The 72,089-nt window shown below is 37.2% G+C and overlaps 3 protein-coding genes across 7 annotated transcripts in view; 2 read left to right on the plus strand and 1 right to left on the minus strand.

The window, feature by feature from the left end:
- The first annotated feature begins 1,697 nt into the window (after positions 1–1,697).
- Positions 1,698–3,803, plus strand: LOC130469056 (uncharacterized). Its single transcript, XM_056838060.1, has 2 exons — positions 1,698–1,942; positions 3,049–3,803. Exon 2 carries the CDS (start codon positions 3,355–3,357, stop codon positions 3,700–3,702), a length of 348 nt encoding a protein of 115 aa, XP_056694038.1. The 5' UTR covers positions 1,698–1,942; positions 3,049–3,354; the 3' UTR covers positions 3,703–3,803.
- Positions 3,804–19,193: 15,390 nt separating this feature from the next.
- LOC110797331 (shaggy-related protein kinase kappa) lies at positions 19,194–51,672 on the plus strand. 5 transcript variants are annotated; one of them, XM_022002431.2, is made up of 13 exons: positions 19,194–19,353; positions 19,583–19,823; positions 33,047–33,142; positions 33,233–33,292; positions 33,380–33,652; positions 38,136–38,210; positions 42,544–42,600; positions 42,717–42,857; positions 42,949–42,999; positions 45,193–45,288; positions 49,329–49,412; positions 49,560–49,662; positions 51,127–51,672. In XM_022002431.2, exons 2-13 carry the CDS (start codon positions 19,677–19,679, stop codon positions 51,213–51,215), a joined length of 1,272 nt encoding a protein of 423 aa, XP_021858123.2. In that variant the 5' UTR covers positions 19,194–19,353; positions 19,583–19,676; the 3' UTR covers positions 51,216–51,672. The 5 variants fall into 5 exon arrangements, with proteins under 5 accessions (XP_021858123.2, XP_021858126.2, XP_021858125.2 ...); XM_022002434.2 differs by having other exon boundaries at positions 33,050–33,142; XM_022002433.2 differs by having other exon boundaries at positions 19,195–19,353; positions 19,614–19,823.
- A 10,015-nt stretch (positions 51,673–61,687) lies between these two features.
- The window catches only part of LOC110797332 (uncharacterized), a 13,827-nt gene continuing 3,425 nt past the window's right edge, over positions 61,688–72,089 (minus strand). Inside the window, exons 2-3 of the mRNA XM_022002435.2 lie at positions 67,918–68,189; positions 61,688–61,977 (exon numbers count right to left, since the gene is read on the minus strand). Of these exons, the coding sequence (XP_021858127.1) occupies positions 67,948–68,189 (242 nt within the window). The 3' untranslated portion in view covers positions 61,688–61,977; positions 67,918–67,947. The remainder of the gene's footprint in view (positions 61,978–67,917; positions 68,190–72,089) is intronic.

Raw genomic sequence — 72,089 nt, forward strand, 5'->3', positions numbered from 1 at the left:
CGCAACATCTACAACTTGGATAATATTTATATTTCCGATACGATCCATATTTCCGTTTCCGGCAATATCATCGTTTCCGGAGTATTCATTTATTTGCCTTTGACGATTTCAGCTCCCACTGAAACCAAGATCCGTCGATTCCGAATATCCATAGATGTAGTATTTAATGCCATTAAATACTTGATCCGTTTACGTACTATTTGTGTGACCCTACGGGTTCAGTCAAAAGTAAGATGTGGATTAATATCATTAATCCACTTGAACTGAAGCGGCCTCTAGCTAGGCATACAGTTCACTTGATCTCACTGAATTATTAACTTGTATAATTAATACTGAACCACATTTATTAGACTTACCATTAAATGCATACTTGGACCAAGGGCATTATTTCCTTCACAAGATTGTGAATGATTTATAAAAATCGAAACTTTTATAATTAAATTTAACGACAAATTAATAATCCATATTAATATCATTATATTTAGGCGAAAAATCGAAAATTTATTAGTCAAATTAATTTCCGATAACATGATTTCTTGGGGATTAAAATCTAGGTCATAAAAGAGAGGAGAGAGGAGAGCAAAAATTCAGAATTTTTAAGTTAGGGGATCTCATGAAGGGGAGGGGTATTTATAGGTTCTCATCCCTTCATGGGTTAGGTATTAGGGCTTAAGGTTGGGCTTGATTTTTGGGCTTAGTTGAATTTAATCCTTGCAAGCTTTTGTTGGGTTTGATTATGGCAAACAACTGGGCCTTAATTAAATTAAATTCGTTTTTGAAATACGACCCAACAATTCCCGATTAAATAAACTCATTGAATTTATTTAATAAAAATACGGTTTTCGAAATAATTAATATTTAATTAAAAATAAAAAGCGCATTTAATTCTCATTAAATGAAATTAATTTATAAAAAAAATACAACGAAATGCTTTATAAATATAATAAAATATATTTATAATTATAGAAAAATACGAGGTATTACAATCTACGGAGGGACGCCACTTGGAGTCATGTACTTGGTCTTGATCGGTTCGGGAGCAGCTAGGAAAGGCATGCACACATCGCATAGTATGTATACTAAATTATGCTAATTGACTATGTGTCAATTGTTTTGGATTCCTTGCTTTATGGTTTTTTCGCATGAATTATATTGTTTATATATTGTTCATAACCCTACAATGGTATCACGAGCCTCTAATTAATTCCATAATCAATTATAGTTAACATGGATTAAATTTTATAAATTTGCAATGAATTATACTACTAGAAAAATCAGATACAGGGGCAAGTCATAATTGCCTCTAAATATGGGGATTTAGCCTCTAATGAGTTTTTGAAGCAAAAAAGTGGATGCCTCTAATAAGTCTGTCGTTAATTAGTGGTTGCCTCTAAAGGCCTATTTTTGAGGCAATATAATGTGTTGCTTCTAAAAGCACACACATTTGGAGGCAACCATATATCCTTGCCTCAAAATATAATTAGAGGCAATATGAAAAGTTGCTTTAAAAAATCATATTTATTTAGGGGCAACCATATATTCTTGCCTCAAAATATAATTAGAGGCAAATAAAAAAGTGCTTTTAAAACCACGTATATTTAGGGCAACTATATAATTTTGCCTCGAAATATAATTAGAGGAAATACAAACAATTTGCTTCCATAACCCACATACATATTGAGGCAACCATATAATTTTGCATCGGAATGTAATTAGAGGCAACATCTTATTTCCTAATAATGATACTAAGATGCAATTTGAGATTGTCGTGAAAGTTTTTTAGAGACACCGAAAGTCATCTAGCGTATACTAAAAACCTTTCACGAAGGCTTTTGCTGACTTCGTGCTTCATGTCTTCTGGTCATGGCCTTCGCCTTAATGACCCTATGATGATCCATCAATTGCATTTACGTTGTTGGGGAGTAGATTTTCAATAAAGCAGGTTTGTAGAGATAACTTGCGGGAGAAGTTATCATGGGATTCGAGTTGAGAGTTTTATGCTTCCGTAATTTATAAACTCTATTTCTATTTATAGTCATGACTAATACTACTATTTTCAGTTAATGGATTTCAAACGGTTTGTTTTAGTTTGGGCCTCAACGGTTCCAACTTGTTTTAATGACCATTAACTATTTATTTAATATGTTTGAAAGTTAGTTAATTCCGCTGCGTAATTCTGGTAAATAGCCTTAGCCGTTATCACGGTGGCGGTAATATCTTGGTAATTCCTGTGTTTTAAGTTGGAAAATATTTTATAAAAACAAGGAATTATTAGGGTGTTACAAAGTGGTATTTGCAGAGCTCTAGTTTGAGAGCTGCTTTGCATTAATTAATAGTGCAAAGTGGTAACTCCTTAAACTACGATTGCGGAACTTTAGGATTTTCGAAAACTATTTTCCTAAAGTCAAAACGTTATTTATGAGTACTCAAAATTTTGAAAAGCCAAATACCAATTATTTCTAGTATTTGAAAATTATTTTAAATTTCGAACTATTTTTCGAATTTCCGAAATATTTTCGGACTTTTCATAAAAAAAAAAAAATTAATTTTATTTTCGGATTTTTCCGAATTTTCGAAAAAAATAATAATAATATATTCTTTCGAAAATTCCGAATTAATTATTTAATTATTTATTTAATTCTTTTAAATTATTTTTGAAAATAATCGAATTAATTAAATTATTCGAGTAATTATTTTAAATTTTCGATTTTAATTTCTAATAATTTCGCGTATAATTGAAGTTATTTATTTAAATTAATTTCGAAATTTTTTAATTATTTTCTAAGTGAGGAATGGGTAGAATAAGAAGGGTTAATTAGTCTAAGTATGTGTTGTCTAAGTATGCCTTTCTAATCAAGTGTTTATGTGATTATGCCTTGATGTTGTGATCTTTTAATTAAAGTTTGATCATGTTTTGTTTGCTTTGTGTGATTAATTGCATCACGAATCATGATTAAGCATGTACTTGTGCATTGAAATTGTATGGCTCAACGAACTTACTTTGTTTTGGAACACTTTTAGTAAGACTTTGTAGTTGTTAACTTTCAGGATTAAGATGTTGATTTCAAAGTACGCAAATCTAGGAAACCTAGAGAAGCTAGATTGTGAGACCCCACACATTTATGTCAAGAAGATTGAGTTTGCCTGCAATTACTTCGCTTCAGTGAAGAACCTACCTGAATTGAGAAAGAAAGATGTTATGGCAGAGATGGTTATTCATTGCTTACCTTCCAAGAACCCATACATAGAGCTTAAGAACCAATTTCGGGATATGCATATGGAAAATGGTATTCCTAATTACTACAAGTATGGTACTCCGATCCAGATGGTAGATGGAGATATGATTTGGAGATTATGACTACGATTATAGAGCTCGCAAAGGAATGTTTTGATGATGGTAAGATGGTAGAGAACATCAACCTTACAGGATTAGATCATGATACAGAGACTCAGATGGATGAGGACAGTGATGATGACGTTGTTGAGATTGAGAACCCTAACCCTATCATTCCTGAACCCACTATTGAGATCTCCAGTGACAAAGAAATTGAGCCTGGAGTCGACAATGATGAGGTAAACAGTGTGTTACAGCAAAACAATGAGGATATGGAGTATGAGTCTGATCCAGAGGAAGACTTTGATGATTTTGAAGACCATGAGCCCTCTTCACCTGTTTGTAAGGGTGGCTGGATAGTTGAGTAGCATTTTAATCTTTGTAATAGCTAGTGCCTAGATTTAGTGAAGCAATAAAGTAGTACACTACTATTTAGGGTTTTAGTAGTTCAGTTTTATGGCTTTCTGAATAAAGTACGATCCAAAGGATGTATCATCTTTTTCCATTGAAGTAATAAAATCTAGAATTCCTTCTCATATCCTTAATTCTAAGTCTATACTATCTTTGAGCGATTATCGCGAAAGGAATTTTATGCATTTCTTCAATGAAATTGTACTTGCAAGGTGGTTCAATCTTTCACCACTTGAACTTTGTGATGCGGACTAAGGGGAAAAGCGGCCCATAAACAGGCGCCTATCCGGCCTAGGGTCCGAAATTTTTTTTGTGTATGTGCACCAATTGAATGACTAGCTAGTGCAATGTGTTAGTAAGGCAGTGTCCAACCTCAGTTGTTAAAGTTAGTCTTTTGTTTTATTCAGGAGAAGGGAAATGACTACCCAAGGAGTTCGATAAGCTTATCGTAGCTGTCAATTGCCCAGAGAACCTTAGGGTTAATAGTGTTGTTTATTACCTTAGGGGAGAAGCCGATCTATGGTGGAAAAGATGTGAGAATGCTTTGAGAGCTACACCTGGATTTGGATGGGAATCATTCAAGGTAGCCTTAAGAAACAAGTTTTACCCACCATATCTGAAGAAGCAGAAAACTCAAGAGTTCATCGAGTTGAAAATGGATGGTATGTCTGTGACAGAGTATTATTCGAAGTTCATCGAGTTGTCTAGGTTTGCGCCGGAAGTGGTGGCAACGGAGGAGCTTAGAGCCCAGAGATTTGAGAGTGGATTGACTATGGACTTGCAACTAATGCTTGCTGGAGAGACCTTTACAACTCTTGACACCCTATACGGAAAAGCTGCCCATCTGTATGGCCTGCAGCAAAGAAAGAATGGGATTGGTGAAAAGAGGAAGGATGTTGGCAACCAAAACCAAGGTGGTGGTCAGCAGAATCAGGGGAATTTTAAGAAAAACAAGGGAAACAACCATTTCCAGTTCAAGGGAAACCATGGTGGAAATAGGAACAACTTCCACAATAACAACGGAGATAAGAATCAGTCTGCAGGGAATGGAACGAGAGTCTATGAGTGTAAACGTTGCCATACTAATCACCCAGGTCGAGACTGTAATGGAAACCAAGTTTCCTGTAGGTTATGTGAGAAGCTAGGCCATAGAGAATTTGAGTGTTGGGCCAAGAATGGGAAACCCAACCAAGGTAACCAAGGCAACAGCCAAAACAACAACCGGAATAACCAAAACCGGAATGGAGGAAATAATGGTGGAAACCAAAGGGGTAACCAGAGTGGAAACAATGGCATTAGTGGCCAGGGTAATGGAAAGCCCGGAGGGAACTATCAACCAAATGGGAACCGAAATGCCAATGGAAATGCCAATGGAAGTGGCTATAACAAGGGAGTTGCCCAAGGAAAGCTGAATGTGATCACTCGGCAGGAAGCCGAAAACTCGTCTGACGTCATAGCTGGTACTTTTTCTATTAACTCCGTTTTAGTTAAAGTACTATTTGATTCTGGTGCGACTTACTCGTTTATATCAAAGGGTATCTTAGAGAATTTAGAACTGAAGGAACCCGAAGAAATAGAAGTACCCATAGTGATACCAACAGGTGAGATCGTCAAATGGACTAAGATCCATAGGAATGTACCTTTAACCATAGCCAAGACCATATTCTTGTCAAGCCTAATTGAGTTTGAGTTAGGAGATTTAGATGTGATTTTGGGAATGGACTGGTTGACCATGTTTAAAGCTAAGATTGACTGTGAGAAGCAGAAGATTCACTTGAAGTCTAGTCTAGGAAAGGTGGTATCGTATCACCGTTTTGGGAAGCCTAGGAGTGTAGGAATCGTCACGGCAATGGAGCTCGTGAAATTAATACACAAAGGGAACCCTGTCTTCTTATGCAATGTGAGAGACCTAGACCATGTAATGAAAGAGTAACCAGGGGATATTGCAGTGGTGAGTGAATTCTTGGACGTGTTTCCGGAGGAGATCCCGGGAATGTCGCCCAATCGACCAATCGATTTTACCATAGATTTAGCACCCGGAACTGCACCTATCTCGAAAGCCCCATACCGAATGGCTCCAGCAGAAATGAGTGAGTTGAAAGGTCAACTTGAGGAATTACTAGAGAAAGGTTATATTAGACCAAGTGCATCGCCTTGGGGAGCGCCAGTCTTGTTTGTGAAGAAGAAGGACGGTAGCATGAGACTCTGTATAGACTACAGGGAACTCAATAAGGTCACAATCAAGAATAAGTATCCTTTGCCTAGGATAGATGATCTATTTGACCAGTTGAAAGGAGCAGGAATGTTTTCGGAGATTGACTTGAGGTCAGGTTATCATCAATTGAGAATCGCAGATCACGATATACCAAAGACTGCATTTAGGACTAGATACGGTCATTTTGAGTTCACTGTTATGCCTTTTGGGTTAACCAATGCACCTTCAATCTTTATGGACTTAATAAACCGAGTATTCCATGCATTCTTGGACAAGTTTGTAGTGGTTTTCATAGATGATATTCTGGTCTACTCTAAGAATGAGGAGGATCATGCGGAACACTTAAGGTCAGTGTTGAGTACCCTTAGAGACAATCAGTTGTATGCCAAATTCTCGAAGTGTGAATTCTGGCTAGAAAGAGTTGCGTTCTTAGGACATTTTGTATCTAAGGAAGGAGTTGCAGTGGACCCTGCAAAGATAAAAGCTGTCAGTGACTGGCCTACACCTAAGAGTGTCACCGATATTCGAAGTTTTCTTGGTTTAGCTGGTTATTATAGACGCTTTGTGCAAGACTTTTCTAGAATCTCCAAATCAATGACAACCTTGATGAAGAAAGAAGCGAAGTTTGAATGGAATGACCAGTGTGAGGAAGCGTTCCAAGCCTTAAAGACGCGATTAACAACCGCGCCAGTGTTAACTTTGCCAGATGAGAGTGGTACTTATGATGTGTATAGTGATGCCTCTAAGGATGGTTTAGGGTGTGTGTTAATGCAGAACGGGAAAGTGATTGCGTATGCATCGAGGCAGTTGAAGCCATATGAATCCAATTACCCTACCCATGATTTAGAGTTAGCCGCCATAGTGTTGCATTGAAGATATGGAGACACTATCTGTATGGTGTGAAATGTAGGATATTTACGGATCATAAGAGTTTGAAGTACATTTCCACACAGAAGGACTTAAATATGCGCCAACCAAGGTGGTTGGAATTGATCAAGGACTATGATCTGGATATTCAGTACCATGAGGGAAAATCCAATGTAGTTGAAGATGCCTTGAGTAGGAAATCAAGTCATGGTGTGAATACGTTAGTAGTTGCTAACGAGCTGTGTAAGGACAGGCAGCGATTGAATCTAGAAATAGTGAGTGGAGGATGCCTTGAGGGTATGATGAATGCCTTAACCATCTAGTCGTCAGTATTTGATGAAATCAGGGGGAATCAGGCTGGTGATGTTAAGCTAGAGCGGATCAAGGAGAAGATTTCGCAAGGAAAGGAGGTTGATTTTAAGATCCACGAGGATGGAAGTTTGAGGTATAAAGGACGATGGTGCGTACCTCAAAAGTGTGATGAACTAAAGGAGAAGTTGGTGAGAGAAGGGTCACAATACGCCATATTCTGTTCACCCGGGAGGTGACAAGCTGTATAAGGATCTGAAAAAGGTCTATTGGTGGCCAAGGATGAAGAACGAAGTGGCTGAATTCGTGGCAAGGTGTTTGACTTGTCAAAGGGTTAAAATTGAGCATAGGAGACCTCAGGGAAAGGTCCAACCTTTAGAAATTCCAAGTTGGAAGTGGGACTGTATCTCAATGGACTTTGTCACTTGTTTACCCAAGTCGAAAAGTGGAAATGACACCATTTGGGTAGTGGTCGATAGGTTGACTAAGTCAGCATTGTTCATACCAATGAAAGAAACCCGGAAAATGGAACAACTTGCCAAAGCTTACATCAAACATGTAGTGAGATTACATGGAGTTCCTAAGGATATCGTATCAGATAGAGATTCTAGGTTCCTTTCGAATTTCTGGAAAAGTGTGTAGAAGAAATTTGGTACCACATTGAAAATGAGTACAGCATTCCACCCAGCCACGGATGGACAAACCGAAAGGACTATTCAAACCCTAGAAGATATGCTAAGAGCTTGTGTGATTGATTTCCAAGGAGGATGGGAAGATAGCCTAGACTTAATTGAGTTTTCATACAACAATAGCTATCATGCCAGTATTGGAATGGCACCATTCGAAGCCCTGCATGGACGAAAATGTAGAAGTCCACTATGTTGGAGTGACATTAGTGAAACTGTTGTACTAGGTCCCCAATTGATAGAGGACACTATGAATCAGGTTAGGACTATTCAATCCAAAATCCAAGCCGCGCAAGATCGCCAAAAGAGCTACGCAGATTTAAAGCGTAGGGATGAAGAGTTCCAAGTAGGTGACAAAGTGTTGTTAAAGGTTTCACCAATGAAAGGAGTGATGAGATTTGGGAAGAAGGGAAAGCTTAGCCCAAAATATATAGGCCCATATGAGATCTTAGAACGGATAGGGAAGGTAGCATATAGACTAGCCTTGCCCATGGATTTGCATAGAGTGCATAATGTGTTTCATGTGTCCCAATTGAGGAAGTATGTCCCGGATAAGTCTCATGTACTGCAACCGGAGACCATAGAGTTAGACCAAAGTTTGACCTTTGAGGAAAGACCTGTCAAGATACTTGATAGCAAAGTGTGTAGCACTCGAACTAAGGATGTTAAGATCGTAAAAGTGTTGTGGTCTAACCAAGAGTTTGAGGAAGCTACCTGGGAAGCGGAGGAGGAAACGAGAAAGAAATATCCCGAGCTTTTTCCCGAGGTTAGTTGAGTTACGTGGCCGTAACTCGTTTTCTTTAAGGGGGGTAGAGTGCGGTAGAATTTCGCGCTTTTTACCTTATTTACCCCAATTTACCCTTAAGGATATGCTTGAATCGTTGTTTCCAGTGAAGTTTCACTATTTATTGTCATGTTGAATTACTTAAAGAGTACAGCAACTAAAACTTTTTGCAAAGAAAACGCACTAAAGTCTCAAAATAGTCTCAAGTTTAGTTTTAAAATTGTGATTTTTGTGCCCAAGTTTCGGGATGAAACTTCTTTTAAGGAGGGTAGACTGTAATATCTCGTATTTTTCTATAATTATAAATATTTTATTATATTTATAAAACATTTCGTTGTATTTTTTTATGAATTAATTTCATTTAATGAGAATTAAATGCGCTTTTTATTTTTAATTAAATATTAATTATTTCGAAAACCGTATTTTTATTAAATAAATTCAATGAATTTATTTAATCGGGAATTGTTGGGTCGTATTTCAAAAACAAATTTAATTTAATTAAGGCCCAGTTGTTTGCCATAATCAAACCCAACAAAAGCTTGCAAGGATCAAATTCAACTAAGCCCAAAAAGCAAGCCCAACCTTAAACCCTAATACCTAACCCATGAAGGGATGAGAACCTATAAATACCCCTCCCCTTCATGAGATCCCCTAACTTAAAAATTCTGAATTTTTGCTCTCCTTTTTCCTCTCTTACCTCCCCTCTTCGTCCGACCCTTTCTTGAGCCACAAGGCACGAGCCGTGCCCTTGTGCTCGTGCCCAGCCGCGCCTCACGTGCACCCCTCTCTCTCCCTCTCGTCGCGTCGCAGCCCCGCAGCGCCCAGCACTCGTGCACGAGGCCGCTGCTGTTGCTGCTTGTTGTGCGCACTCGCGTGCTCGTCCCTTGCTTGCCCTCGTCCCGCGTCGCGTCGCAGCACAACAGTAGTGCTGTGTGTGCGCGCGCTGTGTCCCGCCTGTGCCCAGCACCTCTCGTCTGCCCTTGCGCGCACGTTGTGCTGCGTGTGTGTGCCTTGTTGTGCCCAGCGCCCTCGTCACCCCTCTCGCCCCTTGCGCGCGCGCCACGGCTGCTTGCGGTGCGTGTTGCGTGTGTTGTTGTTGCATTGTTCGTGCGACGTACACGCACACAACACGAATAATTATTGTGTGTGTGTGTGTTGCCAATTGGAAAGATCAAATTTTGTTTTCAAAAATATTAATTTTCAGTTTTAAATTGATTTAAGTATTGTGATTAAATTTAATTATTGGATTGTTTGGATTAATTAAAACGGTTATGAACACCCTATTGGGTTAGTATTGTGTTTTAATTAAAGAGATTGGTTTTGATGATTTAAATTATGATTTTCAGATTTAATAAGTTTATAAAGTGTTGATTTTTGAAGTCAAAACATGTTTTCGGATTAAACCATTGTTAGGGTTTCGGTTTCAAATCGATTGAGCGATTGATTCACATAATTTAATGACAATTTAAATTATGGGAATCAACCTAAATTTTCAGATTGGTTATAAGCTTTAAAAAGTTGGTTTTTAAGGGTCTTAAAGCGAAAAAGTCAATGTTTTTATGCTAGGACTTGAGTTGACTATTTGAGACTATTAAATTACCAATTAATGATTGACTTCTAATTAAACTAAGAGTTTTAGTTTCTTAAATAGTTGCTGGAAATTTAGTAAACATGGATAATAATTTAGTTCTCGTATTTTGTTTTATAGGAGTTGATTTCTAGTGAGTCGTGATTCGCACAGTGGCCCCCGTACTTAGGTATTCCAGGTACGTACAAGACTAGGGTGACCACCCATCCCTTGAGGACTTTGTGAAGTGTATTGAATGCGAATCATGTGAACTTATATGCTATGAATTCATGTTTGATGATAGGGAATGATTATGTTGTTATGAATTCATGTTTAATATTGAGAACAAGCATGTTATTATTATTGTTGAATCTATGTGAACGAGCATGTTATGAATTGAATTATGCTTTATAGATTCTATTGAACTATCATGTTATGGACTTTTATAATTGTTGAATTATGTCAAGCACGTTATTCAAGCTGGTTTGCATGTATGAGTATTGCGCATGCAAGTTGTTATTATGATTATGCTATAGTACAGGATGTCTAGCATAATTATTGAGCCAGTCGAATATTGCCAGTGAGCAATATATATTCTACCAAAGGGGTAGAATATGTTAGGGAGTCTATGTGAATTGAATTAAGGACAATTCGTGCTAAGGGCACACCCCGCTTGTTAATAGGCAATGTCGGGTTATCTCAAACAGTGTTTTTGAGAAGGAACAATGGGAGTAATTTCACTTGAGTCTTGTTTGATCACAAGTCCTAAAGAAGTAAAATATTAAAGAGTCATTGTTGAATTGTTTAATTGTTCAATTGTTTGTATGTTGTGTCTTGAGTCGCTTTGAACATAATATACTAATTAACGTAAAGTGTAACCCAAAGAGCTTCAAAACTCTTGGAACGTATATACCTTGAGTATGAACAATGGGGGAGTCTTGCCGGAAAACTTGTACTCCGATCCTAGAATGATACAAGACGTTGTTTCATTCTCTTTTATGTCGTTGTGCATTGGAATTCCTGTCGGTATGGCCCGACTGTCGGTAGTAGCCCGACTTATCTTGGTGTATGGTTGGCTCCCATCACCCTTTTCTTTCCTTTTGAGGATACTTTACTTTACCCGTTCGAAGCTACTTTTTATTAAACTGTGAGTCAAGAGTCGTGTCTCGTGACGAGTCTTGTCTCCATGTTTACTTGTTTATTTTATGGCTTATGCATGTGGTTTATCTATTTTGTCGAGTGAAGCATGTTAGGATAGAATGTTATTCTATCTTGTTCGTACTCAGCTTTTGCTGACTTCGTGCTTCATGTCTTCTGGTCATGGCCTTCGCCTTAATGACCCTATGATGATCCATCAATTGCATTTACGTTGTTGGGGAGTAGATTTTCAATAAAGCAGGTTTGTAGAGATAACTTGCGGGAGAAGTTATCATGGGATTCGAGTTGAGAGTTTTATGCTTCCATAATTTATAAACTCTATTTCTATTTATAGTCATGACTAATACTACTATTTTCAGTTAATGGATTTCAAACGGTTTGTTTTAGTTTGGGTCTCAACGATTCCAACTTGTTTTAATGACCATTAACTATTTATTTAATATGTTTGAAAGTTAGTTAATTCCGCTGCATAATTCTGGTAAATAGCCTTAGCCGTTATCACGGTGGCGGTAATATCTTGGTAATTCCTGTGTTTTAAGTTGGAAAATGTTTTATAAAAAGCAAGGAATTATTAGGGTGTTACATAGATAGTCCACATCACGTCCGGATCCGCCTTAGATTCAACCGACTAGAATATTCTATAAGGTTTTATGTGCACTCGGGAAACTCACAATACTTTTGATAGGAAATCGTAATTATAATACTTGATTGTAAATTGTGATTATGAACCACGTATTTATAGGGTGGAAATAGGGACTTAGAATTCTACTAGGATTGAATTAACTAATCCTATTAATAGCATTAGAATTGTAGGATTAATTAAAGACTAAGTGTTTCAGATTTATCCCAAATGTGTAATCTTAGTAGAAACGAGAAAACCGATTTCTTAGGGCCTAAGAAACACAAGGCTTGGCAACGCAGGCTACGCTGGCGCGCGCGTTGAGCTCGGCCCAAGGCCTTGCGTGCTGCAGGCCCATCGCACAATGGCTAGTAGCCATTGCTAGGCGCTTGGCCTAGCGCTGTCGCTGGGCCTCGTGCTCGGCGTTGGCGCCGGGCCTTGTGCCTTTGCTTGTCGAGCGATGGGTCGGCTTGCTTGCGAACTTGTCTCTCGTCGTACTTCCGATTCGTTTTCCGATTCCGAAATTTATTTTCGATTCGAACTATATTTACGTTTCCGTTAATATTTCGGATTCCGACAATATTTCCGATTTCGGTTATATTTTCCGTTTCCTGCAATATTTCCGATTCCGGCAATAAATTTTCTATTTCCGATAATATTTTCCGATTCGATCCATATTTCCGTTTTCGGAAATATCTTCGACTTGGATAATCTTTATATTTCCGTCATGAACCATATTTCCGTTTCCGGCAATATCTTCATTTCCGGCAATACCCTTTATTTGCCTTGTGATGATTTTAGCTCCCACTGGAACCAAGATCCATCATTTCTGAAGGACCATAATAGAGTACTTAATGAATATTATATTCACTTAAATACTTGATCCGTTTACGTACTATATGTGTGACCCTAAGGGTTTAGTCAAGAGTAAGATGTGGATTAATATTATTAATTCCACTCGAACTGAAGCGGCCTCTAGCCAGACATTCAGATCACTTAATCTCACTGAATTATTAGCTTGTTAATAAATACTGAACCGCATTTATTAGACTTAGCATTAAATGCATTAAATGCAAAATTGGACCAAGGGCATTATTTCCTTCAACCACCACCTCTGCTTCTTCGTCCTCTCCTTTCTCACTCCTCGACCTTCTCTCCTCCTTCACCATGGCCGCACTCGCAGCTCCTCCTCCTCCTTATCTGTATCTCTCTCTTTCTCTATCCTTTCTTTCTCGAAAATGCAATTGCAATATTTTTGAGTTTTTGCTAAAATTAATTTGTGGTTTTTGTAATTTTTTTTCTTAGGATGGCGATGCTTCTCGGAGTTTCGATCTCTTAGCAGTATTTTCAGATCTACGTCTCTATTATGGTTTCGAAGGTTCATTTTCGGTGAAGCGGTTTATTGGGAGGAGGATGCCGGAGGTTGACGAGGAGTCAAAGCAGGTGAGCTCGAATGCCCTGCTATTGGTAAGAAGATGATGTGGAAGAGATCTCTGCTCAAGTATTCTCTGCTCCTTCACTCTGTTTGTAACACCCCGACAATTCTCTCTTTTCTAAAATAACCTTTTAATATAAAACGTAGAGAATTATCAAGGCATTATTGCCCGTGTGAAAACGTAACGGCTTATTGAGAATTTTGCAGCGGAAAACATAAAACTAACTTTAGGTTTATAAATAATCGATTACAGGTTTAGTCCCAAAAATCAACCAACGAAAATAAGGAAATATAAATAGTACGACAAGTTTAAAGTCCAATTAAACAAACCCAAGTCAACTTAGCAATCAAAACTAAATACAATCTCTCTATTCCCGATCCCAATGATGCAACATCTTCAAACCTGCAGATGGACAATGCTTGTTGATCCTTAGAGACTGCTCACCAAAGATTGGGTCATCACAGGATCAATAAGGCATAGCCATGATCAACATGCTCAAGCAAAAGCACGTAATCAGCAAAGCTGAGTACTACATACTAAATCAATAATAATCCTAACATGATTCTATTAAACGAACAACCCTAACATGATACTAATGAACACAAACAAAGGCAGACAAAACATGATAGTTTGACGACCATACTTGACCAGACTAGACTAGGCTAGACTTTTAGCAATAATATTATTTTAGTTGAAATAGACAATGGACCGAGTTGACCGTCCGACAGCCTTCACTAAGGAAGACGAGGTACGGGCGCGACTCCGTAACCTCAGAGACCTGCGATATCGAGGAACATTTGAATAAAAATAGGACACGGTGATCAATCCGGTCCGAGATAAAGGCCATGGGCTACCACCATGAACCCCAACTCCTGTTTGTCCGTCACTTTAGACGTGCACAGTCTAAAGCTATTGCTACTCAGTTTCACTTTACATGATTTACAAATTGAGACTCTGTTATGACTCAACAATCACATAAGGCATATAATCCACATTCGTTCACAACTGTTTTTATCTTGGAATTAAGTACGTGATCATAAAGGCATCAATCAAGACTCATTCCAATTTACCCAACCTTTCCTTTAACCATGATCAACCCTGTATATGGGTATAAAGTTTCAACTTACTAAACAAGGTCCACCGCCCTCATAAAGTAGTGAAAAGCTAGAAAGGGAACAATAATCAATCGATTCAAACCAACATATAGAATAATCTAGTGTTCCCAACCAACATGTTTGTATCAATCATCCATACTAACATGTTACAATTCTCATAATGCAATATAAGTTCAATATGTCCGTCCAACAGTATTAAACATGCAATTTCAACATAACCAAGTTCAACAACAAGTTCAACATGGTTTCAACAATTAGCACACATTCCAAGCACACAGGTATATACGTACCTTGTGTAAACAAAGTGATAGGCCACTTTAACACTTTCAAAAGTCGCCTAAAGAGAATTCTCCGCCTAAAACAACCAACAAGTAATCCCAATCAATTTCTAATCATTGGCAACCATAACAAAGCATTCTAAATGCATCCTAAACATATTTAGAACTTTCCCCAATATCAAAACTTAAACATTTGATTTCCTAACATCATATTTATTGAACTAGTTATTGAAATTCGTTGAATTTTTTTTGCAAACATCGTACTTTAAATTTTCAGCAATATAAATTCATTTAAAAGCTTCACCAAGGTCAATCTACGTTCCTAGTATCTCAAAACAACAAATTCAATAATCCATACTCGACCTACCATGATTAATAATCATAAAAACCTTGAATTTCATACTTTAAACAATCAAAATTAATATTTCAAAGTAATTTGATAATCTGAAAATTAATAACTTAATTATATAATTCGTATAATCTTAAATTCATAATTTAAATCACAAAAACCATAACTTTAATTCAAGAAAGCATAATTCGAATTAACAAAGCATGATTAAGCCCTAACTTAATTTTTAATTAATCAAAACTGAAAATAATTGATTTATAATAACAACACCCAAATCTGAAAATCATATTTAACAATAAAAATTATAAATTTAATTCAAGAACATCATTTAAATTAACAAACTTTAATTAAAATAATTAGTTACTTAGGGTTTAAGAAATAATCAAGAATTAAGGAGGAGAGAGGAGAGCTAGCCGGCGGACAGGCGGTGGTTCGCGGCGAGGCTGAGCAAAGGGGTTGCGTGCGGTGGCGGCACGCGGTGGTGGTGGCTGCGCGGATGAACAGAAGTCAGCCACGAAAAGGAGGAGGACAAGTAATGAAAAAGAACGAAAATAAAAGAAACAGGAGGAAGAAAGAGTGACTACCGGGACGGTGGTCAGGGCTGTGCTGGCGGCGGCGGAGTATCGACGGCGGCGGGCTCACGGTGGGCTGGTTCGAACAGACACACGAGTAAGGGGTTTGCAAGAACCGAAAAATAAACAAAGAACAATATGAAGGAGGAACGAAGGAGTTACCACGAGGGTCGACGGTGGTCGTCGGTGCAGGTGGTGGTCCGACAGTGGGCGTGGTGCGACGGCTGACAAGGGAGAGGAGAGAAGCAGGAGTTCCTTTACGTGAATGCTGAAACAAGAGGAGGGATTTGAGATCTTTGGTTTCACGTGAATTAGGAAAAGGGGGAGGGAGTATTGTATGGGGTTTATTGGTTTGGGCTTTCCCTAATTGGGCTAGGAGTAGGATTTAGGTTGATGAATCCAAAATTGAATAGGATTTGCTTTCTAATTTCAATAGAACGTGATTTCGAAATTCTAATTCGTTTTAACGTAAAATTCAAAAATACATTTTGATTTCATAAATCATTAAAAGTATTCAGAATGAAATAAAATAATTATATTTTAATTACATATTCATTTCTAAAATCCGTAAGTTATATTTAAATATATTAATATACGTTAAAATATATAAACAAAATGTACAAAATTACGGGGGATTACATTGTTGATTGATTGATTTAATTTATTTGCAAAATTTACTTTAATTAAAATCACTATTAAAAATCAAAAGATGTGAAATAGAGAAATAGAGAAATGTGTGATGCGAAGAATGAATTGTGTATAAACATATGTCAAGACACGAAGCTGAATGGAAACATAAAAAATCAAAACCAATGAACGATGTCACGTGGTATGATGACTTGTAGCTTTCAAAAGCATGAAATCTTAGCCATTTAATTAAATAAATAATTGATAAATATATGTTTGGATAATATTAAGAACGAGGACCACATAAGAAGAGTCATCGTCTAAATATTGTCATATTCAGTTTATAATTCATCATGTTCCAACTTATAAAATATGATGTTCAATTTATAAAAGATGATGTTCACAAATAAGAACACTTTTGTGTGATGTTCAGTTTCTCAAGTCTCATGTTCAATTTATAAAGAATTATGTACAGAATCATGTACAACTAAAATGCAAGCAGCAACCGTAATAAGAAGATGTTCATTATTCTTTACTAAAAGATCAAAAGTGGCGTTGTCTAAATATTGTCATGTTCAATTTATAATTTATCATGTTCAATTTATAAAATATGATGTTCAATTTATAAAAAATATTCAGAAATAAGAACACTTTTGTGTGATGTTCAGTTTCTCAAGTCTAATGTTCAACTTAAAAATTCAACTTATTAATTTGTTAAACTATGATATGTTCATAAATAAGAACACTCATGTGTGATGTTGAGTTTCTCAAGTCTTATGTTCAACTTATACAAAATAATGTTCAACTAAAAACATTATGATTTTCTTGCAGGAATAAAAAGGTTAATAAGAATGCGACAACAAAAGAAAAAAAAGATGATTTAGAAATGAAAGATATGGTATTAAGAGAGGCTGCAAGAATTAAGAAAGAATTGAAGGCAAAGGCAACCAAAAAAAAAAAATCTGCAAATAACGAAGAAGAAGAAAGAGAAAAGAGACTGTTGTTGCGAAAAAAGTGGAAGCCGAAAGGAAAGAAGTATAAAAATTAGAAGCATAGAAAGAGAAAAGAGGCAACAACCTCTAAATAGAGGAAGCAAATAGAAAATAAAAGTCATGTTCATTTTCTTAACATGAATGATCATTAAATTACTTTAAATGTCCATATGTGTGTTCTTTATGTGTGTTTGCAGCTTACTCAAATAATGAGATGTTAGTTTTTGTAAAACAAGCGTGATCAAAAGTAAAATAATTTTTTTTTTTAAAAAAAATTAAAAATAAAAACAAAGAGAGAAACATAATAATGCACTAAAAAAGGAAGGCTGAAAATGGTAAAACGAAACAGTTGTAGGCTTGTTAGCTCATATGCATGCAAAATTGCATGCATACCTATGCAGCCAAAAATTTGGGGTATTCAATACCCAAAACTGTCGGGTTCGGGCCAACCCAACTGGTTGAGAGATTTTAAAACGCGTATTATATTTTCATTAATTTGGGTAATAAATATACGGAGTACAAAATAAGCGCATTAATTAACAAATCTTCATACACAAATTTATATTTATTCAAATTCAACAACAAAAAAGCGTATAATTCATATCAAATACTCAAACATAGTAACAACAACGTGTTTATTATGCTTAAAGTTCCTTATAATATCATTTTTTAATATAACAATAATAATTTTTAATCAGTCGTGTTTTTCCCTATTACTTATCGAGTTATTCCGGTCACAAGATCTTGTTCAAGATCCTGCTTTTTCCAGGTCGATTTTTGAAGTATAGCTATAGAGATATGATCATTATAATTAGAATTAATTAATTACTCCCTCCGTCCCTTAATATTCGTACCAGTTTGACCGGTGCGGAATTTAAGACACTTGAATATTGACTTATTAATTTAATGGATGATAGTTGATAGTGGATATTTTTTTATATAGTTAGTAGGAAATGTGTAAGGAGTAGTGAGGGTGTGAATTTTTAAATGATTTTTTTTTGGGAGTGGATATATATATATATAAATATATATATATATATATATATATATATATATATATATATATATATATATATATATATATATATATATATATATATATATATATTTATATATATATATATACAACTCCAGCCATTTGCATATATATAGATGCTTATTTGCTGAATTAGAGCGCCACATAGGATTACTAATGGTTTCGGCCAATGAAAAGTAAGATTTCTAATTTAATTTTGAATTAAAATATTCGAGTGCCACGTAGATAATTAATTATGTGCCACATACATATTTTAATTATTTAATTATTAAATATACAACTCCAGCCAAAATCAAACACTCTAATAATTAAAAAAATAAATCTAAAATAAAAATCATCCAAAATCAAACACTAATCTAAAATAAAATTTAATCTAAAATCAAACATTAATATTATATTAGAGCGCCAGGTAGAAAATCTAATGGTTTCGGCCAATGAAAAGTAAGATTTCAAAATTATTTTTGAATTAAAAAAGTCGAGTGTCACGTAGATATTTTTATTGATAAATTATTAATATTTTGCATATATAATTTCATGCAAAATCAAATACTCTAATAACTAAAAAATAAATCTAAAATGAAATTTAATTTAAAATTAAAAACTAATCTAATTTACTACGTAATATATAAAATATAGCAGTTGGTATAGGAGTTTTATTTTAACTTAAATTTAATATAAATCATGCATCGCACAGACTAAAAATTAGTAATATATTATAGGAAAAAAATTTACATTTATAGAAGCGGTGCAAGTATTAAGGGACGACCCGAAAAAAAAAGCGGTGTGAATATTAAGGAATGGAGGATTAATTAATGACAAGAAATCCAAACTAAAAAGAAGGTCAGTTTGTCTTTAACATTATTTGGACGAGAAAAAAAAAAGAGAAAAGAAGGGAGAAAGAAAGAGTGACAGTCTCCAATTCTCCATCACAAGGATTTGCTATCGTCTTGTGTTGTTCGTCAAGATCACCTTCAGGATCATTCATAACAGTTTAATTGGTAACGATCTGCTTCAACTTATTTGTGAATTTTCTTCCCATCTTTCTTTTTTTATGATCGCGCTAATTAGGTATTTTTAATTGCAATTTTAAAATGTAAATCAAATTAAGCCGAGGTCTTTGATTCTAGTTGTTTTTCCGCAATTGGATTTGGTATTTTTTAATCTTGCATTCGCAAACTTTTTCAATTTAAAAGTTTTCAATTTTGATTTTTTATTGGGACTGTGAAGAATTTGAGGTCGTATTTGGATGCAAGGCTAGATGGAGCGAAATCATGGGCAATTGGGTGAACATTTGTGATATTTGGATTAAGAAGTTGCTGAAATGTCCTCTGCAAATATAGGAGATGTAGGACCAGGTAGTTCAATGGCTTACAGTGGTCAGAATGGTTCATCTAGTTCTTTGGATTGGTTAGGGAAAGAGATGCTTGAATTAAGACTCGGAGACCGAGCGGACCGCGCTGATGATAGGGTAAGCTTTAGTTTTCTTTTTCTCTACATGTTCTTACAAGTAATTTTTTCATCTTTGTTTTTGGAGTACGAATAGAAATACTGAATTTGTATGTATAAATATTGCATACAAATAATTGGTTACTCCGTATTATTGAAGGGGACAAATACAGTACTTATACAAAGAGGGAAGGAGAAGCCTTGAACAATAAAGCTCCTGCCAACACGCGACACTAAAAGAATTAGGCTAGGAAATAAATTCTAGATTTCTAAACACTATTCAACGCTTAACATAAGGTATTCCACTAAAATATAACAAATAATCTCTTTACTCCCCTCAAGTTGGAGCATGTAAACGCCCTAACTTGCCAAGGAGAAACTGAAACTATTTAGTGCCCAACGCCTTTGTAAAGATATCTGCCAATTGAACTTTAATATGAACATATGAAGGTTGAATACGAAGGTTGAATGAGACCTTCCTGAACCGCATCACGGACAAAGTAACAATCTACTTCAATATGCTTAACGCATTCATGAAGCACATGTTTTTTTTATGTCAATACAAAAACTAAGGAGCATACCTTTGAACCATTTAAGTTCACAAGTGACTTGTGTTACTTCGACAAGCCTCTTTTGGGCTCATACCCGTGTCGACTCGACGCGACACGGATCCGGGTATGCCGGTGGGGATAAATGGCTGGTTGGTTAGGACGTTAGGACACGTGTGGCTGACCCTGCTTTAAAGAAATTTTGATCTTGTTTCAATTAACCCTGGATATGTTAATTAGGAGTAAATTCACTTTCTTTTTTATTTTAAGTATGGTGCTTACGCTAAGAATCCAAATCCGAACTCAAGGAAGTGATTTTTTTCGATAATCATGGCACCGACAATCATCTCCGGCAAGGCGGGATGGGGGTGGTGATGAGTTGGCATACTTGTTGCGATATTAGGATTTGAATTATGAAAATTTGGAGGAAATTTCACATACACTTCTTCCTCCAAATCACCATAGAGGAAGACATTGTGAATATCCATTTGATGCAACTCCTAATTCTTACATGCTGCAATGTCTAAGAAAGCCCAAATTGTAACCATTTTTGCAAATATCGCAAACCTTTCATTATAATTAATACCTTCTTCCCGTTGATTGCCAAAAACTACCATTCGAGTCTTTAAACGATCAATTTTATCTTTTGCATGAAACTTTATTATGTAAACCGACTACCAAGAGCTTTCTTCCTCGGAGAAAGATACCCCATGGTCCATGTACCATTCTTTTCAAGAGCATTAATTTCTTTTTACATAGCTTCATGCTTCTTTTATCGCTTCAATAAATTATTTCGGTACTATGTGTCAACACAAAATACTATATGTAAATGATTACTTGAGGAAATGACAGGCGCAAATGAACTCTGGGAGATGAACTATTTTGTGATATTGTATGAGTGACATAATCACGCAGCTTCACATAGGGAAATTTATCATGTAAACTGATGTGGCTAAAAATACTAGGCCACCCTGAACCAATTACAAAGCGATACGTGGTACTCTCTACGCCTACTTGTCCGATGTTCCAAATATGAATGAACAATAATCGGATGAAGACTAAAAGGCCCAATCACCAAAGGCCCAATCTCAAGAGGCTCACTAATCCCTCTATCCAAATGCATGATGGGGACACATGTCCTCCTCTCGGAAACTAGCCATTCAGGCAATTAGGGTTTGGGAATAAATCCCGAAACCCTAGCCTTATAAATAGTCCAGATCCTAAGGAGAAGGGGAAATCAATTCATTTTCACCTACCTTATTTGTTTTGCTTTGCCTTCTTTCTAGAACGATTTTCTCTCTATCAAATACTTACTTAGGCATCGGAGGAAATATTCCTACGGTAATATTCTTGTCTTGCAGGTTGTAAGAAGATCGTGTCAGCGCATACCTGATACCTCAGGTGACACATCAACACCAAAGTTCCCACAACATTTGGCGCCGTGTGTGGGGAGGTACAGTATCATGGCAGACTTACTATTTGAAGGTGAGGTACATGAGAATAACTCAAGAGAAAGGCGTCAGCACGAGAGGAGCCCCTCGCAAAACCATCGTCACATAGAAGAAGCCAATCGAGTTGCCAATGCCGGGAGCACTCGACATCGCGTCCATTAAGTCGAAGTAGTCAATGAAGGACACCTCAGTCCTAGTGTTAGGGATGTTGTGCTGGATGAAAACCTGGACCTTCCAGTTTTAGTAGGGACATTACGAGAGATCTTAGCTGGGTTTCCACAATAGATGAACCAAACTTTTCAACAACAAATGAGCAATATTCTAGAGAAACATGCTAATATACAATACCAATACTGAGGGACCCCGGTCCCAAGAGGACAATTTAGCCTTGGCTTTAATCGGATAAACATGATGCCGCTTAGATCAAACGTTTGGAGGACTGAGGAAAATTCTCGGCCGACAACCAACAGATGTGTTAATCCCATTGCAGAGCGGCAAGCTTTAGAGCTTGATAGTCAGACTCTCCTTGCTCGACGCGAGCAGGTGGCACGACCAGCTTCCCGAATAGTCCCTTAAGCTGTCCAGCGTCCGCCAATAGGACGACAGGATCACTATTAGGCCGAGTCCGAACTATCAGACACCGGATCGACTCCAGCCGTCGAGAGCCCACCTATCACATCCAGCAGGGGTTGAACAACCTGACATTGAGACACATGAGTACCCCTTTTTGAAGCCATAATGAATACCCCAAAGGAACCAAAATGAAGACTCCTACCATAGAGGCTTATGACGGTACCGCCGATCCTGATATGCATTTGGTCGCATACCGTCACCATATGTATGTACAAGGGACCAACGAAGCTACGTGGTGCAAGTACTTTTCAGCCACACTAAAAGGTGTAGCGTCCAAATGGTTCGAAAGGCTACCTGCAGGCTCTATTGCCTCATTTATCGAGCTAGAAGTCCTGTTATCCACAAGGTTCGTGGCTTACAAAGAGGAAAGGAAGATGAGTATGCATCTAGGCCGCATTCAGCAAGGAAAGGACGAGTCACTGAGGAGCTATGTAAAACGAGTATGCATCTAGGCCGCATTCCTGACTTGCCATGTGGAGTCTCTTTCGACAATTTCATCAGGGGTTTGAAGAAGGGGTCATTCAAGTTTGACTTGGTAAAAAAAAGTGTACGCACAATGGTTGAAGTACTGGACGAAGTTGAAGAATTCATGCATGCAACGGAAATATGTAGCGTATCTAAAGACGGCAAGGAAGGAGAAGCGGCGGAATCCTTTGGAAAGAAAAAAAAAGACAGATCGAAAGACCACAAGAACTAACGGTACTTGGGCAATATCAAAGGAGCAGGATCCCGCGTCTGCAGGACAAAAGAGGGACGCCCACAAGAGAAAGAATTTTTTGAATACAATACAAACCTTCGTACAATCCTTGTAGATGTAGGGACCAGGTTCGACTTAGATCATCCATTCTCGATGAAGTCCCCGCTGAAAGTCGAGACTCAAAGTTATGCTGCCAATTCCGTGAAGACATAGGTCATGACACCAAGGACTGGAGGAGCCTGAAAAGGGCCTTGGACGGCTTGGCAGCCAAGGGTCTTCTGAAGAATGATTTACAGAAGAGCACTCATGGAACAGGGAAAAGTCATTACAAAAAGAGACTATCTGGGGAAGGAAACCAAATTGATGGAGGATTCGTGGCCGTCATATCTGGAGGACCGGCCTCTGGAGGACCCACCATGCGAGGACAAAGAGACTGCCAGGAGGCTAGGACAAGCATAGATAAAAAATGCGGTATCGGTCACGGTCGCGGAGTTTCGGTAACGGAAATGATGCGTTAGTCGCGGACCGTGTCGCGGTTGTTGCGTAATGAACTAGTTTTTGGCCCGTTCGACGAACGTGCTGGTTATATATTGGCCGGGTAATGAAATTTAGAAATTATGTTGTTCTTAAGTAGGTGTTAGAAGGTGTTTAAACCAAATGACAATAATTAAAACTTTAACATATGAAGTCTTGTCTTTTTAATTATTACATTTTTCTGCTCATGTTCATCTTCCCTGAAAAAATAGATCCACTTTAAATCACTTATTACCACTAATAACATATCATTTGTACAAAGACCAAACAAATTTGCAACTGTTACAGTTTACGACTATACTCATGTTATCCAATTAAGGGAAAGACTTAACAAAATCTAACTATTGAACTATACTGACAAAACTTTTTCCTATAGGAGAACCAAAATTAATTGTCAATTCCCCTAACAATAAAAATATACAAATTAAACCCACCTAAAAGTCTCAAAATGTCGATAACGATTTACCCACCTTTAATCATTTGCATGGAAACCATACATTATAAGATTATCCTTCTCTGCAAAATGAATTGCAACTAATTAAGCAAGAAAAATAAACAACATACTTCCAACGTGCTTAAGAAAAATCAAGAACAACGTGCTTAGAGAGAAATAGAGGGGGGGGGGGGGGGAGGTGGTATTACAGCTTGAATTGTATGCATGAAAATAAACAATATAAATGTTGAATTAAAGCACCCTATAATTTCCTACCGTTTAAAAACGGATAAGTCAAAAAGTCTATTAGTGAGGTTAAATTTTGAATTAATGCTACAGGAGAAGGGGAGAAGATTTGGGGATTGAATTAAATTGACATTGAAAATAATTAAGCTTGGAGAGTTAATGGGAAGGTGGGGAAGATAAAGTAGGGGACGGTAGTTTAGGCATAATCAAGTTGAGTATCGATCCTAATTTTGGGTAATCCCTCCGTCCCGTTTTTGTAGTCCTGATTCTATTTTAAGCGTCCCAAAATTATAATCATGTTTCTATTTCTGGTCATTAAGTTTTCCACTTTCCCATGTACTATATTAATTAAAAATGCACTGAAAACCCAACACAACTTCTCCATGTACTATATTCTTTTTTCCATGTATTATATTTCACTTTCTCATACAAATCAATTATCAATGTACTATATTCTAAATTTCCGTGTACTATAGACGAAGATTAGTAGTATACTACGTAATAACTAATGATAATAAAGTAGAATAATGAATGACCATTACTTTCTTATAACAAAAAGTAAATAGAACGATTAATAAGATTGAGACACGTGTCATCAAAATAGTATTGCTTATGTGTCATTGAAATTGGTGATGGTTATGCTTTTTAAATACTAGGTATTGATTCCTTTGTCCACCTTCTCTCTCCTCTCTTGTTTTAGATCTTACAATGGAGTTTTGTACTCCATTCCAGTAGATTTTCTCCATTTCTTTCCCTTTTCCTTTTCTTTTTGTCGAAAACATGGGGAATTCGGCTGAAACTGAGTAGCTGTGAGGCTAATAACGTTTAATGCGGACAAAATTGGTTCGGATCGGTTGTACCGGCCTAAATCTCGCCGTTTTTAAAAACACCTTTACAACTCGGCATATCTCGTATCGCCAGCCTCCAAAACCTAGTTAACTCGGGCGATACGAGTTAACTCGGGCTAGTTTTTACACCATGAAGACAAGTAATGATCTCAGGAAAATCACCAATGGACCCTTTCACAAGAATCGAAATCAGCGAGTCCGATGGTGGACGGATATCTACCCCACATGATGACCCACTGGTTATAGAAATCAAGATCTCTAATATGAGGGTAAGGCGTATACTTGTCGATACTGGAAGCTCGTCCGACATTATGAGTGTTGAATGTTTAACCGTCTAGCTCACGATCCAAAAACCATCGAAAAGATCCATTATCCTATCATTGGTTTCGGAGTAAGTATCATACACCCAGTAGGTGTCATATCATTATCTGTGAGGAAAGGAGGCCGCAATGACGGTAGAAAAATGAATGTGAACTTCTTGATTGTGAAGGACCTTACGGCATACAACGTCCTCTTGGGACGTCCTACCTTAGAACAAGATAAAGGCTGTGGTAGTCACCCACCTAATGCTATATGGACCATTCATGGTGACCAGTAACAGGCACCAGACTGTTATTTAAACCATTCCTTATAGACTGTTACGTAAGCGCCAACTAAACGACCAATATATGTAAGAGCCAACTAAAACGGCCAATATTTGTAAAGCGCCCACTAAACGGCCAAGACTTTGTAAGCACCGGCTAAACGGCCAAAATATTACTAAGAGCCAAACAAAACGGCTAATATTTGTACTAAATATTCTCATCATCAATTTAAGCTCGATTTAAACATTTTACTAATCACTGAATTACAAAGGACGTCAATAACTATTGACGCCTATTCACTAACTGACGTCAGAAAAGACTAATTGATTGACGGCCTGAGGAGTAGCCTAGATTAGCGCCCCTATTAGACTGATCACCTAAAACACAGGGGTTACCTTCCAAACTCGGCCTAATAGGTTTTTACTCATACTAACCTGAGTAAAAACCCTCACCTTAAGAGGGTAAGGCGTCCTAAAGAGCCTCCAGAAGGCCACTTAAACAAATCCAGTTACCCATCATAATAAAGACATATCCCGAAAACATGAACGAAAATAAATAAATAGGCCTCAGAAGGCACCAATATTCTTACATGCGCCCGCCGCGCAGAAAAGCCAAATGACGGGTGCTCAGAAGGCACTAATGTTAATACATGCTCTCAGGGCACAAAAAACCAACGAAACACAAATTAAAAAGGGGGGCGGCTGTGCTACCATCTCGGACGTCCTGCTCGGCAGGAGAATTTACTTCTTCCTCCTCATCTCCATCAGAGTGGAACTCAGGAAGTTCCACGCCAAGGTGTTGGCTGCCAGGACGACCATCCGATGTGAGATTCGAGCCTGGAACCACTGGAAGTCTTTACCTTCCATCTCTTGGTCCCAAGTTCGCCGGGAACCTTCCATCACGACCTCTTCACCAAGCTTAAAAGAGCTGGCCGCCTCTCGTCGATTAATGCCCACCTCATCCTGGATCTCTTGGCCTTTCTTTTCAAGGACTTTCACCTTCTTTGCAAGATTGGCAACTCGGTTGGAGACGTCCGCATACCCAGATCTTAGAGTAACCAACTTCTCCTCATGCTCCTTGAGCTTATCCTCGTATTCCTTGCCATTGGTCTCAGCCAGCCGAAGAGCGGATGCCTGTGAGTCGATCACTTGCATATCAACACGAATTTCTTCAGCCTTTACTTCTCATGGTTCTCTATCCGATACTTTTGCTCAAGCAACTCATGGTGCATGTTAACACGGTACCGCCGAGCCTCCGCTATCCTGTTAAGCGATCGGAGCGAAGTTTTTGGAAAGTAGAATCGCAAGGGCTTCTTCCGCTTCCCAGGAATGAACAATTGGAAAATCTATTTTTCCCCAACCAAACTCGCAGAGGCCCCAGGTCCTTTCTATTCCTCGGTAAGCGAACCTTTAGTGAAAAGACTACCCGAAAGCTTCGCGACGAAGCAATCTTGGACCCTCTTGGCTGCGTCTTTCTTGGTCGGACCAACCCAATCGGTGATTTTCGACTTTTTCTCATTTTTTGAGAGACTTAACTCTAAAGCGAAGCTTTCGGGTAGTCTTTTCAAAAATGACACCATGCATCCGAGCATGGCGCTCCGAAAGACGATGATGTAGAAAACCTTTAAAATGAAGGATCAAAACTTTCCAAAACCCACGCAAACGGAGGCCGGAGCGGAAGGAGGGACTTGAACCCTCAACCACGGTATTCAGCAGCAACCTTACTGTCAGCTAAAATTCCACCCTCGGGCCTTCTAGGCAAAGGTAACTACATAGACAAAACTATTAGTATGAAGTACAAAAAGTGAAAAATTCAAAAGAATACTTGGGAACTCATGTCCAATACGAGGATTGCATGGCCCGAAGTAGACGTCTTCTATCCCAGGAAGAGACTCCAAATATTGTTTGGGGATTGAGGCGCATACCGAGGAAAGGATTTTATCCTTTTCCTCTGAGCTGAAACCGCCAGAAACCGTCAGAAGGCGGTTATTCTGCAATCTCGGCTTCCTCATCCGTTGGGGATCGAAGCCCTATGTACAAACATGCAAGCTAATATTAGCAAATGATCACTAACCATATACGATCACTAACTACATGAAAGACGCCTTGCCCATCTTGGCAAGGATTTCTCACCAGGGTTCGTCGCCTGAGGGGTAGATGGGGACCGGGCACCGCCTTGTCCCCATCAGGGTGAGGACCTTCCTCCTCTGTAGAACACCCTTCCCAGTTGTCTCCTCGGTGGCGACATCAGCAGCCAATTTAGCATCCACTGTCACTTCGGCCTACGTCTCCTTGACATCCACGCTGCTCGCCTTAGATGCCTCTCTTTCCACCCCGGCGGGACTAGTACCACCAGCCGCCTTGGTAGCAGACGAATCCCCTTTTTCGGGCTAGGACTTTCCTAGGCCCACAACGACGGGTGGAGTGGCTGGAGGGGCATTGGTTACCCCAACATTAGCTGAACCCCCTTTCTTCTTGAAAAAAGGCCGCTTAGCTTGAGGAGGCGCCAGGGAAGAATTCCGACCGCTTAACAGACGCAGACGTCGCTGATCCCTACCAATAGAGACAAATTAATTCTGTCCAAGTTCATAAAATGAAATATACTTACACCTGGAACATTTGGCATACCTTGGGAAGGTCGCCGGGGCAGTCTCGTCACTTTTCTTTGAGGTCTCTCTCTTCTTGGCCTCTACGGCCCGAAGAACCTCGTCAGCATACACCCGAGTCAGCCACTCAGGTAACTCGATCTTCCCCTTGTCTTCTGGAGGCAAACGACTCATGGCTCGCTCTGCACAACCTAAGGAGAACAATGAGAAAAAAAAGAAGAGAAATTTCAAACATTAGATTAAAATTCCAGACTAAACTACCTCTAGGCGTATATGGACACAGGCCAACGGCCGCGAGAAATACTCTATTTGTAAACTGAACTACGTGAGGAAGCCAACTATTTGCACCCACGCATGACGGTTGGAAGACATTATATACATCTCCGCTTGAAATAAAGGTTGTACAAGTCTCCACTCCCTTGAAGAAAGCCGAGGAAGATTCTCATTGGTGGAAATAAAGCGCGGCCTAAATTCCATCGGTTAAGACGTCTGCAGAGCACGACGTCCTCCATATGAATAATAGACCATTTAGTCCTCCACCACACCCAGCTGGACGACTTCCCTACTTCTGTTTTGAAGCCTTTCTGGCTGTAAAGAGTAAACCATCCTTGTGGTGAACGAGAGGAAGGCGCGATGTCCATTAGTCTAACAAAAGACGAGAAAGAAGGGATGACATCACTTAACGCGCACTTGGCTATAATGCCAAAAATGTTTCCCAGGAGTTACGAGAGTTAGTTGGGCTAGGCCAATATCATAACCCTCCAAAACGTCCAGTATGAAAGGATGTAAGGGAAACCTAATCAAGTCTAAAAGCGGCCGTATAAACAACGACTTCACCCGGAGATAGGCGATTTACAGTATTGTTAGGACACTTGAAACTGAAGCCACAAGGCAAAAAGAAAATCGTGCAAAATCACGCCCCTGCTCTCTGCTAGATATCGGAGCCACTTCCTACTAGGAAAAATATCAGACGGAAAAAGATCAAAGTCCTCTTTCCTAGAAACCATGGGGGGTGGCTGCCTTGCCTCGCTTCCCCACTGTCTGAGGAACTGGACGAGTCATCCTCAATGTCCTCCCTTGGGACTGGAGGACGGCGTGTCACACTCTTATGTCTCCTTGGACGATGGACCGCTCTGGCTCCTCCCCCCTCATAATGCCGTAAAGGGTTAGCCCCTCTCCTCACCACATGAGGAGGGTTTGAAAAAGGAACACGCCTCTCCCGGGTTGCCTCCCAAGCACCCACATTGGCCGTCTGGTTAATTCGAGCCATGGCTTCCTCCATTAGGAACAAAGCGTTTGACTTAAAAAGGAAGAAAAGCAGCGACGACCTCGGCCAATACAATAGTTGAGGAGCACGACCATAGTATCACATCTCCCCAAAGTTTGATAATGAGAATGTATAAGAATTAACATATAAAGTAAAAACAAAGAAATGACAACCGAAGTGTACTTGTGACGATTGAAAAGGCAAGGCAACTGCCGAGATCTTGTTCTCTAAAAACAAAATGCAAAGGAAGAGCGGAGGCAATGAAGAACACCTCAATCTTGGGTAAGAACAAAAGAAACTCCATTCTCTCTCTTGAACTCTAAGAAGTTGTCGGAACAAAAATGGAAGAGAAAATGAATCCCTGCCTCGGTTTATGAAGAGAAACTGAAACCAGCAGATGCCAACACGTGGTACTCAGCTACATCAACACAAGTTAAAAAAATGCTCTAAACGGTACATAGCACTCTTCTTGAGGGGCAAATGATGTGGCTAAAAATATTAGGCCACCCTGGACCAATTACAAAGCGACACGTGATACCCTCTACGTCTATTTGTCCGATGTTCCAAATATGAATGAACAATAATCAGATGAAGACTAAAAGGCCCAATTACCAAAGGCCCAATCTCAAGAGGCTCACTAAGCCCTCTATCCAAATGCATGATGGGGACACATGTCCTCCTCTCGGAAGCTAGCCAATCAGGCAGTTAGGGTTTGGGAACAAATCCCAAAACCCTATCCTTATAAATAGTCCAGATCCCAAGGAGAAGGGACAATCAATTCATTCTCACCTACCTTATTTATTTTGCTCTGCCTTCTCTCTAGAACGATTTACTCTCTCTATCAAATATTTACTTAGGCATCGGAAGGAATATTCTTGTTTTGCAGGTTGTAAGAAGATCGTGCCAGCGCATACTTGATACCTCCGTGGAAGAGGTGATACGTCAGCACCAACAAAAGTTCCCACAACATAAACCTTACCCCGAATTTTCTTCACCAACCATTTCCACAATCAATAGTTGTTCCATAGGAGGTACGAGCTAGAAATTAATGTGGTTCCCTACTAGCCCTGGTCGGTGTGCATCAATCGGTTGCACCGTCGGAGGCAACATCGCACCTTGCGCTCCCTAAATTCCACATTATCTTCTACATCTCCTGACGTACAAAATTTCTCTACATTACTCTCATGTATTGCTCCACCAAACTCCTAACTAACATCTCCCAGCGTACCAAATTCTTCCAAAAAATCATAATTATTACCTCCAGGGAAAGGTGCGTCATACGTACATCACAAAATTCAATGTTGTCTGATCTATAAACTAAAAATTTCAGCAATTGAGCTTATGGTTCCTGTGGGCAACCTTTCGAACCATATGACGCGACCCCTTTCAACATGGCTTGAAAATACTTGCTCCAAGTAGTCTTATTTCTTCCTTGGACGTATATATGGTGATTGTAGGCAAGTAGATGCATGCCGGGGTCGGTCGTTCCATCATAGGCGTATATTGTGCTGACTTGATCTTGGCCTCCTTGGTGGCATTCATGATAGCTTCACGGAACGGTGTGGAGTGGCCGAGCATCATGTTGGCTACACCTTGCCGTATGTGACATATGAGATCACGGAACGCCACCTGTCTTTGGCAAGAGGAGGGTCCAACTTAACTGTAATGAGTGTGGGTGATATTGCCTAAGGGATGATCTAGGGTTTGGATTTTGGAAGGTGGTGGAACTACCACACAATCCCACTCGGCTCATGCTCCGTCTATTTTCTCCCTTTGATGATGTTCCTCTCTGGTTGTTTGCCTCTCTCATGGCAGTTTCTCCTTGACGACTCCGACTCTTGACGAGGGTTCATTTTTTTGCGAGGTAGACGGAGATGTTGTGGTGTCCTCTGGCTACAGGTTAGTCTCCTTGCCGTGGCCTTACCGCCTCATCTTCATCGTGTCTTAATGGCACCTCCGGCCTCCATAGCTCATGATTGATGTGGCCTTCGATCGCCGCTTACATTAAATATCAACGTATTTCTCCTTATCTCCTTTTGAAATGTACGACTCATTTGTTCTTGGAATCACCCTAGAGTTTTCCGTAATGTCCGAGACAGGACGATCCAGGTTCTCCGTTTTCATCCAACACTGTTTTAGCGTTTGGGTCTAGGTGTCCTCCAGGTGAAGGTGGAGGTTGTGTCCCACATGGGTCTTCTTCATTTAGCACTTTTGGGTCCGGTGGTGGACGAGCGGTGCCTACAGCCGTATTGTGAGCAGTATTCGTCATCGGCATTCACTGCTGCCTAGTGAATTCTGCTGGGTGCTCAGGATTGTCCCTTTCGCGAGGAGGTTGCTCTCTTGTGGCTTGATTGCCTTGTTTCATACCTCTCGTGAGCAGTATTCGTCATCGGCATTCACTGCTGCCTAGTGAATTCTGCTGGGTGCTCAGGATTGTCCCTTTCGCGAGGAGGTTGCTCTCTTGTGGCTTGATTGCCTTGTTTCATACCTCTCGTAGACACTGCCGCCAAATTTTGTGGGGTTTTTTTCCTACTGATGTGGAGTTATCTGGTTCAAGGAGGGTCGATCTTTGGTTCAACCTTCTAAACAAGAATAATCTTCAGAACATTCCCTTCGATGTTTTATAGAGAGAAAGTAGAGGAAAGGGAGAGAAAATAGGAAAGTAGGTGAGAATGTAATGAGTCTGTCCTCCTCTCATTGGATTTGGAGTATTTACGGTACTAGGTTTTAGGAGGAAGCCCCAAAGACAAGGGAGACATCTGATTGGCTAATCATTGGTGATAGGAAAGTGTCATGTCACCTTGAGCCGTCATTTTGATAACGACTATATGGGCTTATTTGGGGCATTTTGGAGATATGCATTGTACACCATTGACATGTGGATGGAGGAGATATGTTCTCCCTAATCCTTTGTGCGATCCAGTTTTAGGGTGCGTTTTCTTAACTTATCGGAACTTATCAGAACTTATCAAACCTGATCGGAAATGATAGGATCTTATTGGACCTGATTGGAACAATAACAATAGCAATAACAATAAAACTAACGTATTGAACTTATTAGAATTGATGATAACAAAACTTATTGAACTTATTAGACCTGATGATAACAAAACTTATTGAACTTATTAGACCCGATTGTAAATTTATTGAACTTATTAGCTCTAATTATAAATTTTTTGAACTTATTAAACCTGATTGTAACTTATCTGGACTTATTATTGGACTGAAACTTATTTATTTAAGGTGAAGAGAACACCCCTTCTTGCCAATTGTAAAGTCAACAAGCCTCTTTCTTTATTTTGACGGGACACGTGGCGTATCCGAGTTGGGCCACGCTGGCTTACTCCTTTTTGCCACATCACAAGTGACTGTTAAAATAACATAATTTGATCATTTCAGCAGGATAGTGAACCAGATGTAATAGATGGCGTTGGTGCCGAAGCAGGACATGTTATCAGGACAACTATTGGCGGACGAAATGGTCAGCCTAGGCAGGTTGGATGAATTATATGCATAAATTAAGGTTGTAGGTTCAGAGAGATGATCATTGTGATCTCACCAAGGTTATCTGATTTTCTTGGATAGACCATCAATTATATTGCAGAGCACGTGGTTGGCACCGGTTCCTTTGGTGTTGTGTTCCAGGTATGTGTATCCATGTTTTTGTTATGTTTGTCTATATTTCTTGGGATGTATTGGCTTCTGTCTCGTAAAAATGATTCCTGTATACAGGCAAAATGTAGGGAGACTGGGGAGATCGTAGCCATCAAGAAGGTGTTACAGGACAAACGCTACAAAAACAGAGAGTTACAGATCATGCAAATGTTGGATCATCCGAATATTGTAGCTCTAAAGCATTGTTTCTTTTCAACCACAGATAAGGAAGAACTATACCTTAATCTTGTTCTAGAATATGTGCCTGAGACTGTCAATCGCATTGCAAGGGGATACAACAGAATGCACCAGAAGATGCCTTTAATATATGTCAAACTCTATACGTATCAGGTACTTCCTATCTAGTGATTCACTTTATGTTTCTTATTTCCTTTGTGGCTCCTTGTGCAAGTCTTGTATGTTTTTTCTTTTTGAATTAATTAATTTTTTAATACCAAAGTGTTTTCAGTTGACTGCTTAAAAAGGAATAGTGGAGCAAAAAATATTTTCTTGTGGGGGAATGGATGTTTTTTCCATTTAAGTAATGGAAGGAAGATATATATATTTTTTTTCTGTAGAAGTTGAGTGGCATGTGTGAGGCTTTATATAACCTTGAATTCAGTCAAAATGCTTTCCTTTCTTAGGAAAATATGGGCTTATTTGGGCAGTCACATTCTCTGTTTCCTAATCCTTTTTGGTTTCTTTGTTTGAGGCTTTAAACCCATATCATGTAGCTCAACTGACTTTGTAATTTGGGATTTCGACAACTACCTTCTCTCTCTCTCCCTCCCTCCCCTACACACTATCAAACACAAGTAGCGTGAGTAGTGGATTATCTTCTTGAACCTATGTTGCTCAGACACGGGTGTCAGTGTCGTGTCCGACAAGGTGTCGGAGTGTCTGACACTCCGATCCAAATATTTACCGACACTCCGACACGGTCAAAGGAGTGTCTTGACTTGTTTTTTAGACACGGGTCTTTTACAAAGTGTCGGATAAAAAATCGACACTTTTTATAAAAATATAAAAATAAATAGATAAAAAAAAAGATGAGGGTAAAAAGATAATAAAAGTTAAAATTAAAATTAAAAAACATGATATAAAAGGGTTTAACAATGGAAATAATTGAAAAGTCCTAAAGGGTTTAAAGTTATTTAAAAAGAAAACGAATACGGAGTAATAAATTACAAACAGAAAGCTGAAAGTTGAGATTTTGGGTAAAGAGATCACGTGGGTGTTCCCACTTCCCCACAAAAGTACAAAACCCACAACCTAGTAGGCCTAGTTTATTTATAAAAAGAAAAGGTAAGAAAAAAGAAAAGAAAAACAAAAGGTGTAATGTAAAGCCAACCACCACTCATTCAAAACAGAAAAAATAACGTGGAGGAAGGAAGAAGACGCCAACTCACCAAGCCATAGCCATGGCCGATCTCAAGCAGTAAATTATCAGCAAAAGCAAGAATTAAATAGTGTATCTTGCTCGTTTTTTCTTCTACAACCAAAGCCCTAACATATTTTTTATTTTCTCGCCTTCCCCGACCTTCAATTGCTAGATCTAGGGTTTTGAATACTTCAAGATCCAACGCCTTTGGTTTTGGGTAAGACAAAATTTATCACATATGATGTATATCTTTATCTTGAATGAAGATTTTTGAACATTTTTTACTCCTTTTCTTTTCTCCTCCCGATTTCGACACTGCATTTCGGACTCTTTTATGACACCGGTGTCGACACCTCTCCGGACACGTGCCGGGTGTCGTGTCGTGTCGCAGGTCGGGTTGGGTCGTGTCGACACTGACACCCACTGTCAGCCGCCGTGTTGGAGTAACATAGTCTTGAACTTTACGATCCTTTTACTGAAGACAAAGTCATGGTTGAGATCCAATACTCAATATTCACCCACATTTTTATTTCAATTATGAGTAAAACAAAATCATCAAACTAGAAACCCTAGAATTTTTTTTAATTTTTTTTAAAAAATTTTGTATGTCAGCATTTTACACGTTCAAGGGTCCTGTAAGCATGTTTACACAGAAAAAATTTGGGCTCAGATGATGGCTTTGCCTTGCAAGTCCTTCCTAAAATGTAAGCTATGTGCAGCAATAGCATTTATTCTAGTAGTTGGGACTCCTGGGAGCTGTCTTTCCTAGTCTTGACATAAGCAGTGGTCTCAATAGAGTTACTAGTCTGAAAAAGTCTTCCTGACTCTTAGGGTAGATAATTGTTACGGTTGGAACTCACTATCGTCTTTTCCCAAATGTTTGAGTACAGCTGGCAAATAAGTCATGCCTTTCCGGATGCAAATACATCTATGTGTAAGAGACAATAGGTTAAAGATTCCTTGAACTATTATGGGTTTGATCACTTGATGCTTACCTAGCCTGTTTACCCGGGTTGAATAAAAGTTAATGTCAGAACTTGAAAATACTCTAGCTTATTTAAGTGAACCACTTTATTTAACAGGTTAATCACGTAGACGTTTAGGGGCGGACCTACATGGTCTTTGAGGGGACCAAAGGGCCCCCCATTTTTCTGGCAAAATAACAGTAAAATTATATTAGTAATTAATGTCCGCTTAGAGCAATAACGAATTGCCGTAGCTCAATGGTTAGTGGACTTGCCCAAAACCCAAGTCTTGCAGCACGAAGATCTTTAGTTCGAATCCTGATACCTTGCACTCTTTAAAGCTATTTCATTATTTTTTCTTTACCCGTGACCATTCATCTTCAATCTTCATGGTTTCTTATTATTTTTTTATGTCTTCATGATTTCTTCCTTGCACTTTTTTGTTTTTGTTTTCTCGCAATAAGATGTTAGTATTGTGCTTTATATTTTATAATTGTTTTATTTTATTGAACTTTTAGGGGTCTAATTATATAAAAACACAATGCCCCATAAGCATTGAAAAAGATGCAACTTTTTTTAAAAAAATTGTGTAGTTCTGTCATTCTTTTTGCTACTTGTCAAGTGTAATTGTAATGAATTAAAATTCTTTTAACGTATCAAAACTCGTCGTATATGTACACTCGTAGTATTTTCTCTTTGAAATGAATCGCTGTAACATATTGTTGTAATTTGGACTAATATATTGATTTCTATTGCTATTTTCCCTTAATAAAAGGGGAAAAATAGAAGGATTGCAAAAAGCAAATAAAAAAAAAGTAAAAAGTTGGACCCCCATTTCTGAATTCCTGGGTTGTGTTTGACGAGATGGGTTAAGAATTTTCAACACTTGTAAATGTTATTTAATTATTTATTGAAAATGGCTTGTTTATTGAAATATGGCTTGTAAATGTTTCTGGTGTACCTTGGTGCCAAATTACCTTTTGCAAATTTTGCTGATATCCAAATCGGAAAGGGTTTAATCATGGTGATTTATTTCATAGGATCTTTTATCTAGCATCCTTGGGGCTTGAGCAGCAAGGTTTTCTATAAAAAAGGAATCAGAGCTTCAATGTTCAATTATCATCGGAGGAGAGTAGGAGACATATTTATTGGGAGTGCATGCGCAAGTATACACACACTTATAATAGTTCTACTAGATTAGGTTTCGTGCATGCACGGATATTCTTAAATTATTTAACCAATTTTAATAGTATTTGACTGAAAAATTTCTCTACCTAAAAATATTGCATCATTAATAAATCTTGAACATACTCACATATCTAATACAATTTCCGTTCTAGTAAGTATTACATATTCTAAATGTTTGATTAGCTGATTTGACCAAATATTCGATATACTAATATATTTGGTCAAAATATTAAGTAAATATATTTTCCATTATTAACGATTTGACTAAAACATTACCAAAAATCATTTTTAGCATATTATTATGTGGCATATAATTATTTTCATAATCTATAATATTGATTTTTCCATATATAAACCTTTTGATAAAAAAGATAGGAAAAGATAATAAAATAAAGAAGAGAATTTTAGGAAATAATTTTTTGGGGGGAAAATTTTGCCCCTGGAAGTGACACGTGTCATTCCTGGTTTCTCTTTTAGTATAATGTAATAGATAATAGATATATGGAAAAATCATTTTATGTGGCTTGATATTTTACGTATATATTCAAATATTGATTTTTCCAGATATCTAATTAAAACTCGGCCGTTCCGTTACGTAAAGGCCGTTCTGTAACCTATTTTGGATTTTCCGTTCCGCGAAAACCCGTTACGTTACGGTTTGACAAAAATCACGTATTTCTCCCCGCGTCGTCCGTTACGTAACAGTGACTCGCCGCGTTTGACGTTTTTTTCTCCGTTACACCGTTCTTACATAAATTGACCAAAAATACTTTTGTAATTAGTTATGTAGTTTATGAAACATGATATTTCGAGTGCTTATTTATTCACAGAATATAATACTCACTCATATTAGGATAGATTTGGTTATATTGTGTTGATATAATACTTTATAGACTAAAAATGTAATAATAAGGCTTAGACATGTTAATGTGATTTTTTTCTAAAAATTCACACCGCGTCAGCCGCAATCCGTTCTTTTCTTCCGTTACAAGCGGTTTCCGCGACAACGCGACCGTTATCGCAAACGCGACCGCATCCGCGTTTTTTTTCTATGTGCGTAGTTATATAAAATAGTTGATATGGAAGTTGGCACAAATTTGTTGTTGATTCCAGTTATGCAGGCACGTATAAGAAGAGGTTACTTGGCTAAGCTGAAGCTTGATATTAATCTAATTATTGTTGAAAATGTAGGGTATCAGTTGAAACTTGAAAGTTGAACACCCCGTTCCCCAAAAACCATTGTATTTTTTTTTTAAGTTAACTCACTTCTTTATGTTTAATCTTCTGTGTGTGTGTGCAGATCTGCAGGGCACTTGCGTATTTACATAATTGCATAGGTATATGCCATCGGGATATTAAGCCTCAAAATCTACTGGTAATATTTTGTGGATTATGAAGTTAGTTAAATTTGTAACTTGAATATATCTTCAATTGCAAAGAAAACAAATTGTGGGACTTGAGATCCTCTTGTCACCGGCCCAAAATTTTAAATTATAAGATGTATCTGACACCAAATTCCTAATTTCCTAATACTACAAATTTGTCAATAGCTATGTGAGCAAGCGCCTCAAATGTTGTCGAAGAGTTGTAGTATCTCTGTTGATGTATGCTCTTTGGGGGCGTTTGGTATGGAGTATTCAGGAAAGGGAAAGAGAATGAGATAGGCTAATTCCCTTTGTTGTTGGTTGTAATTATATTTTAATCATTCCCCCAAAGTCCTCTATTTTGACTCCCAACACCTCCAAGGTATTTTCATTCCCTTTCCCACACACCAATGCACTACCATACCCACCAAAATTGCCCCACCAACAAAGCCCGAGCATTATCTAGTCATCAGAACCACCTGACCACCACGATCCTCACAAGCACCACTGTCGCCGCCCTACCACCACCCATAACAAATGAAACTACCCTTAAAACTCCATCTCAACCTCCCAAAAAATCACCTCCAACCGCGAATCCCCACCACTACCCACCTGAATAACACCCTCCACCTTTGAAACCCACTCGCCCACCGGATAAATTTCCCACTCCTATGAAAAGTCCATCCCACCGTGAAAACCACCACCACCTAATAAAAAACCACTACCCAATAATCTAGAAAATAAAATTTCAAGAGTGAAAATGAAAAATACCTTTCCTTATCATGAATTATAGTTTTATACGGTCAAATTCGACCGTAGAAACACCAATTCTGATGTTTTCATGTTTGAATTTAACCTTTAAAACCTTAAAGTTAACCCACCCATGGTGGTAAAAGATAAGAGAAGGAAGAGAGAAAGGGTGATCACTTTGCGACGGGAAGGGGGGCAAGGACGGGGATGTTCGGCTGCAAGGTGGAGGGAGCGATGGAAGGTCGGCGACAACATGGAGAGGGGGAGGCGAAGCCGACAACGAGTGTAGCAATGGTGAGAATGTGGAGGAGCAATGATGAGATAAGGGAGTGAGTTTGAATGATAAAAATACCCAAACAACACCTTATATCAAAGGGATTTACTTCCTTTTCCCTCCCCATCCCTTTCTTGATTTCATTCCCGTTATTCGTGTTGTTGTTTTTTATCGTTAGCAATGAGGTAAATGAGGTAGATGCCTGGTTACATGGGAGATTGGGAGACACGTCTAGAAGTTGGAATACCATGATGCCAAGATGCAATTTGATTTGTCCGATAATTATCTTAAACTAGCATTTTGGCCTCTTCTACGCGTGGGCTTCCTTTTAGGAAAAACGGTTAGTTGGCATACATGAGTATTATAGTTATAATAATTGTGTTACGATTGAAAGTTAGTAGGAACTATATGTATTGTAGTGTATTGTCTGTTTTTTCTCTAAGTATTACAAATTAGATGAATAACATAAATAAATTTGCATTAAATTGAAAGGATTTAAAGTATCTCATATATGTATGAAATGAATTACAAAGCTACGTGTTTCTCTAATTATATCCCAAATTCCCAACATAAGAAGATTGCAAACCCTTGTGGACCTATCTTGTTGGTCTAATACAAATATTCGATATAACTTTGTACAATTTATATTACTTCATAGATTGTTGGAGTAACATAAACAGCAATAAAAAAATTAAACCTCCAGGCTCCACCTCCATCATTGTAGAACATCCCAAATTATCAAATTAGACAAAGAAGTAATGGCAAAGCTTGTATTCCAGTATCTAAATCCAGAGATAGTAATGGAATGCATCGTTATCAATATATGAAGATCTGGTTTAGACCAGTATTCCCCACTCCTACGATCACATAAAACACCAAATATTAACAAATTATTAGATAATAGACAAATTATTATTTATTCAAACACCAAAGGTATCAATGTATCCTAATCAAACTAATTTTCTTCATGGTATACAACCCAACTTTTCCTAAAAGAGCAATGCCACACCTAACTCGGTACAGAAGCAAAAATGTATATATATATATACACATATATATATATATACATACATATATATATATATATATATATATCTCCTGATAAAGTGTATCTTTTTCCCCAAATTGAACAGGGAGAATAGAATTCTTAACGAATACTCACCTCATGAAAAAGAGCAAAATTCTCAAGAAATAAGAAATGAAGTGAGAAAAAAGTTCGGAGGAATATCTAATAAAAGTTGTAACGATGGTTTTTTGTAAATAATTTGAATCCATTAAACTCTCAAATTTTGGCCGTTTGAGATTTCTCTCCTTATTAATTCATTTACTAGTGTGTAGCCCGGGAGATGCCCCGGGTTTTTATTTTGAATAATATAATATGATTTTGGCATGAAAATTTGTTACTTTGAACTATTTTCTCTCCTTGAAATTATTTGGTATCAAATTAAAATGTCTTGTCATCATCTAGTGATAGTAAATAACCGAAAAAGTTAATTAGTACATAGTACTTCGTAATAAACATTCATTCTTTCAAGTTATATATTTATTTATGTGGAGTAAAAACCATACGTTAAGAATTCTACCTTACATCTTGTTGGTCTCATGTTTGAGCCTAATATTGGAAATTTTTTTATGCATATTTCTTGCTAAGTAAATGACATGTCACGTGAATGCGAAATATTTGTATGTATATTTTTGCTAAGTAGATGACATGCCATTCTTCTAGTGAGGGGTTTCCGCGTGGCATATATATTTTGTTAGAAACGCCTTTGAATATATTAGTATAGATTAATGGTTTTAATTGAATTGTTGAAAATGGTGAAATCAAAACTGGAAAACGGAGAAGGGAAGGTTGAAGGGATATATTATGTGGTAAATGGAGAATTCATTTTGAAGGGAGAAGATGAAGGGGAAGAGACATGACATATTGGTTAGTGTTAAATTGAAGATCATTTAAAGGAAAAAAAAATAGATGAGACGAAATGAGAGAATAACATGTGGCTATTTCCGTTTCCGTTTTAATAGACTAATTTTTATTGAGAAAAAGTGGCAACCTAAAGTTTACTTAAATCATGAGTTTCATTTTTATATTAAAGTCACACTGGGAGAAGAAAGAATATTGTTTTTTAACTGATATGCTTTATATTACACATGGAAGTTTGAATCTTTGGTGGTTGGCTAATCATCATGAGGTGATAAAAATACTACCAATTAAATTTCAGGTCTTTATCTTGTGGTATTGTTTGTTTAAACTTGTCTATTTTTGTGAAAGGTAATGAACTAAATAAATATAAAACGCTTGCCTCAGTAAGAAAAAATTGTTGGAAGAGAAGGAAACTACGAATGTAGGGTTTTTATGTTGCTGAATTGCCGAGTTATTAATGGCATTAGAATAGCAGCAATCATGTGATAAGGTGTAGCCATTTCTGTCAAGGTACTTTTTGTTCTCTGTTGTATTGTCCTTTCTTCCTTTTGTGTATGACTCATTTGACATCTTAATTTTTTTGATGAGGACATGTACTCCCTTTGTCCCAAAATTAGATGCTACATTCTCCATTTTAGAATATCATTATTTTTGGTATAGTTTTATTATCTCTACCTTTTCTCTAAATTGGGCCACGTACTATTTCGTTTTTGCCAAAAGCTCCATATAAATCACCATCTTTGCATTTAGCCAGAGCAAATTATTCTCCACCAAACCCCAGAAATGACTGTTACAATTCCTGTGTGTTTGAAGGAGTTACACAAGCCTCTCTATACATCCGTAAGTAGTCTTCTAAAAGGTAACAAGCCATATCACATTGAAAGAAAGCATATGAGCAGGACTCCCAAATGTCGTGATAGCTATCCTGGACCTTCATTCTTTGAGCATATTGTTCGTATTGATTTTAAAGCTGATTTCTACCCAAAAGTTCTCACCTTACAGAGGACATCTCTTTGACGTTTTTTTTTGAAAGGGAACAAAAGAATTTATATTCAGCACTAAGGAAGCTTGGATATATTTCATTTTGTCTAGATGTAGGTTGGGTTGGAAGCAGGAGACTAGTAGCAACTAAATTTTAAATTGCTTCTAGAAGTACTAATATTCTATTGTGGAATTTATGAATGTAAGGACAATATTAAAACATCTTGCTTTCTTTGAGTGCTTCACTATTGTTTAGCTCTCTGTATTTTGGAGATTATCATGACTCATGAGGGATATCACATTAATAAATATGCTTAGAACACTATTCAATGTTTCTACTGGTCATATGGAATCATGGTTTGCCCTTTTTGGAGACATAATTACCTTGTACTGAATCGCTATGTTGTGGTACTAGGTGAATCCACATACACACCAGCTCAAACTCTGTGATTTTGGAAGTGCGAAAGTATTGGTATGCATTTCATTTGCTGGATAATGAACAAGAAAATTCAATTTGGGCTTTATTTATTTATTTTTTCTGATTTTCCATCCTCTTCTTTTGTAACTCTTTTCATTTTTGCTTGTTAGGTTAAAGGAGAACCAAATGTTTCTTACATATGCTCTAGATACTACCGTGCTCCAGAACTCATTTTTGGTGCTACCGAGTATACCACTGCAATAGATATATGGTCTACAGGATGTGTTATGGCTGAATTACTTCTTGGGCAGGTGGTTGATTCTTTTTCAACTATATAATATTAATCGTTAGAAATCCACTGCTATATGTGCTGTTAGCTCTGACTGATGTTTTTTTTTGTAGCCATTATTCCCTGGAGAGAGTGGGGTGGATCAATTAGTGGAGATTATCAAGGTAAGAATATTTTCAACTCGTGATTTTTTCTGCCTTCAAAATACATAAGTTTAAATACGTGAGTTTGCATCTCTAGAAACCAAGGATAAACAATGTATATGAGAGTTAGAGGTGATAAAGCTCATAAAGGCGAAAATTCTCAGCCAAAAGAGAGGTAGGCGAAAAAAGGGAAGTAATTAGTGTAGGGAGTTACTCATGCAGCCACCAAAGGGAGAGAAATAAAAAAAATACCAGAGCTGTCATACAGTTGCCGAACAGCTAGCGTTAACCACTATTCTATCTTTTGCTTAATTTGGGATTCTTTAAGACCCTGTAAGACTTGGGAATGTTACTGGGTTGGTGGAAAAGAAGGTTGGTCATCTTGTGAGTGGAGGTTTATTTTTATGATCTGAAGAAGAGAGAGGCTTTGTTCGTTAGTATTGTGATGAATGCCTAGGATACTCTTTGCTGGGTAAATGGCTCTGGCAATTCTCTTTTGAAACTGATTGTCTTTGACATTGAGTGATCATGTAATACCGTACCAAGTACTCTTGTATGAATTCAAGTCTCTGATTTAAAGTCCATGGAAATTTGTTTCCTGTGTCTCATCATCTCTAAGATTTGAAGTTTGGGACTGAGGTTAGCTATTTGTGAAGGTTCTTGGCCTGGACTATTTACTTTCCAGACTTTTCACCTGCCACCTCTGCAAATTTGAGGTATGATACCACTTCTTCAATTATTCATGAGGTACCTGTACTGAAAAAGACATATTTTTGGACAAGTTAAGTGGAAAGGTTATTTCTATTTTATCAATTTCCAAGATTGGGTAAAAATAACGTGGGAGAGTTATTGACTTGTTGAAGGCATGAGTTCGAGGATCGGAGAGCTTGATTTTAATTTTTTGGATTTGTGGGGGGTGGTAGTTACTTATGAAGGATTGCAAGAGGGGTTTTGGTTGGTTGTACTGTTGATGATATTGAGTATTATATTTTTGCGCTGTTAGGTGGATGTTTTCTTCTTTTTGTTCGGAATATGATGTTTGGGACAGTGTACTGTGGAATGATGTGGGTTTGTTCAGTGTATACTGGTTTGGGTTTGCAGATCAATCATTCAACTTCAGAGAAATAAAGGGTGCGAAGATCTTTTAGCAATCTCCATAATATCTAGTGCATGTGTATAATTGCTTCCCTTTATTGCTATTCTATGAGGATTCCAGGATTATTTTGGTTGATGTACAACATATCCCTGAGTGAATTTCTTTTTACTTTGATTTCTAAACTCTAGAGCAGTGTATGAAAAAGTGTATGAAAAGCGTGCTGAGCGCTAGGGCAAAAGTGTGAAGCGCTTAACTAGTCCTAGCTTCCTAGGCGAAGCGTTTTGGAAGAAGCGCATCGAAGCGCATGACGCATGCTTTTCTGCGCTTCATTGAAATTCTTTTTTCGGTTTTTATTTTATGTTGTTACTGTGACCACACTATTAATCCTTAACAATAGGAAGTGGGCTGAGAGTCCAAAAGAAAAGGGAAAAGTAGAAAAGAAGAAGAAGAAAAAAAAGAAGACAGCAACCAACCCTAGCTCCTTGAACAGAGAAGCAAATCTGATGTTATAAATACTCTACTTTTAGTCGGATATATATGCATAATACTAAAGAAACCTTTAATTTTTAAAAAGTGCGCTCACTTTGATGAGGCGTGCACTGTGCGCTTAGGCTTTAGGGCTCTTGTCGTTTTAATGAGCCTTGTGCTTTTTTATACAATGCTCTAGAGTACTTCTGGCCATCTTCTTATCCGCTTTATAATATTAAGTGCTCCCTCCGTTCCTTATTAGTTTTCTTGTTTGGAGAAAAATACGGGTATTAAGAAATGAGAATCATGTGTAAGAATAACAATGATTTAGAGTGTTTTTATGGGGAAGGGGATAAAGTAGAAGACTGTTTATTGATAAAGTACAAATAAAAATGGATGTGGGGATGGTTGGGTGAGAAAAAGGCAAATTTGTGTTAGAAAAAACAATCATGATTTATGGAAAAGTGAGAAAAATGTATGTCCAAAAAATAAAAATAGGAAAAGTATTGGATAACGCCCGATTAGGAAAACAAGAAAATAATAAGGAACGGAGGGAGTACAATTTACTTATTGAAAACAACATTTATGTTGGCCTTCATTCTGTAGTCAACCTTGTCTTTTTAAGGTTTTGTGATATAATTTTGCTGCAGGTTCTGGGAACACCGACAAGGGAGGAGATAAAGTGCATGAATCCCAACTACACTGAATTTAAGTTTCCACAGATAAAACCTCATCCATGGCATAAGGTATGACTAAATCCTGTCCATTGTCTCTTCTCTTTTATTGCATGATTGGTGCTTTTATGAAACTTTGGTGGTTTCTGGCCCTGACAACAATCTTCTTACGGGGAGTAATATGCCCTTAAATTGCTTCTTTCACATGTTGGAAAATAGAAACAATTGGTTTTCTATAAAATTCTGGTTTAATAACAAAATGGATATGGATGCCGAAATACGAAGTACAAAAAGAAAACAGTAAAGAGAAACTTAGTCAAGCCTTCAGAGGAGAAACTCAACATTTTACACACTAGTCCGAATATGAAGGTGAGTGTCAGAATGAACTGGTGACACCTACACTACCTGCATAAGATCCCTATACTTCTTTCTTACTTTTCAGTACTTCTTTCTTGCTTTTCAGTACTTCTTTCTTGTCTTCTAAAATCTCAGAACTATTACTCTTTTGGTTAATGAAGAAGTAAGGTTCATTTGGAAATTGTATTTCCTAGGATTTGAAATTTTTCATGAATTCCCTGATGTCTGCTCCAAATAATTTTTGAGTGAGAGTGCTCTGAATTCCCTGATGAGTGCTCTGAATATTATTGTTAACTAGGTTCATTTGAAAACATTTTGGAGTGAATTCCCTGATGAGTGCTCCGAATTAATTGGTGAGATTACTAGTAACATATATACTTGACACATCGATCGACCAATTGTATTAATAATGAAGATCAATCAACCCGTAAGTATTTTATTTCATCACGCTCGGTAGATAGTATATTAGTAATGATGATCATATAGGTCAGTCTAACGTACACCCAACCAGTCAATATTGAATTTCATAACGTTGAATCGACAATGTACTAGTTAAGATCATCATATTAGTCGGTCTAACCATAGAAAAAAAAACGCGGATGCGGTCGCGTTGTCGTGGAAACCGCTTGTAACGGAAAAATAGAACGGATCGCGGCTGACGCGGTGTGAATTTTTTGAAGAAAACCACATTAACATGTCTAGGCCTTGTTATTACATTTTTACGCTAAAAAGTATTATGTCAACACAATATAACCAAATCTAGTGAGCATTTTGCTTGTGTTATTATATTGTTAGACGAATCATATTCCAAACTACGAAGTGTAATATTGGTAAAAAATATAAAGAAAATGTTAAAATTGATGCTCATTGGCCAAATATGTAATTAAATTCAAAGTCCCAAACTGGAGAAGTCTGAAGTAATATAAAAAGAACTGAGAATAATAATTAATAAAATTTCATCGGTATATTTTCTTCTCAATCCTTGCTGACCCTCAATATGTAAAACTTGGGTTTCGAATTCGGCATGACAACACCAATGATTTGGTTCGCGAACCTTTGCGAATTGGATAGCCAGAGAACCAGGATTCGGTACAAGCAAACCAACTTGAGATTCGTGGGGGGTACTAGCGAATCTGGTGACGTTGATCTTGAAACATAATCAATGGTAACTAAAAGTTTTTTCTGATGGAGATTGATTTAGTTCTTTTGTGAAATCCGAGGGGCTAAGGAGAAAGAAAAAAACGAGTGCAGAAAGGGTAGGAAAAGGAGGAAGAAACGGGACAAAAAGGTCAACCGTGGGAAAGTAAGTCAACTCACTGTAGTCTGGGAGGGGGTACTTGTTTTCTACCAAAATGTTTTAAGAGATAGTTTCCCATGATCTTTTTTAATCCGGTAGTTTTTGACAAAATGTATTAAAAAAGTTTCTAACTAATTAATGTTCCTTTAGATATTGAAAATAGGACTTTGATAAACAAACAATATATTTACCTGTTTTGAAAATTATAAGCTCAATAATTATTGATTTATTTTCTTATTTTATTAATTGATGAGGTGGGAAAGCAATTGGATTTTAGTTTTACAGAATTTTTAGTTTAGATTGACTTGTTTTAATTGGATTCCAATTCGGATTTTCATGTTTTCTTAGTCAAATTGAGAATATGTTTTTTCCTTTGGTGCGAGTCAGAGTTGCATTATGGACAAGAATGGAGCACACCATAAAAGAAGTGGCGAAAGAGGTTCTAGGGGAATCTAAAGGAATCATGCCACCAAGTAAGGACACATCTTGGTGGAACAAAGTTGTGCAACAAGCTATAAAGAGCAAACGAGAATGCTATAAGGAGTTGGGAAAATGTAGAAGTGATGAAAACTACGAGAAGTACAAGGGAAATTTTTACTGCACGGCAATTCGACCGGCTTTGTTATACGGCACGGAATGCTAGGCAGTGAAACATTGTCACATGCACAAGATGAATGTGGCGGAGATGCGCATGTTACGTTGGATGTGTGGGCATACAAGAAAGGATCGTGTGAGGAATGAGATTATTAGGAAAAAAATAGGGGTTGCACCGATTGAGTTTAAGATGATGGAAAATCGTTTAAGATGGTTTGAACATGTAAGCAGAAGATCAAGTGATGCCCCGGTTAGGAGGATAGAAGGGTGGCAAAGTGATAGAATTGCAAGAGGTAGGGGAAGACCTAAGAAAACTTGGAGGAAGGTGATTGAGCACGATATGAGCTTTCTTGGAATTGAGGAAAATATGGGGTTGGATAGGACAGAGTGGAGGGAGAGGATATACATTGATGACTTCATTTGACTTATACAGCTTTCATGTTTTTGTTTCTTTCTATTTTTTATTTTATTTTTTATTCAAATTTTAATTTTTATTTTATTTTTAAAATTCTTTTAATTTTTATTTTTTAAATTTTTTATTTTTTTTTATTTTAATTTTACATGCTATTTTGAAATGTACTTATTTTACTTATTCATTTATTTTAAACTTTACTTATTTTTTATTATCTCTTACAATATTTTTCTATAATGTATATACATTTTTCTCTTATCTTACTTTTATTAATTCCACTTTCTTTTCCTTGTTTTTTTCTTTTTACTTCCTGCTCCTTTCTGGTTTGATTGGTGACAATGACGATCTCCTACGACGATTCATGTTAGCCGACCCCAAATAATTTTGGGACTAAGGCTTTTTGTTGTTGTTTGTTGTTGCGAGTCAGAGTTGGACTTGTGTGAAACTCAATTACCTTCCCTAGCATAGTCACTAACTTTTAATCTCCTTGGTTCCGAAGGAGCTCTCAAGTGTGTTATGGGAAGAGTGCTTTGAAGCCCAGAGTTCCGCAACATTTTCTATACACTACTACTACCGAAGAACATCCAGCTTTGAGTAAAATTCTGAGTCCAGATGAGCCACATACACATCAAAAATCTTTTCCTGAAGTTGCCCCTCAGCTTGTCTTTGTTGATACGCTTATTGTTGGCTGAATGAGTAAAATGATATTCTCTACTTAACATAATTTCCACCCGTATCGGGGACAATGTCCATTTCCAATGGAGCAAAAGATTCATTTGTTCTTTTGGCTATGTGATGTAATGGACTAAATCAAAATGGCTCTAAACCTCTTTGCTTCATTTCCATGAAGTAGAAGATGGTCGTCCCGTTATCGCTTTTGGGTTAATTGGAAACATCCTCTCTGCAATTGCAGGGGTAAGGTTGCGTACACCCGACCCCCCTTACCCCGCTTCTTGCGGGAGCTTCTTTGAGGCAATGGGGTAATGATAATGATGATCGGGGACAATGAATCCTTTGAAAAGAATCCTTCCATAGTGTTTAAAAATTCTGCCTCTTTAATTTTATGTTAAAATATTTGTTTATATTGTTTTTTTTTCTCGGGGGGGGGGGGGGGGGGGGGGAGTATTTTGGTTGTGTGTTTTTCTTAGCTCTTGATACACTGGTCAGAGTAATTTAAAATGAGGGAAACAGATTACTGATTTATGTTCCGGGGATAGTCATTTTTTTCTGAGCTATAATCATTTTGTCTATGACTATTTATTCCAAATCAGGCAATATGTTTCGTCACAGATTTAGGAGTCTTAGGTTTTGACAGGTTTGTCTGTTTCGTTTGGTTGTGTTCTAGAACCACATTGGTTTCTTTTTGTTTTTAATTTATACCATTAACAATTTTCTTGCTATTGGCGGTTCTCTTTTAATTCAGACCATTTACTATCTGTTGGCTGTTGTCAGGTCTTTCAAAAACGGTTGCCTCCTGAAGCAGTTGATCTAATTTGTAGGTTCTTTCAGTACTCTCCCAATTTAAGGTGCACTGCTGTAAGTTGGCTTCCATTCTTTGATGCTCCTTGTCGTTCCTTTTTTTTAAAGTCTTCCAAATAACTGTGGAAGTGTAGAGATAATTAAACAAAGTATCATGTAGTAGTCACTGTATTTATCCTGTATGACTGTATCAATGTACTACAGTTGGAAGCTTGCGTTCACTCTTTCTTTGATGAATTGAGGGATCCAAATACACGACTTCCTAATAGCCGCCCTCTTCCTCCTCTGTTCAATTTCAAGCCACAAGGTACAATTTTATTGTCAATGCAAGCTTGGATTGACTTTTTATGGTGTTCTTATTTTACATCTTTTGGGATATAATTGTTTAAGGTAATTTTTGCTTTGACCAACCTTTTTATGAACAAAGGACTACTTGGGAATAGGGCTGCAAATGAGCCGATACGTTCGCTAATAACTCGTGAAAAAGCTCGGTCAAAACTCTTTTATTAATTAATGAATGAGTTTGAACAAAACTTCTAAGCTCGATAAGTAAATGAGCCAAGCTCGAACAATATCACGTTCGGTTCGTTAATGTTCACGAGCACTCGTTTATAGCTCATTAATTACTCGCTTATAGGCTTGTTTATAAGCCCGTTTATAACTCGCTCAGGCTCGAATAAATAATTTAATTGAATAAAATTTAAGTTTCTTTTTAAAAAAATAACCCTTAAATGTCAAGAAATGTATAAAACGGAAGAATCTATCATGTAGTATACTTTTCTATAGAATATTCTAGTCATACATATATTTTGTGAAGTTTCTCCTTGATTATATGATTTAAATCAATTTGACGATTTCTAAAAGCTTGTTTATTAAGCTCGAATAAAGCTCGTTTAGCTCGAGCTCGAACTCGAGTTCAAGCTCGAGCTAAACGAACGAGTTCGAGCCGAGCTCGAGAAATCCTAATGCATAGCGAACAAAGCTCGAACAACAAATTGCAAAGCTCAGTTAAACTCTAGACAAGCTCGAACAGTGAAAATCCTTATCAAGCTTTAGCTCGAACAAGGTAAAACTCGGATCGGCTCGGCTCGTTTGCAACCCTACTTGGGAATTCTAGGCTTCCGTAATCATGATATTGAGGAATAATTAGGTTTTGGTTAAGAATAGTGTTACTCGGAAATCGGAATCATCATCTGGCACTTCTAACACAGATGATAAAGAAGAACAAACTTTATTTTTGAAAAACCTTTCTTGCTTCTCAGTTGACGTTCTCACTGACCATAAAGTTAACCTTCTTAGCATGAATATCATATTGGTTTGAACTTGGAACAAAGTGCATGACCATAAAGTTCAAATGTCTTCAATTTGCAATGTTTATTTGATGTATTTTCAATAGTTACTTGATGTACTTGAATTCATCTCACCCTCTCACCTGATCCTAATTACTCAGTATTTTCAATAGTTACTTGATATTGTACGTGATGGATCACCCATTATGCCAAAGCAAACTTGTATTTTTGTCTACAGAGGAAGCCTTTATGCAATTTTCATTCCCCAAAAGAAACATTGTATTTTTCAGATGACCTTATATGGTTAAGTTTGGTAAATTGATGTATTGTCTTTTGTATTGACTTGATCAGGTTCAGGCCAAATCTGGATTTTGTTCTGTTTTTGTTTGCTATCCTACAAGCTGAGCCACTGTTTCAGTCCATTTATTGTGATGATGAGAAGGGTCTCTTATCTAACTTGTATCTTTATTCTACTGTCACAGAGCTCTCAGGCATTCCACCTGATATGGTAAACCGCCTTATCCCGGAGCATGCTCGAAGACAGAACCTATTCATGGCATTGAACTCTTGAGGAGCTGCTGGAAATTGTAGTCTAATATTCTCTGTGGAATATTAGAATTTGCTCGTTATAATTGTGAGCGTATAGAAAATTGTTTGTTGGCCATGGAAGAGGCTGCAGGACATGAAGAAGTTCAAAGGGCTGGTGGAGGTGGTTTCAGGGTATAAAGTAACAAAATGTAATCACGGCATGCATGTATTTTACACAGATATTTGCATAGTACTCCGTATATTAGTTCATTACAAACTACATGGGAATGTATTTTGTTTGTGACCGAGGTTTGGGCATCATTTTGTCTCCTGGTGTGTCTTGTTCGCTAATTGCAAATAGGCTCTACTTATTGTATCTAAAAGATTGTATTTATGAATTTCTGGTATAGGGACTGATGACAAGTTTCTATGGATGTATTTGAATGTGAAAATTTTCTGAACGATGCTTGAATGAAAAATATCTATTTCTCTTTACACAAGTGAGTTCATTAATCAAAAACCATACCTCTTCATTGCTAGTAGTTTCATCTATGCAATTTCAAGTGGCCAGTAGGCGGCCTTCACCCTTTGTCGTCGCTGCAAACAAGCTATTGTGGTGATTTTATTTACAAAGACGTATTTGTTTCGTGCTATCAAATGCACCATGAAAGAAATATGTATTTTTGTTTAGTCTTTGCATCAAGCTTCTTTCGACTCTCCACTAAATCACACATACTACTAACTAGACCTGGTTATTGGGCGGGTCGGGGCGGGTCGGGGCGGGTCGTTAGAGGGGCGGGTCATTTGCGGGTCATAGTAAAATACAAGCGGGTCAGGGTCAGGGTCAGGGTCATAAGGGTCAGGGTCATAGCCAAAAGCTAATAGGGTTAATAGCGGGTCAGAAATGAGCCAATATTCAAGGAAGCATGGAAGCCAGAAATGGGCAAATATTCAAGGAAGCATGTTGTATTCCAGTACCACCAAACTCATCCATGAATAGAATACACGTGCATTACTAGTATTTCATAATGTAATAATCTAACTACATATGTATACGAATCATCTCATACCGCCAACTAGCCAAACAACTATGTAAATCCAAAAGTTGTGCCTTTTTTGTAAACTGAAATTAAATTACAATAAATAAAAAGGGTGGAATTGTTTCCTAATTGCCTTCAACAACCAATACACTAGCTTGTGCCTTTTGAATCCACTCTGCAACTACTGATTCACTTTAATAGCCCTGACTGAATTTTCCCATCAGAAGTTGTTGAACATGGAGAAATCAGCCGGCTTGCTCTGTCAATATATACAGTCTAAAATCAGAACTAAGTAACTCAAAACCCCTATGAACTAAGTTGATAACAAGCTCAAGAATTACAAATTACAGCATACCATATAAACCTTGGATACCAAAAGAATAATGGAAGTGGGGAGGACAAACTTGACAACTTAAGTATAGGGACAGTAACAGGAAACTAATTCATGCACATCTTTCAAAATATAATTGGGAAACACAAATTTAAAACTCAGTTTTCTTTTGTTATCCTAAAGGAAATCACAAAGAAACTAAAAGACTTGCAGACAGAACACCAAGTTATGTCATTAAGGAACTAAAGCCAAAGCTACTCAAAGATGTTATACGTGAAATGTTAAACGGAAGTTCATCTCATGCCACCTAATCTAACACCAAGTAATATCAACTGATGTTCCATACTCTCTTCAGACAGAACACAATTTGCTGAAGCTTCACATAACTAATTTTTTGCTTCTTTCACCTCTTTATCTCCAAGAACCCAATGTATAGCAGCCTTTCCCTGTTCCAGAATGCAGAGGGTACTATCCTATTGTTTTGTCCAGCTTGTGATTTCCCACAAACCTGGACAACTAGATTTGAAATTATACACATAGAATTTCCAAATTGCATATATTCTGATTATCATAAAAACCCACATATATCAGAGTTCAAGCAGATTAAAATGGTACCGGCAAACCCTGCCTAACCAACAAGAAAAAACAGCCAACAAATGCAACTTAGCTAATTAAGAAACATCATTACCTAGAAAAAGGGGTCTGCATCATCATCATCTTCTTCTTCTTCTTCTTCTCCTCCTCTGACTATCTCGTCATCAAACTCAAGATCAAACTGCTCTTGATCTTCAACAGAATCTCCACGATGCCAATCTTGCAAACAAATTAAAGCTTGAATTGTTTTGGACTTCAAGGAACTACGAGATGCCGAAACGGTCTTTCCACCAAAACTAAAGGCGGACTCCGAAGCTACGGTACTCACAGGAATAGTTAACAAATCCCGTGCCATCTTTGAAACCACAGGATATCTCACAGAACTTTGATGCCAAAACTCTAGAACATCCAATTCTGAGTTGAGATCAAGAGCATCATCATCTAAGTACATCTCAAGTTGTGACTTTCCTACTTGAGACCTTGAACTAGTGCCAACAAAATGGTCATAATCATCAAAGTAGTTCTTACTTCCTAAAGTAGTGGCAGGAGAAGGAGAGACTATTGTAGGTGAACTACTAGCATATTGTAATTTGTAATCCATAAACAAGGAGTTCATAGTCGCTAACACCAAATTTAATCGTCTTAAAGCCTCGTCATTACCAAATAACTTACTAAAACAATATTCAACAAATTTGACCTTATACCTTGGATCAAGAATGGCTGCACAAGACAAGTACAGGTTGTATTCGGACCAATACTTGTCAAATTTTATAAGCATTGGTTGAACCATCTCCTTTAAAAACACATGAGGACCATTTCCCGCTTCAAACAAATGACGATGCACCATCCATGCACCTTTGAAATACAAGTTAGCAGTAGGATATTTCACGCCCGAAAACATACAAGTAACTTCGTAAAATAACTCCAAAAAGTTGTGAATCACACTAACTTTTTCCCACTCATCCTCTGAAGGAGTATATGCCTTAAATGGTGCATGATCCGAACTCAAATGAAGAAAAACATCTTTATAATAAAGAGCAGTGCCAAGCATTTTATAAGTAGAATTCCAACGCACTTGCATATCAAGGTTCAATTTCCTTTTTCCATCTAAGTGAAAAATCTTCTCCGCACAATCATAGAACTCATCACCCCTATGAGAAGATTTAGTGACCATCTTTGTCAATGCACGAATTTTGTCCAATATTTCACTAATGCAAGACAAACCTTTTTGCACAATAAGATTAATAATATGTGCACAACAACGAACATGAAACAAAGCCTCACCATCTAGTAGCCCTCCTTTAGGAACTAGACGTTTCTTCAAGGTGGACACCATCACATCGTTATAAGAAGCATTATCAACCGTGATAGAAAGAATTTTATCATCCAACTTCCATTGATTAAGAAACATACTTATCTCATTAGCAATACTTATTCCATCATATGGAGGAGCTAAGGCCCTAAACCTAAGAATTCTTTTATTGAGTTTCCAAGTATCATCAATAAAGTGAGCAGTGACACAAATATAATGTTGTCTAGTATGATTTGATTTCCAATTGTCGGTTGTTAAACAAATTCGACCAGAAACTTTAGACAACATATCCTTCATTTTGTCCCTCTCTAAGACATACAAGGACAATGTATCTCTTTTAGCAGTGGCACGACCAAATGGTATATACTTAGGATTAGCACGTGCCATCATTCGTTTAAATCCTTTTTCTTCAACTATTGTGAATGAATGAGCTCCATCAACAATGAAGCTTAGAATATCTTTTCGAAGCTCATTCATATCAAACACATACTCTTCATCACTATCATCATCATTTCTAAGTTCATTAGGTCTTTCTACACATCTATCTAGGTGACGCTTTAAGTGAGAAGTCCCATAATCACGATTTGCAGACAATAATGAACCACAATGCATACACTTAGCAATTCTCTCACCTTGATTATTTTTTCCTTCAACAAGTTCTTTCCACACTTTGGATCGTTTCTTCCTCTTACGTTCGGGAATTACATACTCTGTAAATCCGTCATCCCGTGGAGCAATATCATTTTCCATAGCTGCAAAAAGTAAAACTAATTGTCAATACAAGATTATAGTCAAGGCTAGAATAGGAGAAAGTTTAACTGCAAAATAAAGTTCATGCCCAGTAAATTTTACTAAAGCTAGTCGGACATAATCATTTCTGGTTGTCTATTGAAGTTGGACATTTCTGGTTAAAAAGAGTAAAAATCTCTCAATGCTGACTTACTAAGCATCAAATTAGAAATGTAAACAATAAAATCTCTCAAGAACATTACCACTAACAAGTTTCCAAATCATCAATTACTTGCTAACGTAAACAATAAAATCCCTTAATATGCACATTAAAAAGAGTAAAAATTATCAACACAATTTTTACACAAAACTAGCCCCAAAAATCAATTTAATCCCTCCATGTATAAAAAACCCCACAAAAAAAGGACTATTAAAAAGAGTAAAAATTATGTTGATAATTGTTTTTAGAACTTTACAATTTATAGATGACAAGGAAGCAAGGCAAAACCGCACGAGAATCAAACACCAATAACTCGCCATTCTCTTCCCCACTGACTGAGTCAAAATCAACCAACTCGCCCGATTCTGTCACTGACTCAAACCCACACCCTACTCGTTTCGAAACGCGGCCCACTATCACCAAAATCAGAAAAAATTCGTCCAACACAGATAATCACAGATCATTCAATTAGTTCTTAAATCAAATTATCATTTATTACTAAAACACCAATTAACAACATCCCACTTAGAAAATTGAACACAAAACGAAACATGGAAATCTAGGTCAAATGCATAAAAGGGGAAAAGACAATTTACCTTAAAAGTGACGAACTTGAAGGTGCTTTCGATCGATTTCGTCCGATGGATTGGCGAGAATGAGGAGAGAGAACGGTGAGAGCCTGAGACCCTGAGATACGATTAGGTTTTTTTCGAAAAAATAATTTCGATTTTTTTTTTCAATTACGTATTTGGGAGGAGAGAGAAAGAAAAGAAAGTGTATTTTATTTAACCATGTGTTGACCCTTTATTTTTGTTTTAAGTTATTGGGCTTATAAACAATACCCTATAAGAGCCCTATAAGCAAAGACCCTATAAGGACCCTGTTCAATAAGAAGGTAAAGGGTCAAGACCCTTTTAAAATTGACCCGACCCTTATACCCATTGGGCTACCCTGTCCAATAACCAGGCCTACTACTAACAGACTCTCCACTAAACCTACATTTGTCACGCAATGCCATCAAACTCGTCCTTCAACTGCCACCACAAGCAGCGTGCATCCTCAATGAAATATGTATGTGTGCAAATTCTTTAGAAAACAAATGTCCTACTTTTGGACTTGCCTCCGTGCTCCAAAATTCCACCCACGCTTGACCCAAATGAATCTAGATTCCACCCTTTCCCCTCCAGCTAGCTATTCCGATCACTTGATGTAATACCTCATATTTTTCGTAATTTATAAATATATTTTATTATATTTATAAGGATTTTTATGAATTTAATTGCATTTAATGGGAATTAAATGTATTTTATTTTAATTAATTTAATTATTAATTATTTACGAAAACCGTATTTTTATTAAATAAATTCAACGAATTTATTTAATCGGGATTTGTTGGGTCGTATTTTGAAAACGAATTTAATTTAATCTAAGCCCAGTTAAATTTCATGATCAAACCCAACAAGGCTTGCAAAGAATTAATATTAAACAAGCCCGTAAGCAAGCCCAACCTTAAACCCTAAAACCTAGCTCATGAAGGGATGAGAACCTATAAATACCCCTTCCCTTCATTAAATCCCCAACCTTAATTTTCAGAATTTTTCTCTCTCCTCTCCCTTTGTCCGGCTCTTTCCTTCGGCCCCAAGGCACGAGCTTGTCTTGCTCGTGTGCCTGCCCAGCCGTGTGCCAGCCCGCGCCTCACGCGCACACCCCTCGCTGCCCTCTCGCATTCGCAGCCCGCAGCCAGCGCACACGTTGCTGCTCGCTACTGCTGCTTTGCCGCACACCCTTGTCGCCCCTCTCTTGCCAGCGCCCACGCCCCTCTCGCCCACGCAGCGCGCAGCCCGCCTGCGCTGTTGTTGTTTGTGCTGTTGTGTGTCCCGCGCTGCTGCCTAGTCGAGTGCTGCGTGTCGTGCTGTGTTGTTGCCCACGTCGCTGCCCACACACGCAACACATCAATTGTTGCGTGTGTGTGTGTTGTTGATCGTTGATAATCAAATTGTATACTTTCAAACTTTTCAAATTTCAGTTTTAAATTGTTTTAATTATTTAATTGCGGTTATTTAATTATTTGGATTATTTAAATTGCTGGGAACGGTTATGAACACCGTGTTTTAATATTTAGTATTCGAATTGATGAGATTGGTTTTGATTCAAAAGATTTATAATTTTCAGATTTAAGGGTTAATTAAAGTGTCAATTTTTAAGGTTAAAACATGATTTTATTAGTGACCTACTAGTAGGATTTCAATTCCGATTGTTCAAGCGATTGATTCACATAATTTAATGGCGATTTAAATTATGGGAATCAACTTAAATTTTCAGATTTGTTATTAAGCTTTAAAGTGTTGATTTTAATGATTTTAAAGCCAAAAAGTCAATGTTTTTATGCTAGGACTTGAGTTGACTATTTGAGACTATTAAATTGACGAATAACGATTAATTTCTAATTAAACCAAGAGTTTTAGTTTCTTAAATAGTTTCTGGAAAATTAGTAAACATGATTAATAATTAAGTTTCTCCTTTGTGTTTATAGGAGTTGATTTCTAGTGAGTCGTGATTCGCACAGTGGCCCCCGTACGTAGGTATTCCAGGTACGTACAAGACTAGGGTGACCACCCATCCCATGAGGACTTTATGAAGTATATATATTGATTGTGAATCATGTGAAATTAAGTGTTGAGAATTCATGTTTGATGTGTGAACAAGCATGTGAGAATTGTAATTGAATCTATGTGAACGAGCATGTTATGAATCAATTTGTGCTTTATAGATTCTGTTGAACTATCATGTTATGGACTTTTATAATCGTTGAATTATGTCAAACATGTTGTTCAAATTGGTATGCATGTATGAGTGTTGCGCATGCAAGTTATTATGATTATGCTATAGTACGGGATGTCTAGCATACAATGAGCCTATTGAACATTGCCTCAGCGTATCGTTTATTCTACCGCAAGTGTAGAATACATTTAAGAAGTTTATGTGAATTGTACTAAGGACTATTCGTGCTAAGGGCACACCCCGCTTGTTAACAGACAATGTCGGGTTATCTCAAACACTGTTTTTGAGAAGGAACAATGGGAGTAATTTCACTTGAGTCCTATGTTTGATCACAATTCCTAAAGGATTAAAATAAAGTGTCATTGTTGAATTATGTGTTGGTGTAATTGTTGAATTATTTGTGAGTTATGTCTTTGGGTTGAGTCTTGAACATAACATACTAATTAATGTAAAGTGCAACCCGAATGAGCTTCAAAACTCTTGGAACGTATATACCTCGAGTATGAACAATGGGGGGAGTCTTGCCGGAAAAGTTGTACTCCTTGAATGATACAAGACGTTGTTTCATTCTTCTTTTTATGCTTTTATGCACTGGAATTCCGTCGGTATGGCCCGACTGTCGGTAGGAGTCCGACTTATTATTATTTGGTGTATGGTTGGCTCCCATCACCCTTTTCTTTCCTTTTGAGGATACTTTATTTTACCCATTCGAAGCTACTTCTTTATTAAACTGTGAGTCAAGAGTCGTGTCAAGTGTCAAGTCTTGTCTCCATGTTTACTTGTTTATTAAATGGCTTTTGCATGTGGATTATTAATTCGTTGAGTGAAACATGTTAGGATAGAATGTTATTCTAGATTGTTCGTACTCAGCTTTTGCTGACTTCGTGCTTTATGTCTTTCGGTCATGGCCTTTGCCTTAATGACCCTATGATGAACCATCATTGCATTTGCGTTGTTAGGGAGTAGATTTTAATAAAAACAGGTTTGTAGAGATAACTTACGGGAGAAGTTATCATGGGAATTTAGAGTTTATTTCTCTTCCGTACTTTATAAACTCTACTTTTATTTTTAGTCATGACTATCATTACTACTATTACTATATTTGAAATGATTTATTACTTTGGTTTGGGCCTTGATGGTTCCAAGTTGTTTTAATGATCATTAACTATTTAATACGTTTTGAAAATTAGTTATTTCCGCTGCGTAATTCTGGTAAATAGCCTTAGTCGTTATCACGGTGGCGGTAATATCTTGGTAATTCCTTTGTTTTAAGTTGAAAAATGTTTTATAAAAAGCAAGGAATTATTAGGGTGTTACAGTTCTGGCCTTCCTGGACTCGCGCTCCTGTTGGGCTTTACCAGCTCTGTGTTCTCTATTTGGGCATGTGACATTGTTGGGCTAACTTTGTTGTTGGGCTTCAACTAATTTAAGTCCATTAACCTATAATATACCTTGCTAGGGGTAGGTTTTAAAATGTATACAACAGTCTCCGTTCTTATTCAACTGGTTGCACCATTCTCATCCCAAACTCACTCACAAATTCAACTTCATCAGGAAGGGAGGCTCCACTACAACCTCAACCATGACCCTAGCATAATCAAGGATATATCTATGAGAAGTACCTCAATTTGTTTCCTCCATTTAAGTTTCTCAATTTCATCATGAACACTCCACTTTTCAGCAGATTTACTTTCTCAATTCCAAACATTTCCTGTGTTCTTCTAGCCAATTGCATTCACAATATTAAATGGAGGCTTGGTTCTCTAAATATAACACATTGACAGACTCCCAATACTCAATCGTAGACTTTACATCATCAACAATATTATGGACAACACAGGGGTACCTAGGTAGCAGACAAGTCAAAAACATCCTCTTGAATACTCTGAAACAAAGCAGCCCTCCATTTTGAGCTATTGGCCATCGAGATGTACGTTTAAGTTTTGAATCAGATGCACCGGGGTGTTTGTTGGCAGTGGCACTGAAAGGAAATGAATCTAAAATATTCTCAGAGTAACCTTCATTTCCAATTGATCCATTCCTCTTTTCTCTTAGTTACTAAAACCTATAACAAAGACATCTGGACAGTATCAGTGTAACAATGGCATGATGAGATTGATCATGAACAAAGAACATGAAATGTTCATAAACAAAGGAATCTGATTCTTTTGAGTCACGAAAGTGCTTTATATAGAACAGTTCCATAGAAGTTTCAGTTTTTGAAAGGAAGTTTTCAAATATGACATTCCGATCTTAAATTCTTCGAAAACATTCAGATAATCTAGTTTTAAGAGAGGTTGGTGAACTTAAAAACATCATGGATTTTGAAACTTCGAACTTAGAGAAATTGGATATTTTTGCACATAAAGAAAAAGAATGTTCAAGTATGACGTCTTAATCATATTTTGAACAAGACCTAGTTAAAAGAAGAAGTTTCTCTTCTAAGAACATCTTTGGTAATAGAAAATTTGAATTTAGAACTTGAAAGTTAGAAATTATGAGACTTAATGTTAAAAGAAATGAATGTTCAAGCATGACAACCAAACTTTTATATGCTCCATATATTATAGGAATTCTAGTTTAAAAAAGAGTTTGCTCATCTTTAAACATACTTGAACATTGAAAGCTTTGAACTTTGAAGATAATTTATGCAAAAGAGAACTTTCAAGTTTGAATTCTCTTATTCTAATCATGAAATAATTAAAATGACAAAGAAATAACTAACTTTCAGATTGAAAGAGGAGTCTTGAATCACTTGAAGGAAACATTCAAGTTTGATGTTCCTCCAAATATTACTCCTAAGTGCTCATATTTTCCTAGTTTAAGAGGGTTGGATAAGAGAAATGGGAGAAAGAAAAGAGCAACAACTTTGTATTTATTGTCATTGATTTGGATTAGGAGGCATGTAATTTTCCACATGTAAACTCATTATTGAAACTAGAATTCCATTCGTATTTTAATCATTGATTTTACATAAACTAATTTTAGCCCCATTTGATTTAAATTCAAATTAAATTTGATTAAATTTTGGATTTTTTCCTTTAAATTAATTAATTGATAATTGAAATATGGAATTACCTAATTTATGCTCGGAAAAATTACAAATTGTAGGACTAAAGTTCATGTGGGGCAAAGAGATGGCTCAAGGCCATCCTTGATGATCGCAACTAGGTTTTCTTGAACACGTGTGATGAGGGGCAAAGCCTCGTGCCTGTGCGATAACGCGGATGGCTCGCGCATAGGCGCGTGCGGGCTAGCTAGGGAGCATGTGGTTGCGGTACGTGCGAGCAATGGTCTGAAGGGAGCGATTTATCGTCCAATGAGCGAGTGGGCGAGCAAAGACGAGTGAGCAAGCGAATGACAGTGAGTATTCACAGCAAATCTAGAATAATGTTTTGCCAGTGACCCTATGCGCTCCAAGCAACATTAGGCGAAACCTTGTTGGAATTGTGCATGCAATCATGCATGTCCCATTCTTTAGGAATTGGTATTTCAGATGTCATCAGAATGATAACGAAAATTCAACTAACTTGCATGAATTTTACTTCTTACATGAGTTTATCATGTCCAAAGATCTTTACAAAATTGTGAACCAAAAGCATTTACATGACGCTTCTATTATGTATAGTAGCCAAAGTAATCAGTTGGCTTATAATTATAGGTTCAATTCTGCTCACAAATACAACAATTTACGAGGAAACGGAGAAGCACTTGGAAGACAGCACCAACGATCACGAAAAAGCATATCCTTATCCTAAAAGGAACTATTGTTTAGATTCAAAAGCCAAAAGCATACACCTGCAGCCACATAACATAATTATCAGAACCAGTAAACAGTCAAACAATGGTCTCAGAAATAACAAACTATTATTCCTTACAAAGAGAATACTGGACAACATTTCAAAATATTAAATAACGATTAAGGAACAGCAAACTGCAGTATGGTCAAAACAAAGCATAAAGAGACATGATTGTTCGCTTAATCTTTGACGAACAAAAAGAGAAATCCATAAAGCTTTTAGGGTTTCTTCTTCATCCCTTTCTCCTTACTTCCTTGTGTTGGTTATACACTAATTATACAACATTATGAGATTTTAATAACTGATTTCATAGGTAGTGATAATGATTTACTTTTACTAATGGAACTTTGTACTAAAAATACATTGGAAAGAAAGTGAAAAGTTTAGATTAAGAAATACATTGGTAACAAAACGACCTTGTTACTTCAAAAAACATAGAATGAAAAATAATGTATTTTATTTCTCCCCTTGTCCCTCACTTCCTCATACACCATAAGCTAATCCATACCCTTCGCCCTCCCTTCCAAGGTCATAACCACCACCATTTTTCTTATCCTACCTCACTCCATTTCATTAATTCAACTTCAAACCCATATTTCCATACCATAAGACTATCAAATCCGCAAATCAAATACCATCAATAAAATCGAGCTCTATTAATCCACTTGAGATGCTGTTAACTCCACTATAGTTGATATGCTGTTAACTCCACTATAGTTTAGATGCTGCAAGGGAAGATCGTGTTATGCAATCATTTCTGATTCCAAGCTGCAATTGCTTGACTTGTTCTTGGACTACCTCGTCTAAGGATGCCCTCTTGGTTCATTCTGATGGTGGTCAACATAGTACGGAAGTGTTACATTACTATATTATATGCTACATTACCTACATTATGTGATATAATTATATTGTTTGATTAAATTATACTGTATTATATTATAGGAGACAATGAAGCAACAGAGGATGTGTTATTTATACATGGGTTTATATCATCATTTATCTTTTGAACAGAAACTGTCTTCCCAAATTTCACAGCAGCAACGAAGTCTAAGTACCCGCTTTACACGGTGGATTTGCTGAATTTGAGAGGAATCCGAAGCTGACCTGATTCATACACCCTAAGAGAGCAAATAGAGATGATTGAGTGTTCTGTGTTGGAAATCCATAGTCAACTCTTTCCACAAATCTCATCATTTATGAAAACTAATCCTCCCAGTTCCATCACTGAAGACAAAACCTACACCAGTGATAACACCGACACTGACAGGGAAGGCCTCTGTTGATTTTGTACGAACAAAATACGAGTCCAAAAGCAGGTAGGCGAGGAATCACTCTGGAACCTATTTCTTAGAGCCTTCAACTTCGCCGAGCAGACTAGCATCATTTTCCACTACGCATTGATCGAACAAAGAAGACGACTATAAGATAGCATTCGGTTTTCGTGGCGTATTACCCCTCTCGTTAGAAGCTAAAAGAGCTTCATTTATCAGCATCACAGTTGTAATAAAAAACTTGATTACTCCCTCCGTCTCAATTTACATCACGCCTTCCTTTTACATCCGACCCAATTCCCAATTTAATTGTCGCACTTTGTTTTATAGCGTGAAACCTACTTATAATCTCCTACTAAAATATACTACCTCTCGAAACCAAAGAGAACCCAAAATTGAGACCAGTAGATGAGTACTTTTACATGTGGGAGGAGTAAGATAGAGAGTAAGAGGATTACTTCATCAAATATGATTGGGTCCCACAAGTGGGTTGGGAGATGATAAAATATATATAAAAGATTGACATAAATGGAATAAAGTAAAATTGAGTATAACTTAGAAAAACACCTCAAAACGGAAAGTGAGTATAACTTAGGAAAACGGAGGGAGTAATAGGTATGTAAACAATAACTTATCGCATAAAACTACGTGAAATGTAATCATCAAAAAATCAACTACGCGAGATGTTTGGTGCGACAACTAAATGGAACGGAGGGAGTAGTATAAATTCCCAATTTTACATCAATTAACACCAAAACAAAGAGCGGATATTATCTTCAAATTGAATACGAAAAAATGGACAATGAGGGAGAAAAGGGGGTGGGTTGTTGGAGGGTTTTTGGTTGATGGGGTGGGGATGTGTCTAGGTTGGTGGTGGTGGTTTTGTGGTGGGTGGGCAGTGGGGAGGTGGTGGCCTGGTGGGAAGTGGGGTGGAGGGAACAGGAGGGACAAGCATGAGGTTTGGTGTCATAAGACCTTTGAACAATAATTTTAGAAACGAAAAATATTGATGAGAACTAATGAAAATATGTCACATGGTCTATTTAACCGGACTAGCAGGTAAGTTCAGGTGCACCGTTGGAAGAAAATACGCATGATAGTTGGGAATGTCCTAAGTTATTTAAAAGTTTAGACCTCTTAGAGAAGGTCACCATTAGTTGGGGCTTTTGTTGCTAATATTTCCTAATATAAAACCAAGTAAAAATTGCTTCTCTCCCCTCCTTTTCCCTTCCTTCCCATCACAAGAAATTAATTCAAAAAAAAAAAAAAGCATTGAACAAATGTTTTGTAATTTGTATAAAGGTATAAACATCACTTTGATTATAAATTCCCTTTTTAAACACATCAATAAAGGTTTCTTACATAAATTAAATACACGCCTTCTTGAAGCCTTTTCATACCTATCAACCCAATGCATATCGATGATGTCCTTCTTTCTCTCAATTTTTTTTTTTGCACACTTACAATCCACAACACACAGGTTGCCCAGAAATCTATCCAGGTTTCGATCATTCAATCCACAATGGTTACATGTAAACGCTTCCAACACCACAAGAACTTTTCACCAAAACAGCCATTCTGAATGGAAATAAATTTTATTTTCCATAATAAAAAAGTCCAAACATATTAAGTGAACCGGGCCTAAAAATGCCAGAATAAAACTAAGCAACAGAAGATAAACCAAACTGTGTTATTATCATTTTTCTTCCTTGCCTTCTCTCTAGAGTATTCTTACTCCAGCAATTCAGAGAGAAATTCAGTCCAATTGGCTGTATGAATACGAAATTCATCTCTTGGATCCAGTCTGCAATTTTCAAATTTTAGCTTCATTGTTCCATGTATAATTACGAAGGTTTGAATTACTTCACACTTTCCTACTTCCCTTCTCTTAAAAAGTGATGTGATAAGAAAACATCAGAACAAGCTTGATATGCAATAGGTAAATAATTATTTGAACATAAAAGCGGCTTGTCCAAATTAAATTCAGTTTCACAGACAAAAACGATGCACTAAGTTACTAGAGAGAGAATAGTGGAGAGGAACACATGAAATATAAAAATAACAAAGAATTCCCTTGTTTCTTCAACAATTTTGCACTATCACCAGAAAGTAATTTTCCTTCCTTTCTTCTTCGTAACTATGGTGCGGCTCATAAAACATATACCATGCATCATTACGCTGACATTTTGCAGAAATATCGTTTCAAATTACTACTATGAGAGATAAGGTTCCCGGAAAAAGAAGAAAATGTTAAGGTGGATAAAATGGAGGACTGAGAGACAAGGTTACAGAACATAAAATATCCGTCTTTTTTCATAGCTCTGTAATTTTATGAAAGAGTTATGAACAACTTTAAAGGGCATGTATAAAATAGTTTATGAGGATACTATCGAAGCTGATACAAGTTAATCAAAAGCCGAGGATAAGGTCCTTACTCTATAAACAGAAAATCGATGTGCGCAGTCCAAACTTTTTAAAACCTCTAGCTAAACCCCCAGGCAGGAAAACCATTTACCAAAATTTAAGGCATATAAAAAATCAATCTCCTAGAACTAACCCCAGGCCCCCCTTTGCATAAACCTCTACAAACCATCAGTCATAGTTCTAGACACCATTTGCGTCAGTGCTCTTCTATTCTTCAAATTTTATGACTCATAAGGCAAATATATATACATATACTTCCTTCTTTCCACAAATATCGTACCATTTTGACTTTTAGACTATTCAACGTTATTTCTTTGACCATCTTTTGTAATATATACGTAAGTAATGATGTATCATGTAGGATCTTGTTAGACTTGTATCAATATATACTTTCTAAATATCAATTTGTTTAATTTTTACTTATGCATAATTCGAGAGATGGAGAGTCCAAGTCATGTGTTAGGGAGCGTAAAGTCAACATGTTGTAATATTTAAGGAATGGAGGAAGTATATTCGACATCAGTAACTTATTCATTAAACAATTATCCGTTTCAAAATAGATGCATCATTGACTTTTAACGTTATTTATGTACTAAATTTGACCATTGATATTTTTAATTACATATTAATAAAAATTAGATAATTTGAAAATATGAAAATATATATTGAGATTAACCCATTACAATTATAAAATACAAAATTTGACTTTCATATTAGTAATAAATGTGGTAAAAGCAAGTAAATGAATAGTGTGAAAAATCAATATGATGCATCTATTAAGAAACAGAGAAAGTATTTAATAACCGTAAAAAAAATCTATTTCACAATTGGCCTTTGTACTCTTAATTTTTGTTCAATAGTTAACCATGGTTCTCTGAAAATAGTTTGGCAACAAAAAATCTGAACTTTAGACCAACCACATCTACAATAACCATAACTGGTATCAATCTTCTTGAACATTAAGCAACAGAATCTCAAAAATCGAACTATTCGTCGACAACACACCAAAAACTTCCACCCAACTGGCCACCAATTTCCCACTGCAAACAGCTCAAGCAAAAGGAGTATCGAGATTTTGTTAATTGCCTATTGCTTAATCTACTGCGGTTTTCTTTAACCCAAGACAATATGCTCTTTGGCTCTTATCATTCCCACAATTACATCTGCCAGATTCTCCCAAGGTTTGAATACTTTCAAGAGTTTCAACCACAACTATTGTTTTTACTTCATTTCTAGTGTTTGTTGGAATAAAGTATGTCCAAAACACCAAATTTAAAAAGGGAGGCCATTCCTACGTGCATTTTCTCTACTTATCAATTAGGTTGTCGAACTCATCTGCAAAGGAAAATGGAGAAAGGGAGGAGGGTGGGATGCTTAGAGAATGAGATGATAATTAGAATTCAGAGTGATACTGAGAAGGTGGAAGTAATTTAGCCATTTAGGGGTGTTAGTGTAATTTGATGAAAGAAATTTATGAAGAAAGCCTTACTAATTCGACACTACATAATAGATAAAAACATAAGGCTATTTCATAAGGTACTAATTTTTTTGGCTACCGAGTATAAAATACAAAACAAGGGTTACCAATGAGAATTCCCTACAAAAATAAAAATAAAATATAGTACAAAATAAAGGAAGTGATGACGCCATGCTTATCCCGTAACCGAAACATTGAACTAATACACTGAAAGCTCTATGTTTTTCGACTATGATATAATTAAGTACCCAAAAGTGCACATCTTCTAGTACTTTTCAGTTTTACTATGTTATTGACTTCTTGGGTTGTTAGTTAGATGAATTTAGAGTCATTTCTTATACTTTCGTCATTCAATGATCCTAATCCATTATTTTTATAATTAAGTAGGTGATCTGGAGACTTGTAGCTGAAACTATTTTTGAACAGTGTTGAAACTAGAGTTTAAAAATCTCTATCACTTTCTTATATTCCTCACATACAAAAACCTAGCCTTCTTTGTTAGCAGTAGAGCATTGAAATCACAAAAGTCAAGTGTCTTAAACATTTCACGAAGATACCATACCAATATAGCAACAAAACAGGAATTTAACATAATGCATATATTTCAATATTCAAACTAGAGAATGACTCAGTATATTTCACCTTTTCAATAAGTAATCCACTCAAAATGAAGTTTTATAGACACCAGGAGAAGAAAGTTAACACATAAAACTCATGTCATTGTTAAACAATAGCAAAGGACATGAGATGCAAACTTAGAACACACCTTGGACTCCCCGAGTGATAGAATGCGAACTCAATCTCTGAGACCCAGTTCCACCTCGAGCTCATCATCCTCTTCGAACAACTTTAGAAGGCGGGCATATTGTTCTTCTCGTTTCTTTTTTTGCCATAGCTTGAAGAGGAAAAAAGAAAACAGCACTACAGTTGCAACAGCAATGCATATGATAGCAACCTTGGTCCCAGTACCACCGCTGTGAGTTTTCTTTGAACCCTCTGTGCTGTCATTTTTGGCATTTGGCGGGTTGTCTGAAAAACCTGACAGAAAGGAAGAAGCATAATAATAAAGTAAAGGAACCCAAAAGGGAAATGCATGACTACCCAAAAGAGACACTCAAGGCTGGGCAAAGAAGTAAAGAAACAAGTACACATGATTATGCAGTCATGTGAGAAACTTGGACGGAACTAAAGGAAATGACATACTGAGTATATTTTGTGATGTTAAGCCAGTAAATAAGCAGTTAGATCACAGATATTCATGACTTCCAAGGTTGAAAGTGTTGACTGATTTTACCCTCTCACAATGCCAATAAAGGGAGGAGATCATCTTGAAAGTATGACAGTGATCAAATTTTCGGACGCGTCCAGAGAGAGAAATGCTATATAAAGAGGAGACCAAAGAGAGAGAAAGCGTAACGAAAATTGTGGAGTTAATTTTCTATCGCTTTGTTTGGCCACTCGAAAGTCTGGGATTCTAAACCCCATTCTATGATTTAATCGCATCGAATTACTATCAACTATCAAGTCTTACCCCAAATTCTCTTCTTTTTCCTTTTATCTATAAATTTGATTTTCCAGTCTATAACAGTGCCAGACCCTAGAATCAATCATCCTATAGCCAGTGCCTGAATTTTGCAACAAAAAGAAATTTTGCGCCATGGTGCTTTAAAAAAAAGACAATAAACAATCTGCTTCAATGATATTGCTTAAGATTATGCCAGAGGGAAAAAAATGGAACTTGTCTTGTGTATGCCAAGGATAGCTCATATTTGTAAAGTTGGAGGCTGGCTCAGTAACATACCTAAATATATAAAAAAATCTCTTACTATAAATGCCTAAAGCTTTTTTTTCAAAGGATGGGGACAGAATCTTTAGGAGTATGGTGGAAAGCTAGTAACTAGTCGTGCACTTCCATTTTAAGATACCAAAAAAGTTACTCTATATCTAATGCAGATGGTATCAGGTCAAACTACCTTCACTAGAACTTCACTTTTAAACTAACGTATTCAACATTTCAACCTTCAGTCCTTCACACATGATTCAATGTTGCAGGAAAGAATGTTGCTATGCCATGCCATGCTCACTCCCTCCCCCTTCTCCCTCTCTCTTCCTCCCTCTCCCTCTCCCTCTCCCTCTCTCTCCCTCCCCTCCCTCCCTCCATCTGCCCCTCACCCTCCATCTCCCTCCCCCACCCCCACCCCCACCCCCTCCCCTCACTCTCCCCCTCCCAATTGCACATGTGATAAGATTCCACGAATAGAAACATGAAAAATAGATACGGATGGAAAAAATTAAAGTTCCACTTGTGCCAAAAGAACATTTAATATGTACTTGAACTTCCATAATCCTAATGGATAAGAAAAGATTTGGTCAATGCCCATAACCGTAAGGGATATTTCATGGTGAGACCTAATGTCTCAACACCCCCACCCCCACCCATCCTGGGACTGTGAACGCAATGTTAATACAGGCAATAAAATACAAAGCACATTGAAGCCCAACGACATCTATTGATAAGAAAATAAGTAAAGTCAACCTTGCGAAAACGTAAACTGACAGCCAGGCAGCGGAATGAAAAATAGAGAGGGAAACCAACTGGACTTAGCTAAAGGATGGAGAAACTGACATAACCACTGTAATAACAGTAGATACAATTTACTTTTAGTTCATTTAAAAGAATAATCCTACGAATGTTCAAAATCTAGCAGCCTTGATTTAGTCAACAAAATACCAAGTTCAAGTCCTTTCACGTAATATTCTTGATTCAGCATGATCTTTGTTACCCGGACTTTTCAGTTTACCTAAATACCCGTGTCGGATCCTCGACACTCGGACATGGACATGGACACTTCGACACTTCATTTTCGACCAAAATCATGCAATTTTTTCACCAAACAGACGTGTCGGACACTTGGACACATACCCGTGTCCGATATGGGTATCTGAGTCCGAGTATAGAGCATGATAGTAGCTATAAAATGACTAATTAAACCTCAACAGGTTCTTATTTTCCAAAATTCACATTTGCGATGATATCAAAACAACTGCTAAGTGCTAACACTGTGATTGAGTGCCCAATTCACACAAATAACAAATTTAGATCATTTCCATATATTTCTATTTTGCTTCCCTACGCCAGAAATCTTATCAAGTACAAAGCAAGAAGTTCACAGAGTAAGTATGTGTACTTATAACAGAAGCGCAAGGCAAAAGGGTGGTTGTCTGAGGCCATATAAGATTGGATACTCGGACAAGGCTATCAAGGTTGTCCTAAAAGGTGCTAAGGCCTAGGAGCTAAACTAAGATGCCGTATTAAATTATGGGTATGCCTAAGTCTTAACTAGAAGGCAAGCATGTTATATTGTTATGTTCTTTTTCTTATTATAATTTTCTACCATGATGTGAGGTCTTTGGACGTCCAATTCGCAGCACAAAAGTGTAGAGACATGTTTCAAAAGGGGAAACTTACAATGTCATTAAACTTATTAAGACATGTTTCAACAACTTTTTGTATAGACAATTAGACTTCACTATAACATTAAGAATTATAAAGGTATATGCATCCGCATAAAGGAGTGTGACTATATACTCGGGTCTTTTCAAACGTTTGACTAACTTATTGCTTATATAAGGTATAACAACATAACAAATATAGAAGTTGTTTAGCGCCTTGGCAATTGGTATGTATAAGTATTTCCATGAGGCTTTGATGTCCTCTAAATCTCGGCTGGAAAAAGACAGCAAAGTTTCAATACATGCCTATTGACATTTCACTAAAAAGAGAATACAACCTTCAAGGCAAGCAGAGGGAGTGTATTTTAGCTGCCAGAACCCCAAATTGACAACATTAAAAGCTTTCTTCCGTCTTTGATTATATTAAGAAGACCACACCCGTAAAAATAAAAAATAAAAATAAAAAATAATAATAATAATAATGTTTGGCACACCTAAGAACATAGAATTAATTCACTTATATGTCCGTACCTTATCATACTCCTCATAACAGCAGTCGTTGAAACTGAAATCTTGAATTACCAGTGAACTAACTAAAAGTATCTCCGTTTTTCACTTGATATGGTAAGTTTGGGTGTGTAGAGGGGATGTGAAGAGGAACCCCCCCCCCCCCCCCCTTTTCTAGTGTGCTACGATGGCACCTTGAATCTAGAATTCCAGTGGGGAGTTTATCACTTTTACACGAAATTAACCTGGTTGTTGTAGAGCACATAATTGAAAAGGATAACTTAAAAATTTTGTTGAAAACAACTTCTAACAGCCTAACACTGTGGGCAACCCTCCTGTGGTCAACTCTCAGGCAAATATACTTATGTCCTGTTTGGAAACTAGAATTTCAAATGAGGTTTTGGATTTGGAATTTCACTTGTTGGAAGATACATGGAATTTGAATTTAGATTTGGCCCAAATCCAAGCCAATAATGAAATAAAAATAAGTCTAATAAATTTCAATTTTCAAGTCAAATGACATCATTTTAATTCCCTGCTCATCCTCAACTCTTATCTCTCTCCTCCCCTCCGCCGCCTCAGCCACTTGTTCGCGCCACTCTGACTCCTCTTTTGTAATGAATATTCTACTTCAGCCACCTGAAAACATGCATCATGGATATGGTTGGTACTAAAAGCAACGAAGTAGGCAGCACCTTGATGTAGGGGACAGCGGAATCTTCAATCGGCGAAGAGACTTCATCGCCTGTCCATCACCCGCAGATGATGCATTATTGATTGTGCAAGCAATTGGTGTGAATCCCCTTGAACATCCTCATCTTCCTGCTACTGCTGCTCTTCTACTACTGGTGAAGATTTTGGAGTTGATCGAGTTTTTCAGATGGACAAGTCATCAGTTATAAAAAGCGCGCTTAAGCACACATAAAGCGAGGGGAGACACAGCTGGGAACGCTCCAGGAAGTAATAGTGTGGCGATGT

This window comes from Spinacia oleracea, chromosome 3, assembly GCF_020520425.1.
Source record: "Spinacia oleracea cultivar Varoflay chromosome 3, BTI_SOV_V1, whole genome shotgun sequence".
In the NCBI taxonomy this organism is placed as follows: Eukaryota; Viridiplantae; Streptophyta; class Magnoliopsida; order Caryophyllales; family Amaranthaceae; genus Spinacia; species Spinacia oleracea.

Bases quoted from the DNA above. Each gene is read 5' to 3' on its own strand.
- LOC130469056 (XM_056838060.1), top strand. From the start codon at position 3,355: ATGACTACGATTATAGAGCTCGCAAAGGAATGTTTTGATGATGGTAAG.
- LOC110797331 (XM_022002431.2), top strand. From the start codon at position 19,677: ATGTCCTCTGCAAATATAGGAGATGTAGGACCAGGTAGTTCAATGGCT. The intron at 33,653-38,135 runs GTACTTCCTATC...GTGTGTGTGCAG, and splicing joins TCAAACTCTATACGTATCAG to ATCTGCAGGGCACTTGCGTA. The intron at 38,211-42,543 runs GTAATATTTTGT...TTGTGGTACTAG, and splicing joins TTAAGCCTCAAAATCTACTG to GTGAATCCACATACACACCA.